The sequence below is a fragment of the Camelus bactrianus genome, chromosome X (genome assembly GCF_048773025.1).
Source record: "Camelus bactrianus isolate YW-2024 breed Bactrian camel chromosome X, ASM4877302v1, whole genome shotgun sequence".
Lineage (NCBI taxonomy): Eukaryota > Metazoa > Chordata > Mammalia > Artiodactyla > Camelidae > Camelus > Camelus bactrianus.
The window spans coordinates 113,445,144-113,514,436 of NC_133575.1; the positions used below are offsets into that span (position 1 = coordinate 113,445,144).

The 69,293-nt window shown below is 52.2% G+C and overlaps 3 protein-coding genes and 1 long non-coding RNA gene across 20 annotated transcripts in view; 1 reads left to right on the forward strand and 3 right to left on the reverse strand.

Moving 5' to 3' along the window:
- Positions 1-12,685: 12,685 nt before the first annotated feature.
- IDS (iduronate 2-sulfatase) lies at positions 12,686-36,819 on the reverse strand. The gene is made up of 9 exons (XM_010950009.3): positions 35,192-36,819; positions 34,633-34,769; positions 33,893-34,070; positions 31,163-31,251; positions 28,506-28,706; positions 26,858-27,028; positions 22,039-22,165; positions 19,747-19,920; positions 12,686-17,718 (listed from the first exon to the last, which is right to left on the reverse strand). The coding sequence occupies exons 1-9, from the start codon at positions 35,286-35,288 to the stop codon at positions 17,246-17,248; spliced, it is 1,647 nt and encodes a 548-aa protein (XP_010948311.1). The 5' UTR covers positions 35,289-36,819; the 3' UTR covers positions 12,686-17,245.
- A 15,267-nt stretch (positions 36,820-52,086) lies between these two features.
- On the reverse strand, positions 52,087-57,489 carry LOC105064972 (uncharacterized). 14 transcript variants are annotated; one of them, XR_012504749.1, is made up of 5 exons: positions 57,284-57,489; positions 55,355-56,561; positions 55,042-55,233; positions 53,695-54,781; positions 52,087-53,396 (listed from the first exon to the last, which is right to left on the reverse strand). It is a non-coding gene; the product is annotated as an uncharacterized LOC105064972 (long non-coding RNA). The 14 variants fall into 14 exon arrangements; XR_012504750.1 differs by having other exon boundaries at positions 57,329-57,448; XR_012504758.1 differs by having other exon boundaries at positions 55,355-56,381; positions 57,329-57,438.
- A 4-nt stretch (positions 57,490-57,493) lies between these two features.
- The window catches only part of EOLA1 (endothelium and lymphocyte associated ASCH domain 1), a 13,266-nt gene continuing 1,466 nt past the window's right edge, over positions 57,494-69,293 (forward strand). The window contains exons 1-6 of one of the 4 annotated variants that reach the window (XM_045512860.2): positions 57,494-57,735; positions 58,187-58,239; positions 59,337-59,452; positions 59,752-59,863; positions 59,978-60,258; positions 61,058-62,578. In XM_045512860.2, coding sequence (XP_045368816.2) covers positions 60,006-60,258; positions 61,058-61,281 — 477 coding nt within the window. In that variant the 5' untranslated portion in view covers positions 57,494-57,735; positions 58,187-58,239; positions 59,337-59,452; positions 59,752-59,863; positions 59,978-60,005 and the 3' untranslated portion in view covers positions 61,282-62,578. Of the gene's footprint in view, positions 57,736-58,186; positions 58,240-59,336; positions 59,453-59,742; positions 59,864-59,977; positions 60,259-61,057; positions 62,579-69,109 lie in introns of those variants that run through there. The other 3 variants (XM_010950006.3, XM_010950007.3, XM_074359442.1) reach the window with 3 other exon arrangements.
- HSFX3 (heat shock transcription factor family, X-linked member 3) lies at positions 62,619-64,328 on the reverse strand. The gene is given in 3 exon segments (XM_074359443.1): positions 62,619-62,705; positions 62,707-63,213; positions 63,630-64,328. Coding segments are annotated over 3 exon segments (1,089 nt in total). The 5' UTR covers positions 64,125-64,328.

The following is a 69,293-nucleotide window of genomic DNA, read 5'->3' on the forward strand; positions in this document are numbered from 1 at the left end:
GAAGGCAGCCCCAGCAGCAGCTGTTGAAGAAAGCCCTACTCTACCCAGTCTCTGGGGATACCTGTGGCTGAGACTGTGCGAAACAAGAAATTAGAATAATTTTTGAAATTCTTTAATTTCTTTGGAGTTAAGAATTCTCAGCTTTGGATTTCACTTTCAAGGAGAGGAGATTTCAATTTTGGAACTTAACGTCTTTGGGCATTAACTTATGAAAACAAGAGGATTTAATTTGGTTTTGTTTCTGTTTTCCAACATTTTAATATTACATGCAAGGTAACCCAATGCAGCATCTACTGCTCTAAACGGAACCAAGTTTTCAAATATGGATCTTTGTGCAACTCATCTTATTTTTACCAACCTTGGTTCCATTTTCATAATAAAAGGAGCATAATATTTTCTTTTCTTCAATTTTAAATTAAACATCTTTCCCTGGGAAATCTTTTTATTTATTTTTCCAATTTGTTATCGTGGCAAAACATGACATAAAACTTACTCTCTTAACTAGTTTTATATTGAGGTATAATAGTCAGTTGCAATGTGTCAGTTTCTGGTGTAACTCTCTTAACTATTTTTAAGTGTACAGTTGCGTGATATTAAGTACATTCATATCAAGCAATCATCACCATCAGATATCTCCAGAACTCTTCATCTTGCACAGCTGAAACTCTGTCCTCATTAAACACTAACCTCCCATTACCCCCTCTTCTCAGCTCCTGGAAAATACCATTCTATTTTATTATTTTTATTAATCTCTCCTATTTCCCCACACCCTAGCTTCTGGTAACCACCATTCTACTCTCTATTATTATTAGTTCAGTTTTTTTTTTAATTCTATATATAAGTATGATCATGCAATATTTGCCTTTCTGTATCTGGCTTATTTCACTTAGCATAATGGCACAGAGGTCATTCATGTCATTACAAATGGCAGGATTTCCTTCTTTTATGGCTGAATAATATTTTATTATATATAAAGCACATCTTCTTTATCCATTCATTTGTCAACAAACATTTAAGTTGCTTCCATATCTTGGCTATTGTGGATAACGCTGCCATGAACAGGGAGGTGCAGGTATCTCTTTGAGATGGTGATTTCACTTCCTTCAGATGTAGACTCAGAAGTGGGATGGCCGAATCATATGGTAGTTCTATTTTTGGTTTTTTGAGGAACCTCACGCTGCTTTCCATAATGGCTGTACCAATTTACATGCTCACCAACATTATAAAAAATTCCCCTTTTTCCACATCCTTGCCAACATTTATCTTTTGAGTTTTTGACGATAGCCATTCTAACAAGTGTGAAGTGATATCTCATTGTGATTGTGATTTGCATTTCCCTGACGATCAGTGATGTTGAGCATTTTTTCATGTGTCTTTTGGCCATTTGTATGTCTTTAGTAAAATGTCTTTTCAGGTCTTTCCCCTGTTTTTAATCAAGATGTTTGTTTCTCTGCTATGGGTTGAGTGAGTTGCTTATATTTTAGATATTAACCCCTTATCAGACATATAACCATGTCACTTTTTGGTGGAAGCTTGAAGAGTCCGTGCATAATGCTTGACATTCCTTACCCCAGCCATGGTGATGGTGAAAGCAAATGTTGACAAAGGAGCCTTCACAGGCCTGCATTCCTGAGTGACTATGAGGAGCAAAACACTGGAGATGCCATGTGAATGAGAAATTGAACTTTGTTGTATTACACCACTAAGATGGGTGGGATTGTTTGTTACCACAGCATAACGCAACTCATACCGACTGATACACACTATATCAGAAATATAATTTCAGGGATCAGATAATCTACTCAAGGAAGTAATTTTCCTCAAGTACTTTAAGAGCATCCATTTACTAATCAACAATTGCTATAGTGACAAGAAGTCACTATTGTCTCTTCATTAAAGCAGATTCTTGAAGATACTTTTTGATCTTGGTTTCAGTCATTGTATGAATTTATTTTACAATATGTGCCAATTTTTAATGGATTCCAAGAAAGGTTTTCTGCTATATCCCCTTCATTTTTTGAGCCAAATATTTACTGAGCACCTCCTCTGTTTCAGGTACTCTGCTAGGTGTTGGGGTATCAATAGTAAAAAAGAAAGGTATGGTTCCTTCCTTCAAGGAGCTGGGAAATGTTTTGAAGGAAAAGAACAGGGTGCTTTGAGAGTGTATAACATGGGATCTGACCTTGCCAGAGGGGCAGAGGGGACAGAGAAGGCCTCCTGGAAAATATGGCATTCTCTCTGAGACCAGAAAGATGAATAGGAATTAGCCTGACATGACATCTGTCAGTAAAATCTTGGTTAAATGGAAGAGTCAAGGAATAGGGCATTTAGGTTAATTAAAAGTTCTAGCTTTTACATTAAATAATTAATTATACCTCATTTCTAAAGACTAGAATTCCAACACTTTCATTTCTATTTTCTAATTTTACTGTTATGGATCCTCCTGGGATTTCTCCTTGGCCACTTGAAGGTCCAGGTGACTTGCTAAATCCACAAAACTTCTTCAATGTAGAGCTCAGACCTGAAGCCCTATCTCCTCACTGGCACCATTTCCATCTATGAAGATTTGGCCAACACTTGCCTAGCACCCCTGCTTCCTGTACCCATGCAGACATGGTGAGTCAATCTTTCCCTCTGGGCTGGGCCCAGTTGCATCATCCAAAACTTCCTCAAGCCACACTGCAGACAGCCTTTTGCAGTCAGTAGGACCTGGTGTGCAGGGAGAGACCCGTGTGCATCCTTTCTGAACCCGTTTGAAACTTTCTGAAACTGCATCGCCATGCTTTCTGACTTTGGAAGCGGCTGGCAGTGTCCGACTAGTTCTCCCCACCTCTGGTGCCTCATCAGCTCCTTGAAGCTGGAGTCAGTTGTACCTTCCAGCCCCAGCCCACCGGGCCAGCCTCCACCACACCGTTACCTGCCGAATTCCGACAGCATCCCTACCCATGCCCAAGGCACTGAACTGAAAATTGTCACTCCTAGGGCCCAGACCAGATGGTCCATCCACAGCTGAGTCTAGCATGGCCTGGTCAAGAGCAGGTGCTACTCTACGTTGATGGACTGAGAAAAGGAGCTCGTGAATGAATGACCCCATTTAGGCTCAGTGAGTTATTTCAAAGTCTCTCCTTCCAGTGGCCCTTAGGGGAGCTGGCTAAGAACAAAGAAGTGTCACAGAGCTGGCCCTGTTATTCCCGAGTCCTCACACATGAGCCTAGGAATATTTGCCAAAGTGCTCACAGATTCTGCAATTTCTCTGTTATTGGAATCTAAGGCCATGGATTTGAGAAAGTGGATTCACAAGATAAACTCAGCAGAGCTGGCAAACCTGAGCGGGTTAATAGCAGCAAAGGGAGCTGGTGCAGGGAGCCCTGGCCCAGCCGGGAATCTTCCGACTAGCTCCGGAGGCAAAGCTGCCCGCCTTGGTCTGGGCAGCTCCTGGAAGATGGAGGCGTGGAAACAGCCGGCCCCTCCCCCATCCAGGCTGCGGGTCCGCCGCACTCACAGCTGCAGCACATCAAAAGAAAAGGAAGAAAATGAAAGGGCTCTGGCCTTCAGGTTGAGTGGGACACGATGACTCAGACAGCTGGAACCTTCCACAGAGGAAATGCTTTAGCAAACGAGGCCCAGCCTTTGAGCTCTCACCCCTGCCCTCGACCTGCTTTGATCAGCACGAACGAGCTGGGGAGGTGAGGATGCTGGAAACTAGCAAAACCGAGGTTCCCAATTCCTAACAGGAAACGGTCGAGCTTTTCTCCTCTGTGGGTACGTAGTTTGTCAAGGTCATGCTGATGAGGCCACGAACAGTGACCCAAAAGCCATCTGGACCAGAGATTAGGAGGCCAGGGTGCTAGTGTCAGCATCACCACTGACCCCCAAGGTGACACACTCGAGATCCAGGGCTGCCCACATGCAGGGTAACGCGGTAGCAGAAGCGCTCGGAGGCTTTGGGTTTGGACAGTCTGTAGTTCCCGGCTCTGAGCTAATCCTGAAAACAACCCAGTGACACAGGCAGATGTATCATCCCATTTTACACACGAGGAGACTAAGGGCTCAGAGAGGTGAATGCGCTTCCCTAAGGCCACACAGCTAGTCAGGGGTGGAGTCAGAATTCACACTCCAAAATCAGGGCCCATTCCCACCTGCCACGGTTTCTCTTGCCAGCTCTGGGACAGGGATCAAAGAGTGAGGCAACCAACACTTTTCAAGCACTCGTGAAGCCCTATTCTGAGTGCTGAGGGCTGAGGAGGCAGTGGTAAGTAAGATATCACAAGGTCCCTGTTCCCTGGATCCGATATTCTAGAGAAGGAAGTGTACAAGGACCCGTTGATGGGAACAGAACTCAAGTTCAGATGATAGTGGGTGTTACGCAAAAAACAAAGCCAATAATAGAGAGATCTCCAGCGGCAGGTCCAAACACTGGGTGGGTGGGGGAAGAGGGAAACGAGGCTGTCCAAGTCAGGGTCTGGCCTCTGGAGGTGATGACCGCAGGGTAACCCCATGGCCCCACCTCCTCCACCAGAAAGTCCCCCAACCAGGCCTGCTTCCCGAGGCTGAAGTGACCCTCAAGCTGCAGGCTGGCCCAGTACCACACCAGCCTGGGACCCCACTGGCCCCAGGAATTCAGGAAATGTGTATGTGAGTTTGGTTTGAGTTTAAGCGCATCCAAGTCTGGTTTATCAAGAAAGAAGGAAAATAAATCCATGAGATTTATGTCGCTGATCACAGTGAACACAGGTCCCAGGCGGAGAAGAGCTGGCCTTTATCAGGACTCCTGAGTAGCTGGGAAGGATTGGCCCTCGATTGGGAGACCCAGGCCCAGGAAGGAAATCTGTCCTAGGTCACCCAGGGTCAGGGCTTGAATCTCAGTACTGCGAGGGTAGAGCTGGGAACACAATCCCTAAACTCCGGGTGCTCCCAGACCAGGCAAACAATGAAGAAATGTTCCAAATAATTGCCATCAACCTTAATACGTACAAAGTAGTTATTCTATCAACTAGCTTCTTTTTTTCAGAAGCATCCCCTAACCGGAGACCCACTTCCCTCTTAAATGTTTTGACTCCAGCAGTGGTGGCCTGGGGTGTGCAGATTCATCGCTTTCAAGAGCCTCCCACCTGCCCCTCAAGCTCATGGAGACACGTATGGCACACCTGCTGCCCAGGCGTGAGAAGGGGCGTGGCCTGCACGAGGTCATCCAGCCCTTGGGCAGCAGAATGGAATCAGTCTGGGTCTGGGTGGGCTTTTCCGGATCCTCTCGGGATTTCTCCTTGGCCACTTGAAGGTCCCAGCCAACCGGAAAGAGGGGACCAGAGATGGTGGGCTCCTTTGGAAATCTGGTTTATTTGCCAAAACCAGAAGATAGAAATTCCGTGGCTGCCTGCACATCCCCGCTGAGTCCTGGAGACCTCCAGCCAGATGGGAGAGCCTTGGGAAGAGTCTGGAGAGGTGAACATTCATGTGTTGGGACCTCAGTGACTTCAGGAGCCCCACGTTCAAAATGCCTGAGTGCCACCTATAAGACCAGGCAAATGCCCCTCTGCTGGTGTCACCTCCTTCTCGGGCTGCCCAGAGTTAAATCTACAGCTGGTCCTACCACTGCCAGTCCTGGGCGCCCACATCAGGGGCAGGGCCTGCATCAGGGCATCATGACCAATGGTTGAACTCAGTGGAGCTCGGAATACAGTCCCCCGAAACTGGTGTGCCTGTGTAGGTGTTAGAGCGAGGGCAGTAAACAAAAAGAAGAAAGTAGAACATTACTTCCAGTTGCGGCTTCTAACTGCGCAAATCCCTTCCTCAGAGACACCTGACCGCTGGGTGCCTGGCTTCAGCCCTAACCACTCCCCATCTCTGGGCCCCCTTGGGGCCCCTCACTGCTACCCGACCCGTGTCTCCCTGTCTGTGGACGGTGGCCAGAATTTGCAACTCATAATCCCGGCCGCCCAGTTAAATTGGAATTTCCAATAAACAACAAATCATGTTTTAGTTCAGTGTGACCCATGCGAGATTTGGGACGTACATAGAGTAAGCAATTTATTCATTGTTCATCTGAAATGTATATTTAACTAGATCTCCTGGATTTTATCAGGCAGTCCTATTTCTGCAGCCCACTTGGTGGCTGGCACCTGCCGCCAAAACTAGTTGATGGAGAAAACAGTAAAACATGCTATTTTGCAAAAGTACTTGGGGATGAGCACCAGAGGCTGCAGCCGCGGCGTTTCCTCCTCTTGGGTCATTTCTGGAGGACGTTTTCGCCACGTATAAAGCCCGCGTCTCGCAGGACACAAACAAGACCCAGTCCCAAAGCGGGGGAAAGGAGTTAGAAAGCAGCTAGAAAACAACCCCAGGGAATCCGAGACCCGCGCTTCATCTGCCGAGTCTTTTATTCTCGCTAATTCATAACAGTGTCTTTTAAATCCTGGACTAGAATTCGAGAACAGTCGGTATGTGAGTGTGACAGTCATTACTCCTAGGAGACGCCCGCTCCGCCAGCTGGGCGCCCTCCGCGCGTTCTTGGTGCCACAGCGGCCTCCAGTGGTCTCCCGAGGAACCGCACGCTGTCTCCACCGCCGGCCAGAGCCCGACCCCGGCTGCTGCGGGAGGCCCGGCGCCCGCCGCCCTGGAACCCGGGTTGTGTGGGAGGATCGGAGCCGAAAGGCACAAATCCAAGCGCGCCACGTGGAAACACAGCTCTTCCCTGTTGCTGTGAAGCTCCGACCAGACCAGGGTTCTATTTCATCTTGCGTGCCAACGTGTAACGTACCTGCTGACCCAATTTTACAGATGTGCTCTTCAAAACGGCTTTGTGGAGATTTTTCTTTAACTATCAAGCCGTGGTGACGGAGATGTTTTTTAAAAAAAAAATCCTTTAAATAGACTGAACAAAGGTTGGGCCCGGAATTGATTCATATTCTACCAGTTGGTGATGCTTAAATGGGTAGTTGGGGAGGTGGGGAAAGGTAAAACCACTGGAATTAGGACTCCCATCCCCACTCCTTGCCTCTTACCTCCAACCTAGCAACAGTCTCGCTTCATTTCCGAGAAAGGGTGGCACTGCAGATCCATTATTGAAAACACACGACTCCCAGAACCTTGTTCATTTTCATATATGCAGCTCGGGGCAAAAGGTTCTCTGCCACAGCTTTCCTTTGATTTGAAAGCAGTACAAAGAATAAAGGGAAATGAAAAATCCTGCCAGAGAGGGGCTGGCACTTGATTCCCTACACACGCGCGCGCACACACATACACACACATGCACACGTGCGTGCCTTCCAGGTACATACAAAGGCAATTTTCCAAACGGGTGGTCACCAGCTTTTCCTCTTTCACAAGTTGATATTCCGGCAGCTCCACGGCTTTTAGTTTGCTCATTTGCACATCATTTCAGCTGAAATCTACTCTCCCCGGTGGGGAGACCCCAGGAGAGGAGCGTTGCCCATGCAGCAGCCCCTGCGGCGGGGCCACGGAGAACAGGATCGGAGGCGCCCAGAGGAAAGACGTGTGGACTTGGGTCTGAGGCCTGCTTCCTCGGGTCCCTGCGAGTCCTTGGCGGACGGGGCTTCTCGCCTCTGGGCCTCAGCGCCCCCTGGTGGAGTAAGGGGCTGCCTGGCCGTCCTCCCAACTCAGTCTCTGCCCTCACGTCTTAGGTCTTTCTCAAATTCTTTTTTAAAAAATTCTTTTTGTTCATTCATTTCACAAACACGTAAGTGCGTCAAATGTGCCAGGCACTGGGTTAGAGACTTAGCATAGAGAAATGAATAGGGAATGCCTCCTTCCCGGGAACAAGGTCATTGCAAAGTGACAGACGGTGTACCAAGAGGAGAGCTATAAACCCAGTTTGGCACCAGCTTCCAGATTGTCACATGCACCTGCTACATTAGTCGGGAGCCCCAGTTGCTTGACTGACTCTAGTCAAATTAAGCAGAAAAGGGTTTTTGTTTTGTTTTGCTTTTTATGGCTCCTGAGTAATTCACTGAGTCCCAGGGAAGGCTGCAGTCTCAGGCTCAGGTAGCAACGTAGGTGACCAGCAGCTGCCGTGACCATAGCCAAAATCACACCATGAGAACAGTCTGGTAATTACACTGCCATTGCCACTGCGGGACACTGGTGGCCACCGCTTCCCATTGTGAGTGCAGAGCCTGTGTGTTGGGTCGCGATGCCACCCCCGCTTCCCCCTGCACATCAGGGGGAACGGCATCTGCTTGGCTTACTGAATGTCACATGCCCGCTCCCCGGCCACAAGGGAGCCACAGGGAATGTGGGCACCTGACATTTCGTGCCTCTACAATGGCAAGTGCGTTCTGCCTCCCCTGCAAAATAACAGCACGGGCAGTTTCCCCAGCAGAGGATTACAGCTATGCTGCTGCCGGCCCAAATCGTGACAAATGTCTGCTACATGTGCCTCTGACCTGGAAATTTCATTTCTACAATTTAATCCTTTAGAGTTCCATTAACACTTACACAGGCCCTTGCTTACTCCACCAACATTCATTATGTGTGTTGCCCCGTGCTAGGGACTGAGAGATAAGGGCGCCAAAACAGACAGCGTATGCCCCACGAAGCTTCCCAGAAAAATAAAGACAAGTGAACTCATTCCGGAAATGAGCGTGAAAGTACAACTGAGCTGAGGGCTGCCGAGGAGTGGTGTGGGGATGAGGCAACCTGACCCAGTCAAAGGCAGCAAGAAAGGATGCTCTTGGGACCAGAGTGTCAAGCTGGCCCTGAAGACGGGGAGGGGGGGAGTCAGGACAAGGAGGTATAGGAGCCAAACTATGAAGGGTCAACACAAAAGCCAGGTTCAAGTGTTTTCTGCTCTTGCTCATTCACTGGAAAGCCAGTGAAATATTTGGAGGTGAGAGAGGTACAGTGACCTGATCTGACTAGCCTTTTGCAAAGATCTTCCTTAGAACCAGGTGAGTGGGACTGCAGTGCAGCGTGAGTGTGACTTGGATGTACAACATGCGAGTGGTTGTGCATCCAAATGACAGGAGACAGTAGCGCGGGTGGGATAGGCAGAGAGAGAACCCGGGTGGGTTCAGGATACACTGAGAGGTAAAATCCACAGTCTGTTGGTGGATGTCTGCGCCCCTTGCACGTGCGGGGCTCGCCAGGCCCCATGGCCAGCAGAGTCATGAAGGTCAAAGCTGGGAAGAGCAGTGGTCTTGGTGTTAATCTTTGTAGAAATATTCACATTGATTAGCTGTCACGGGAGAGGAAGGACACTTCAAGGTTTGTGGATTTGTCCGCCAGGACACAGCACCACGTGCTCGCGTGGAAGTGCTCTGGATTTGCGTGTCAGAGAAACCAGGTGGAGTCGGGGAAGCCTTTAGCAACCATGCAGCCTGAAAAGCCGGTCAGAAGATAGGATGCAGAGAAACAGGCTGAAGAACCGGGTCCGATCATTTCCTACACTGTGCCTGGGGAAGGCCAAGTTAGAGCGGGTCCGATTGTCTTGGCTTTGTCCATGTTTTAAGCTTTTCTGTGATGACTATGTCAATACTTTTGCAATAAGGGAGGAATCCAATACTATTTTTTAAAAGAAATTACCTAGTATATATAACTCGTCTTCTACCAGAGAGGAAACGGAGATGGGGAAACCTCTCTGCACAGGAAGAAAGGAGAAATCCAGTCAGCTGCTACTCTGGAAACTTTTTGTGTTGTTTGAAAAGCTTCATCTGTATTTGAAGCTCCTGGCCCTCTTGAAAGACTTTTTTTCCAAGGCTATATGCAAAGGGCCACTCCTCTTATAATCAGCATGTTATTTTAATAACTGACTGTGCAGTCCCCAAATCTCAGGGACACAGAAGGGGTTTTAGTAGTTAGTCCTGCTCTGGCAAATGATGGCCTGCCAGGGTCTCTGGACCTAGCACCACTGCCACTTGGGGCCAGCTGGGTTTTGTTGTGTGGGCCATCCTGCACTTCCTATCACCCCTGGCTTCTCCCCGCTCAATGCCGGCACCTCCTCCCACCAGTTGTGCCAACCAGAAGAGACTCCAGACATTGCCAAAACTCCCTGAGGGCAAAATCACCCTCGTTGAGAACCATTGGCCTAGGTGTTGCTTGCATACCTCAGGTGACAGAGAGCTCACTACACCTAGGCAGGCTCTTCAAACCCAGAGTCACTGTTAAGACAGTCAGCCTTCCACTGAGCGACCATCTGTCTCCCTGCGGCATCGATGCCCCTTCTCCCCTTCAGGTCATTAGAGAGAGTGTCCAATCTCTATTTTCTATACTTCTGCAGAGATTTAAAGATGGCGCCATGCTCTGCTCCCCATTCCCCACCTCTGCCTGCTCCCAAGTCTTTTCTCTCCCAATTTGAACACTCCTCCTCCAACTGCTCCTCCCAGGATGCTTGGGTCTTCTGTTTGTCCACATTTCTGTGACAGCTCCAGATCCTCAGTGAAACACAAGTCTCCAGGTGCTGGCTGTCCATGAAGCTGACCACCTCCCTCCTCCTGGATACCCATTTATGTAGCCTGCCAGCTACATCACACCATGTCCCCAAACTGAGCTGCTGGCCAAAATGCTGAAAGTTTGCATGTGTGACACACTCTCTTGGGTCTCTGCCTCGAGTTACAACACTGGATCTGGGGCTCCCCTGTTAAGCTTACATTTATCCTTCTTAGATATCACCATTTCACAAGAAATCTCAGAGGCCAGCAAGGTGGCTGGGGATGGGATGGAAGAGAAAATGACTCTTCATTGCATCATGTCTGTGCCTTTTCAACTTTGTACTGCACGCAGGTACTACCTAGCCACAGTAGAATAAGCCAGCCAGTAAATATATGGCGCATACTTCACCCGCTTAGAGTGGCTCAATCCATCCAGTGGGTTGAGCCATTTGAAAATGGACGCTGTGTCTTCCAGTATCCTCAGTTTCTTCCCCAAGTACCTTCCAAATCTTCACTCAAAGCCATCCATAAGGTAAGGTGGAAAAAGACAAGCCAAGGCTCATCAAGGCACTTTTAAGTCGAGGTGCTAAGTGATGCCTTTTCCAGCTGGGACTCCAAGAACCCAGCCATTTCCTTCAAGAAGACAAGTCAGCCCTCCTCTCAGTGGTTGCTATTGCATATCTAGTTTCCCTAAACAGACTGGCCACCCCACTTCCTCCTTTCTGGGGAGTTTCTAACTGCAGGGCAAGCTGAGAGAAGTATCACCGCCCAGAAAGGTGCTTCTAAACTCCAGCACAACTCACCCCAGCGCCTGCACCCACCCCAGGCACACCTGCGCCGCCCTCAGCCGGCCGCACACCTGAACTGCGGTACTGGGACCTGCTGAAAGCCCTCGTTTATTTCCAGGCGGCATCGAGCAGTCCTGGAACAGCAGCAAGAACTGTACGCACTGTGATAACGACAAACGTGTATGATTTATTCATACAATAACTCATGCTGCACTTAACACATATACAAGGCTACCTTTTCAATAGCGTGAAGGAGATTAATTGATAAAAACCTGTTAAGTAAATAATGCGGTTTGCATATAAATCACCTGCAAAAGGTTCCTTCCAAAACATGCTCGAAATGACGATAAATGAGGGTAGGGTTTTATTAATGTCAGTTTCAGTCCTGCTGCAAACCATCTTACCCGCATAAATCATGGTCCCTGACTCTCACAGACAGGAAAAAGCCGAAGCAGTCACCCGTGGCCTTTGCCCCTTACTTTCTGGCAGGGGCCAAGTACACGTGACCTCGTGTCTTTGTTCCCGGAGGGCAGCGGAGCTTGGTTCCTCCCGCCTGGGCTGGGCCACGTGGTCTGTGTGGGCACTGCCAGTGGTCTCCCGGACACCTCACCCAAAGCCAACCCAAGCCACGTGTTTTCCCCATCCTGGACTGGCCCCCATCAGAGGCCTAGAACTATCGTCCAGAATCCAGAGTCAAACACAGGCATCCTTCGGTGACCAGCACCATTGGCTGCCAGTGATTGGGCAGGAAACTGTGCGTGAAAGAAAAGGTGGGCTCCCCACCCAATAAGACTGTCTGTAGTTTAGCTGACACTTGAGGGGAGGGCAGAGGCTGCCCCAGCAGCTGGGTGAACGGAAGGAACGCCAGCAGGAGCCTCAGAGGCACGCGAAGGCAAGTCCCGACAGCAGCGGGGGCTCTTACCCATCACAGCGACACTAAGGGTGAGCCGAGGGCGCCATTCAGTGCCAGCTCGCTCAGCTTCAAGGACGCATGCACAGAAGGGAAAGACTGCCCAGGAGAGCCAAGGGAACACTGAGGGCATCAGGCTGGGGGGGGGGGGCTCGGCTGACAGCAGGTTCAGTCACAGTGGGCTATACCTGAGGCCCAAAGAGACAACAGACACAGGCCAAAGGGGGCAGCTGGGTTCTAGCTCAATGCCAGAGCCCAGGCCAGAAGCTGCGAGACTCCTCGGAGATGTAACCTGCAGGTTGGACTTGAGCAAGGAAAACTGAGGGGGAAGGGCCAGCCCCTTGCCATCATCCAGAGAAATCCAGCCCTCTGGCGCTGGGGTGAGGCTCCTCCGGAGTCACCCTGCTCACCTCTCGGCACACACCCCGACGCCCAGCCCAGGGTCATCTCTCATCGCGCAAAAAGGCTGGGGAGTGTGCTGAGCATCCCTTCATCCTTACCGTCTCCCGTGTCTTCCAAATTGTACTCGATGAGCATATACTACTCTGATGATGAGGTGGAGAGACAGGGTACATTAAGAATTCAAAACAAACCACAAAAAAGCAAAAGAAAATGAGTATTTATTAAATCTCCAGGCTGGGAAAGACCTCCACATTTAACAGGAAAAAAAAATCACATAGGGAAAGAGCAATTTGTTTGATTACTTAAAAAAGTGAAACCCATAAACAAAATTTAAAGGCAAATTCACCCAACTGGAAACACAAATGCCCAACAATCATAAAAAGAGAACAATGATCAAGGTCACTGCTAAGCAAAGACTGCAGAGCTAAAACAGGATTCTACCTTCACCTATTACCGTGGGGCTTGGGTTTCTTATTTGTTGGCTTTTATGGGTTTGTATTATTGTGTGCTTGTTTGCTTTATTTTTAGTTTTACTACCTAAGGTCGCAGGAGAGTGAGGAGAGGAGTGAAACGGTGATGTTTTTGACAATTTGGCACTGAGAGACTATGCTGACAGAGTAATGTGAAATACAGAAAAAAACTTTATTCACAAAGGTGCTCATCCCAGCATTATTTACAATACTGAAAATTTGGAAATGAACTGGAAATAAATTTCCAGTAATTGAAAGGTTAAGTAAATTATGACAAAACTACACAACAAAATACATTACCACCAGTATAAAGTATCTTTGCAAAAATCTGTGATAACCATATATAATAGTGAAAAAGTAGGAATATAAAATTGCATGATAAAGCATACGGTATGATCACAAGAATGTAAAAAATTGACACCCCCAAAAGACAAGATATTAAGTGACTATTTGCATAAAATACAGATGCATTTTCTTATCTTTTACTACATTTGTTTTCCAATTTTTCTAAAATTAACACATTAATTTTATAATCAGAAAAAAGACCTTTATTTTTTAACTAAAGTGACAACAAAATTCTTTCACAACATTCATTTCATCCCACACTATGGTCTAGAAAGTCAAAACCCCTCAGCCTGTTGGAAGTAGGGGCGTGGGAGCGGGCTGTGAAGAACGATCGTGAATAGGTAGATGGATGGTGAGGGAGGAGGGGACAACCTAAGGGTAGACAGGGAGGCAGGGCCTGGCAAGGGAGAGTCAGGGACCAGCAGGCAAACTGGTCAGCCGAGGAAAGGGGCTTTGTGGAGTCAGGGAAGACTGACTGCTCAGCAGAGGTCTGTGTAGACCCAGTAGTAGGCACTGACGGTGTTCTCGAAGAGCAGGACCAAAGAGGGATTTCAGGAAGACACATGGATTCTTTGGAGGCAAGGGAGGAAAGAGGAGGCGGAGGTAAACTACTTGGGAAGGAGGTCTGAAGGGCTGGGGTGATGGCGATGAGAGTGGAGAGGAAGAGGCTGATGGTCAGAGTGAACTCCCTACACTAGGCTTAACCCAAACGTACGTTGCTCGCCCCCGGACAAGTCTCTGTGGGCAAACACAGAGTAGACAATCAGCCCATAGGAGGAACTCGCCAACAGCCAAGTGGATGCAGCTCAAATTCGGAGGTAATCTAGGACAGCTCCATTCAATCCACTTTCTTCCACAACAGAAAGGATCTAGATGTGTGCTGTCCGATACGGTAGCCACTAACCGCACTGGCTGTTGGGCACTTGAAGTATGGCCAGTGCCACTGAGATGCCACTTTTGAAATGTTTATTTCATTTTAGTTAATTTAAATTTAAACAGTCTCATGTGCCTAGTGGCTACTGGACAGCACACACCTAGGGGCAGGGCTTCTCAAGTGCAGCCTTTCGAAGAGCTGTGTGATTTCTAAGAAGTGCAAATTTTCAGGCCCCACCCCAGACACACTGAATCAGAACCTGTGCAGGCAGGGCCCAGCATGCTGGGTCTGCACCAGCCTTTCAGGTGGTTCTGATGCATCGTCGTGTTTGTGAGCCACGGAATTAAGGGCCATTCAAAATTTCTAGGCTCGCTGCTTCGGGTTTCAACTAAACTGCGTAAAAGCAGCCCTGGCTCAAGAGAAATAGGGATTTCTACAAATAGTGGCTGCAGAGCCATTAATAAAACATGTCCAGCTCAGCAGGATTGGAGAAAAGTTACGGGAAGCAACAAAGATGTGGCTTCTCTAAGTTGAGTCAAGATAAGGAATGTGGTCAGCTTCGATGTCTGAAAACCAGAAAGCACCCACTCATCCTGATGTCTGCTGGAGATGTGCAATGGTGGTTCTAAATTGGGTTCAGTGTCAAAAACACAAAAAGCAACCAGAACCTGTAAGATGATTTAGAAGAGCATGCCATCAAACATGAATGGAGCCTGTGCTTCTAAAAGGAGATTTACAAAGGGAGGCCAAGCCAAGCTAAACCCTAAGGAGAGTGGAAGCTTTCTGAGGCTGCACCCTTGCATAGAGAAGATGAGACAGAAGCACTTCTGGCAGAGACAGATCTACATGCAAAATGCCCCAAAGTAGACCCAGACCGGGATGTGGTTTCAGTCACGCACGGAAGTCACTGCCAAAAGGGCAACAGCACAGCCACCGTGCACATCACGGCACAGTTCAGCTTATGGCTTCAGCAAGAACAGAGTTTGCAGGCTTTTGATACTAAAACTGTGCTTCCAGAAATAAAGCAAAAAAAAGAGGATGCAGTGTATATATTATAGCCAACTAGGAACAACAAATGGATGTGAAATAAAAGTCTGTGTGAAACGTATAGTCTTTAACTGTAGACGAGATAAAGCTACACAAAGTGAAATATGTCATGAGGAATTCAGACTGGATTGTAAAATTCTTAGTGGAAGTGATGAGCATAATAAAGGGGATGAAGAAGGAGAAAGAAACGGCTGGGGGAAACCATCTACGAAAGCTGAGGCTTCCAGAAGAGAGATGAGCTGCAGGATCAGGAGAGAGGAACAGGGCCCTTCACTCCAGTGAAAACTGTTGTTGCCAGAATGAAGTCATTTAATCACTTAGAAGACTGTGGTGTTATATGCCTCCACTGTAGGCTAATTAGTGAAAAAAAAAATCTGTATTTGAAATTTTACTGATTTGAAGTAATCTTTTAATATATCTTGCCTTTCTGGTTACAATTTAATACAGTATAGTAACAATTTAACCTGCTGTAGTTTGTTTTTTCACAAACATTTACCTTTAAACACTGAAGCAGTACTTATAAAGAAAGAATTACTAAAAGCTACTCACTTCGATACAGGAATATGTTAGATGTTTGTTAAAAAAGTGCTTGACTTCTGATGGCTGTTAAGAATTGATCAACTTCAACATGTTGAAAATATGACTTGGGAATATTCCATTCTCTGTAAGATGATGGGGACTAAGCTTATCCCTACCACCTGCATTTCTGGTTACATTCATATTTAGGGAATACAGAACCGCATTCTGGGGCATTAAAAATCACAATATTATACTAATGAAAAGTTTCCACAATTCTCAAAATAACTTAGAACTTAATAAAATTAATAACGTCTTTAATCAGCAATTAAAAGTTGACTATTTCCTGCCTCCAGGATAAATGGATGTCTGCAAGCAACCATCCCTAAAGAAGGAGGAAACTAACAGTTTTGAATGGCTCAGTTCATGGATACAGTTACACCTTTAACTGTTTTCCACTGTGAATAAAGATGCCTTTTAATAGATGGCCTTTGTGTTCAAGAGTCATCTGCAAACAAATTATTTGGGCCAGAAAGTCTATGAAAATTTTTAACTGAATTTCTCATACATCTCATGCCTCTAGTTTACTGAGCATTATTTATTACTTGATAAAGAAATTGCACATAAATCACTTTATGCATATTTTATCTTTAGATCTGGATTTGAAAATTTGCGATCTTAGAAAGAAAAATTGGGGGGTGGGGGTATAGCTCAGTGGTAGAGCATATGTTTAGCACATGTGGGGTCCTGGGTCCAATCCCCAGTACCTCCATTAAAAAGAATTTTTTTAAAAAAAAGAAAGAAAAATTGAAGATAGACTTTAAGGCTTTGGCATCTGGCAGTATTATTTAACTTCACATTTTAAAAAGAAACCTAGATTATATGTTGATATATTTTGAATATACTGGGCTAAATAAGACACATGATTAAGTTAAACAAAAGAACCAAAAACTTAGTGTCAAACCTAATTTGATATGTGGTTACTTTCTGAAATGTACTAAATTCCAGTATTTCTTGAGTACAGTGTTAATGTTCAGTTATTACGGTCTTGATAGCTAAAGGTATGATTATTTTAGTTTGCTTACTCTGTATGTACTCATTCAATAAATAAGCTATGACTGTTCAAAAAAAAAAAGGGAAGAAAAGGTTCAGCCCAGCCCCAGCGCAGTTACCAGCTGTAAGTTTGTCTGTCACATATTCTCAGGCCAAACTGTTTTTTTTTCATCTTTTGTTTTTGTTTTATTTTGCTTTGGGGGGAGGTAATCAGGTTTACTTATTTACTTATTTAATGGAGGTACTTGGGACTGAACCCAGGACCTCATGTATGCTAAGCACATGCTCTACCACTGAGCTACACCCTCCTCCACCAAATTGCTGATGCCTGCTGTGACTGCCCACCCCCAGGTTGCTTCCGTTATCATGAATACCCACAAAACACCCAGCTCTACTTCCCTCTCTCACCACCCGGAAGGGAGAGCATTAAATACGCCCTCCGTCGTTGGCAAAACTCAAGGCATCAATGACCAGGGAAGGGCTCCACCCTGGGAGTCATTATACACGTTGTGGTCCTGCAAAGGGTCAGAGTCTACAAAATACAGTTCCCCTGCATGGATGTCTGAAAAGTTAGCCAGAAACTCCTGGGGATTGAAGCCAACCCACACAGTATACCTATAGTCTATCGTGCGTATGGAATAGCCCATGATTTTTATGTCTTTTAAACTGGGCTTGTCAGAATTCCACTGAGGAGAGTCTGCAGGCCGGGGGTACTGGCTATAGGCAACCAACTCACGGGGATTAGCGTGGACGGGCGGATCCCCTTCCACGGCACGGAACTGAAAATGCTTCAGAAGGTTCCGGCCTTCTCGGCACAGCTGAACATGAAATGAGGGGATGGGGCAGCGGGGAGGGACGCGCAGTCCGGCAAGTCCTGCGAGTGTGGGGAAGAGCGAGAGAAGCTCCACGAGGTCCACGGCTTGCCGGCCTGAAAGAGGAAGCAAGTCAGCAGAGGGGCTCCGTCACAGGCACCTGCCTCAGCCGGCAGCAGGTGCACAGAGCCTGCCCAGGCTCTGATCTGTCTTTTGTTCTTTCACCGCAATTTATTTTAAGCATGAGAGTTTGAGGAACAACGCCAACTCGGCACTTCACCCAGGATGCAGAACGAAGGTGTCCTCAGCCTGTTGGCACTCTTAAAAACGACTTGAATTTTGGAACCACCAGTATATAACTGGTTTGGGCAAGGATCATCACTGGAGGCCCAAACCACTGGGTACAAGTCTGTTGAGGAACTATCCCAGTCTCAGTATCACCCTGCAGATCGCTCCTCTCCAGACGTCTGCATTTGACCCATCTCTCTTTTATTGTTGTAAAACACAAACAACATCAAAGGTACCATCTTCAGCATTTTTTAAGTGTCCAGGTCAGTGGCAGTAAGTACATTCACACTGTTGTGCAGCCATCACCACTAGCCATCTCTAGTACTCTCTGCATCCTGCACAACTCCCCAACTCTCCTTCCCCCAGTCCCCAGCACCTATCTTTCTACTTTCTGTCTGTGTGCATCTGACTACTCTAAGCACCTCACAGAAGTGGAATTGCACAGTATTTGCCCCTCTGTGTCTGGCTTCTTTCACTGAGGATAATGTCTGCAAAGTCCACCCATGTTGTAGCAGGTGTCAGAGTTTCCCTCCCTTCTAAGGCTGAATAATGTTCCATTGTACGTATGTGCCACATTGGCTTACCCATTCATCTGTCAATGGACACCTGAGTTCCTGCCACCTTCTAGCTGTTAATAATGTTATGAACATTCTTCTACAAGTTTTTCTTTCGACGCCTGTTTTCAGTTCTGTGTGATATACACCTAGGACTGGAACTGCCGGGTCACAGGATCATTCTATATTAAAGTTTTTGAGAAACCACCAAACTGTTTTCCATAGCGGCTGTACCATTTTACATTCCCACTAGCAATGTCTGAGGGCTCCAATTTCTCCACATCCTCGCCAGTGCTGTTGATACCAGCCATTCTAATGGGTGTGAAATGGTACCTCATTGTGGTTGACTCACCTTCACAGTCTAAATCATGTGCTTTATACTCACTCCTGTTAAAATTTATCTTGACTTTGGGCCATCATTCTAGCCCTTCTGGACCTTTAAGAGCTTGCGTCATACTGCTCAATTTTATTTCTGATACATTTGTTTTATAAGTAAAATAAAAAGAATAAAGGTAAAGAAAGTTCTTTGAAAAAGACACCTTCACAATGGCGAGGCCTGGCTGACGCATCCACTGCCACCAGGCAGTGAAGCTCGGCGTCACTAACAATGGGACAGGCCGCCAACGCGACAGGACTGGAGCACCCAGCCTCACCTCTAATGCGCATGTCCAAAATGTCTGCCCTGAATCTAGTCATGAGGAAGCAATCAGACAAATGACAGAGGACCAGGACAGACAGGGGCCTGACACTACCTGGAGAGAACAGCTTGGAGGAACTGGGACGTGGAAGTCAAAGGAAACCTGCCCTTCACTGCTGGGGAGGGCAGAAGCAGAACCACCTGACAGATTTTACAGATCCAGTGCTTCACCAGATTGACAAGCTGCCAAAATGGCAAACGTCTCCCTCATGAAGGGCTGAGTCCCTGCCGGAAGCACGCAGGTCATGGGGTTCTGTTCATCTGTCAGGGGGCTGCCCTGCCCCGGTGGAGTCTGCTGCTCACCTCATCTGAGCTCCAGAGCACACTGGTGTCACCTCCAGCACAGCCCGCCTCATCCTGGGGGTGCCATCTGCTCCTTGGCCCCGCCTTCTCTGCAGCCCCTTGTGACAGGGGCCATACTCGTGGGCACGAGCCCTGGCCCTCCTCCCGACCCAGAGCCTGGGAGGTGCTCGGGCCGCGGCTGCAGGAACGGCAGCGCTGGGAGGGAGGCGGCCTGGGTAAGCCGCCGAGGATTTGATAAGGCAGCTTACATGGCAACTACAGGTGCCGCTGCTGTCAAGTCACGTCATCGAGCATTTTTATACCTGGCTCCATCGGTTCTGAGGCGGAATCAAAGGGGTCGATGTATGGGAAAAGCTTCTCTCCGGCCTCCGGAAGTGGAGCCGTCCTTCCCGGAACATAGAACATCAGGGGCACGCGAGTAGTGACGTCAAAATTGCTGTACTTGGCCCATTCTCCGTGCTCACCCAGAGCCCACCCTGGTTCGTAAGAAGCACAGCATGACAGAAAATGAATAATCGCCTTGCAGCTTGCTCATCTGAGTCATACACCATTTCATTTCCGGCAGTAAAAACCAGAGGAGGCAAAGACCCATCACCTAGAAGAAAGAAATTCCTCTAGAATTACCAAAGAAGCAGTGAATTTCCCCTGAACGCAGCTTTATCTGAAGTTAGACATTTGCTTTGAATGAGGAAACCTTTAAGAGGGAAAAAATACTGAATTCCCAAACTAAGAAATATTTAGCAAGCAACTACCAATCTGCACCCAGGCTGGGCTCCAAGGGACAATGGCCCCCACACAGACCCGCCTCCCCCGCTAAGGTGGGCTCTTTCTTGACCTAGTGGAGACCCCGACAGTCACAGTGTCATCATTCTCTGTCCTGTGCCTCCCGAGCTTGGACTCAAGTCCCACAAGCTCAGGTTCTCACTTTTGGGTGTGCACCACCAAGAAATGAGCTGTGAAACTGTGGCACAACTGCTCATATTTTTAAAAGACAAGGTTATCTTTTTCAGTTAAGACATACCACAGTCCAAAAAAATGTAACTTCTGAGTCCAGATCCCTAACCTTGATTAAAGACAACCCCTAACCCTTGCTGAAAACATCCCTTGCAAAGATGGCTTGAATACTCCAAGTTGGGAATTTCCAATCACTTCACGTTTGGGTGTCCTTTTTGATATAAAAAAACATAAAAGAGATTGTACATTGAGTATTTTGTATTAAAAAATAACCAAAATCACAAAAGGCTGCCATGTACGGGTTCAACAAGTCTTTCGTGGTTTGGCTGGGGGAAGCCCCAGGGGAGCCCTCTGAGAAGGGCCATTTGTCACTGACTGCAGTTGCCTCCGAGCAAAAGAGAGCTTCAAGTGGGCCGCGCCCTCATGCGCCCTCATGGGGTGCAGAGGCCCGTGTCAGCACTGGAGGAGGAGACGGCGCCCAGAGGAGAGGGGCAGCACTGGGTGGCAGATCACCAGGGAAACAGTGAAAAATTATGACACATCTGTATCTGCCAAAACGATATGGGTCTTTACAAGGCATAGGGGAGGCCTGTGAAAAATGACACAGAGAACTGTCTGTGACATTAAGTGGAAAACACAAACCAGGGAACAAAACAGTACACAAGCACAATCAAGCCCGCCGTGGTCCCTGACTATACGTTATGTACAGACGTGCTCACGGCAGACAAATGTGTGTGCACCCCCGAAGGCTGGCGGACGGGCCCCTGACCGCCAGCACCAGTCAGCTCTGGGCAGGTGGGGTAAAGGCGGGTCCTACATGTTGTGGTCTAGTATTGTCCCACTTCATATTTGAGGATGTTAAAGAATCGTTTTCTGGTTCTAGGTATGACAATGGTAGTAATGGTAGTATGGTTAAACCTCAAAGGAGCCAAATTTATTGGAGATAGTGTTCAGAAAACTGAACCACCTGAGACTTGCTTCAACACAATTCAGGGGTGGGTGAGGATGAGATGGACAAAACTGCTCTGAGTGGATAACTGTGGTACAGGAAGTGGGCACTGTGGCTCATTGGCCCCAAACACACAAACACACCCTGGCAAAAATTAAAAAGAATTTTTTAAAAAAGGTTTCCATTTTTGGAAAAAGTGGGAAACTCCCTTAGAAGATATACAGAGTTGTGACCCCCCCCAGGCTCCTGGCAGAGAAGACAGTGGGGCTGGGGGGCGGAAGGGGTGAGCCGGGTCTGAGGGCCTTGTTGGGCTCTCCCAGAATTGTTCTGGATCTTCCTAAGACAGACTGAAAATCCTCCAACCATCTAGGTTACAAATGGCTTAAAAGGGCTCCCCACACAAACATGGTTACCGCTTGGTTCACCAAGAAACAAAAGATTGCTACAAGGTCCACCCCACCCACCCACCCGCCCGCCCGCCCCACCCAAGCATCCAAGATACTTCTTTGACCCAAAAGAGGCTGTGCCTCCCTGGGGAGAGGTCCCAGGACTAACAAGGTAGAAAAGCATCCAAGACTCCAGGTTCAAGGCACTGCTGAGTCACAGAAGAGAACACACACCTATAAGGCAATCTAGGAAAGTTTTCACAGAGAAGGTCAGATGCTTGGAGCAGGGCATTTCAAACGCTCACCGTGATCCGAGGTGAGCACCACGACCGTGCTGCTGGCCAGCTGAAGCTCATCCAGAGCGCTCAGAAGCTGGCCGACCTGCGTGTCCACATACGAAACAGAGGCGAAGTAGCTCTGGCGGATTTTCCGCTGCAAATTACAAAAACAATAATAATGACAGCGACTGCGCTTCCGAGGGCCGTGCGCTCGCCCAAGCGCCCTCCCGAGCCCTGGCCCTCCGAGGACGCCTAGAGGATCTTCTCAGGCAAAACATAACCCTCGCTGCCCTCCCATCTGTGTCCCCTCGCCTGCACAGCCACAGCGAAATCCTCGTGGCCGAAAGGAAGATTCTTTCCTAAGCAAACCAGTTTTCACTTTAGGGCACGGATCACGGCGGAGGGGTGTGCCACTTACTACTCCTTTCTGTCTCCTTCACACCATCTTATGGGTCCCAGGAGACAAGCTGGTACACAGACACTGATCCCTCGGCCTTCCAAACTCTGCTGAGGGTCCCGCCAAAGATGTCACATAGCTGGGTTCACTTCCTGGGCAGCTTTAACGAACAATGACAAGCCCGGCGGCTTAAAACAACAGAAACTTATTGTCTCCCCCTTCTGGGGGCCAACAAGCTGTCGTCAGGGCCATCCTCTCTCTGTGGGTTCTGGGGAGGAACGTTCCTTGCCTCCTCCGGGCTTCTGGGGGGATCCGTAGCCCCTGGTGCCCCTTGGCTCGCTGCCCCAGCACTCCACCCCCTGCCTCCATCCTTGCGTGGAGTTCTTCCTGTCTCTCCCTCCTTCCCCTTCTCACAGGGACTCAAGTCATACTGGATCAGGGGCTCACCCTACACCGGTACAACCTCATTTAACTAGTTACACCTGCAATGACCCGTTTTCCAAATAAGGTCACATTCTGAGGTCCTGGCGGGCAGGACTTCAACAGATCTTTCTGAGGGACACAATTCAACCCCCTAAATGGCCATGAGTGGGCCTCTCCTCTGACCCCAGGACCTCAGTGTCAGCCATTTACCCTCGCAGACTGGGGTGCTCACGTGCGGCTCATTTTCAACAAAATCCCGGCGGGCAGGAGAGCAGTGGACGGACTCCCAGGCCAGACAGGCTCCGTGAAAGAGCCACAGCCTCGTCCGGGCTGACTCTCCCCCAGCCTTGTTCCCAGATGTTGAAGAAAAAGGTGAACCCCCCACCCCAACCACGGGGGAGCAGCACAGGGGCTGCTGACCGATCAGACTGGCCCCTGCCTCCACTGTGCACCCGGCTGGACCCACCAGCTTCTTCTCACCGCTGCCAGGGTGAGAAGAATTGTGAGACAGACCTGCTCTCCCCAGGCAGCGAAGACAACAGACACCCATCTAACCTGCTAGAAGTATTATACAGAACCCTGGCCTACTTCTATTTTCTGGTAGATAAAGTCTTCGGTCTGTAACTGGGGGAACCTTGGTCCTCCTGGGGACCAAAGACGGCTGTCAGGACAGCTGTGTCCTATTCAAGGGCCCACCCTCCTTCCTAGGCTGGCTGGCCCCTGGAGATAGGAGAAGCAAACGTGGTCCACACCCTCAATGAGCCACCCCTCCAGTGAGGACAGGCACAGAGACACAAAAAGGCACATTACTGGCGGGGCCTAGGGACAACACAGGAGAATGAGCCTTCAAGTCAGACTGGGGAAATCAAGGAAGGCTTCACAGAGGAGTCAGCTTTTGAGAAGAGGAGCTGGCAGTCAGACAAGTGGGGGTAAGATGCTCTACGCAGGGGCTGCAACACGTGGACCCATGTAGTGTCACCATACAGCAGGGCTGTTTTGGGCCAATGAGCTGGCTGGTGCAGCTGGAGGATCAATGGGAGGGCCAAGGGGTGGGAGATGACGCTAAAAGGCAGGTCAGGGCCGGATGATATGGACCTGGAGGTCCACCCAAAGAGTGGAGGTCCTGGGCTGGAGGCCAAGGAAGGCACTGAGGCTGTCCAGGGGGAAGAGCTGCCAAGCGGGCTGCAGGCGAGTAAGGGTCCTCCAGCAGCGGCCCGAGATGAAGCAGCGCTAGGTCAGCGCTGGGCACAAGGGCCTCCGCCGTCACTTGCTGAAGGGACGTGTCAGCCCAGACCCCCGGCAGTGGTCCAGAAGGCTGTGCTGAAGGCGCAGGAGGACAGCACGGACATGAGAGGGACTGAGAGGCTCGAGCAGGAGCGGGGGCAGGGGGGAGCAGGCAGGGAGGGGAGCTGAGGACTCCAAGGGTGACTCCAGCTTTCTTGTTCAGTGGCAGGGAGGGGGCCCCCAAGAGGGGAGTAGGAGGAAGGAGAACCGGAAGAGCAGGAGAGGTGCTGTGGCCCGTGGGGCCTCTCACAGCCAGTGGACAGATGCTCGAAAATCAGGAGTGAAGCCAGGGGTCATCCACGCAGGCTCCGCAGAGCCCAGCTGAGGACAAGGGGCAGAAAGGGTACAGTGGGGCCCTGGGCTGACCCTGGAGAGCAGCACCTCCTAGGTAGCAGACACAGAAAGAGGGCCCTGCCGGGGGGACTGGAGTGGAGGAGGGCCCAGGAGGGTTGGCAAGGAAGCCCAGGAGGCGAACATTTCCAGAACGGGTAGTGCCGGTCAACAGTGAGAGAGCAGCAGGGAGTCGGGGAAGGTCCGGACCCATGAGGGTAGATTTTATTTGTCAACCAGGTCAGGGCTGACGCAGGTGAGAGAACTCTTAGTGGGCTGGGGAGGCAGAAGGCCGCACAGAGGTAGATGAAGAATGAAGGGACGGTGAAGCCAAGATGCAGCCAGAACAGACACCTCACTCACTCTCCCCTGAAGGGCAGGCGAGGGAGCAGGACGGGAGGAGAAACAGGAAGAGGTGAGACAGGTGGTATCCCTGAAGATGGGACGGATGTGAGCCGATGTGGAGGCTGGAGGGAAGTTGGTGGGAGCAGACAGGAAGGAGAGGAAAGGGGGTTGGGGGGGGGGGGCAAGTCCCTGCTGCTCTTCTTCTGAGACCCACTGAAGAGGGCACAGAACCGAGAGGCTCAAGAGTGGAGGGAGACGGGGCTTGAGCACAGACACCCAAAGCTGCAGGAGGATGACGAGCAGGGCCGAGTCCAGGGTGCATGTGGGGCAGGAGCAAGCACGTGAGCACACCAGGGAGGTCCTCCAGGTCACACCGTCTACTCTGTGTCCAGTGGGGCAGCCACACCGCTGGCGGACGCAGCACGAGGAGTGGAGAGAGAGCCAGGGAGAAGCCGACGCCCCCCAACCACCACCGCCCCAGGCGCCCCACACGCTCCTGTGGTCCCCACGGAAAACCCCCAGCAGGTGTCATCGTGGAAAACCTTCCCCCATCTTGTTTCAATTTTACAGACGAGGAGATTGAGGCTCAGAGTGGCAGGAGGACTTGTCAGCGACCACACAGCTGGTGTGGGGTAGGATGGGAATTCAAACCCACACTGTTCAGAACCAACAAACTGAACCCCGGGGCTCTGGCGTCACAGCTCCATGGGGGACGCCCCCCACACTAACTGTGTGATATGGGGCACACCTTCCCCCCTCTCTGCCTCTATTTTCCTCACCTGGACAACAGAGGGAGCAGGCAACCCACTAGGTTCCCACAGGACCAATGGACAGTGCACACAAAAAGCTGAGCACCCTTCCTGGAGCACAGTTCAAAATCTAAAGGGTCATCGTAAGTGACCGTCACTAACTAGATGTCCAGGTGCAGCCTCAGAGCTGCCATTCCAGAGACCTCGCTCCCAGAACCCCCGTGAGGGGAATTAGGAACCCAACAGGCTGACAGGCCACTGCTTCCCAAGCTGTCACCACGGCCACCCGCAATGCAGGGACAGTGGCCCTCACCACCGACACGCCTGCTCTCCAAACACAGGGGCCAAATGGGTCTAGACAGTGAGAGCCGCCTGCACAGCTTGTTTTGTTTTGTCTTGTTTTGAACTGCAGCCTGCAGCAGCGGCTCTCCACTTTCCATGTGAGTCAGCACCACGAGGTGTGCTGTTCTGGAAACGCCAGGCTCCCAGGCCCCACCCCCAGCTCCCAATCCCTGAAGCCTGAGTGGGGCCAGGACACTGTGCTTCTAACAAGCCCTTGTGGGGAGTCTGATGCAGGTGGCCCAGGAAGCACGCGTTGAAAACAGTGTCCCCTTCCTTCTCCTGGAGACTGCGTGTTGGAGTGTTCATGTGGTAACACAAGGGCAGGGCTGCATGTGGAATATTCTGGAAAAAGTTGGTCAGCATGTGTTCTGCAATCCAGGCAGAGGGTAACTGAGGAGTCAGCATGAGAACTCCAACTCTGTGCCTGCCCCACCCCCACACCGTGGCCAAGGGACCCAGACACTGCAGCTGGAAGGCTCCGGCCATGTTGGCGCCCCTGCTCCCTCTGTGCCCAGGCCCTGCTCACCAAGCCAGCTCCTGAGAGGAATGGATGCCCATGTAGGCTTTCCTTCCCACAGAGGGGACCCACAAGGACCAGCAAAACAAGAGTTCTGTGAGGCACAGGAGCCGCCAAGCAGCTTAGAACTGACAAACCGTCCCTTGGATTAATCGGCACCCCCCATGAGTTAGAGCATGTCACCCAGGCCTCTTCCCCATCCTGCGCCCGCAGCCAGCAAGTCCCCAAACCTTCAGGTGCCCCCTTCTTTGGAAGTGGAGACACTGCAGGGGAGGCTCTGTCGACCCAGCACTTCTAAACTCCTCCAGGCCACCCCAGCCCCGGCACGCTGCAAGACGCCTTGCGCAGAAAGTTCTCCGCGAGACGCGAGGCACGGGGGAGTGCCCACTGAGGAGAGTGGCGTCACCAATGACAGCATGCCGTCAGCGCCCAATACGCCCCCGGGTGCGTCCTTGATACCTGAAAGTCCGCGGGAACCGGGCCGTAGGGCATGCTGAGGTTTAAGGCCTGGACGTCCTCCCGCTGCCTGATGTCCATCCAGGGGTTGTAGGCCACGGGAGGGAGGCCAGCAGGGACCTGGGGGTCAGGAGCCAGCGTGATGTTCTCCAAGGGGTACAACTTCTGAAACTCCTTGGGGGAGAAGCGCACAAAGCCACCAGGCTGTCATTCTTTTGGCACAGGCACCAGGCTGGGCCTCTATCCCAGTGTTTAGACCGCCTTTTCTGTAAGCCTGCGACGCACTTACACAGGGGCTCACTACCACTCCCAGGTGCTGCCCGCACCTGAAAGTCAGGCCTTAGGTCACTCTCATGAGATGCCGACGGTAATGACATTTCTCGGCTTATTTCCTACAAACCGAGCAGCACCAGCTCTCTTCCCTCATAGAGGTCGATGGCCTCCTATTCCTGTCCCCAGCTCCCCTCCAACAAAAAAAGGTGTGGAGAGGTGCTGCCAGTTCCCCAAAGCGACCTCACATTCAGCAACTCACTGGGAGCGCTCACAGGACTCAGCACACAGCCATACTCACACCTGCAATGATGACAGTGAAATAACACCAAACAGCATCAGCAAAGGGCAAAGTCCTGGGGGACGCCTCGGGGAGCCACAGTCCTCTCCCGGGGAGGTCACACAGGACAGGCTTAATTCCCCCAGCAATGAGCTGTGTGATGACACATGTGAAATGCTGCCGCCAGGGAAGCTGAGGCTCATTAAACCTCAGCACCCAGGGTCCTTCCTGGGGCTGGTCACCCAGGCACCCTCTGCCCGCACAGAACAAAATCCCAGACTCCAAGGAGGAAAGCGGGGCTTTCCATGAACAGTCTAGGCCCCGGGAGCCGCTCATCAGTTCTGGGAATGGTGGGAACACTCCCGAGATCCAGGCTCCCAGAGGCCTCTCCTTCTAGGTTAACTCTTTCTGCACCAGAGACAGCAGTGAGTCTCACTCCATCAAGGGGGCTGACGGCTCCTGCTAGGAAGGTGAGATCCCCTGGGCCAATCAAAGCAAGACAACCTACAGCATCAAAGAGCATGCTTCTGACCTCTACTCTCATCACAAGTGAGGGGTACGCGCTGCAAAAGAATGTGCTGCTCAGGCCCAGGGAAACCATGATACGGAAAAGTGAAAAACATTCTAAAAAAGAAAAGACAACGTGCTCTAAATGATATACTGGCAAGCACAGGATTTGAGGCTCCAACAAGTCACACAGTGCCCCACACTTAAGGACTCAGGGGTAAAGCTGTTACTGAAGAGGCTTCACATTCCCTGGAATTGTGTCCTAAGGACCATCACTTATCCCAGACTTTGGTGGCCTCGCTCCCTTCTCTATGATGCTCTCACCATCCAACTCAGAGTCCTAGGGGAAAAAGCCCTCCAGGGGAGGAAGTGGAAAGCCAAGTGTTTCCAACAAGATTCTTACATGTCCTAAGTCTACTTCTTAGCCTCGACCTCTGAAACCCATCTTCACACCACTGAGTACACTGGTGCCATCAGGCATCCCTGGTAACCAGGGACAGCAGGATGTGGTCACCTTCACTACACAAACCCCTCCTTCAACAAGCGACACAGCTGTTGCGGCTGTGCTGGAGCAGCCCTCCGCCAGTTCTTCACCTTGGGGTATCTGAAGGGGATGTGTGGCTTATGATACCCCACAGCCAGGAAGAAAGGACTGGCCGACGTCTTCATCTTCTCCAACAATCGTATGGCTTGCTCGGTGCTCTGTTTGTCAGGCAAGGTGCCCTCAGGCACATCTGCCACATCCACGGGGCAAAGCAGGTTGGCATGGAGTTCTCCATCTGGGCCCCTACACGTCTTCCGAAACAAAACATATCAAGTCAGCTTTTCACATGCAAAAGAGAGAAGTCATGAAAAGTTCCACACACAAAGGACTGAACATTCCTATCTCCAGCCCAGTGAGTATTAGTCACCCGGACTGCACAGGCACACAGGAAGTAGAACTGAAACAGAGAAGCGTTTCTTCTTTTCCTGGCAGGGACCAGAAAACCACCAGCACTTAGCTTCTTGCTGTTCATCCTCTGACTCTAGGTTATAATTACTTAAAGGAAACCCAAGTAAACTCATGATCCAAAAAAAAAATCTGTCTCCAACTCAACAATAAAAAAATGGGCAAAAGACTCAGATATTTCTCCAAAGAAGATCTACAAATGGCCAATAAGCACATGTAAAGATACTCAACATCGCTAGTCCTTGGGGAAAAACAAATCAAAACAATGCAAATGCAAATTGATGAGATACCACTTCATACCCACGACAATGGCTGTAATTTTAAAACGGGAAATAACAAGTATTCTTGAGGATGTGGAGAAATTGGAACCCTTATACATTGCTGGTGGAAATGTAAAATGGAGTACCTGCTTTGGGAAACATGCTGGCAGTTCCTCAAACAGTTAAAAAGACCCAGCAACTCCACTCCTAGGTATATACCAAGAAAAATCAAAACTAGGTCCATACAAACACTTTGCCCAGTGATTCTACCCAGGAGAACTGAAATTTTAAGTCTATGCAAAAACCTGTACCTGAATGCTCAGAGCAGCACCACTCACAACAGCCAAAAAGTAGGAACAACTCACACATCCACTAGCTGACGAAAAGGCAAATAAAAAGTGTAACACCCATAGAATGGAATCCTATTTCACTGCAAAAAGTAATGAGGTTCAGACACAGGCTACAGCATGGATGAACCTCAAACACGTGATGCTCAGTGCAAGAAGCCAGACACAAGAGAGCATATTTTGCAAAATTCTATCTGTACTAAATGTCCAGAACAGGCAAATCTGCAGAGAAAGAAAACAGATCAGCTATTGCCACAGGTTGGGGGTTGAGAGAAAATTGGGAGTGAATGTTCATGGATACAGGTGACTTTTTGAGGGGATGAAAATGGTCTTAAATTGAATTTTGTGACAGTTGCACAATTCTGAACATACTAAAAATCAATGAATTGGACACTTCAAAAGGGTACTTTTTATGGTATGAGTTATATCTCAAAAAAATTTTAACAAAAGGGAAATAAATCTGTCTTCAATTTGAGAGAGAGACTAAAGCTTCTAAGTGACAGGGTCCCAGTTGACTGGGTAAGGTGACAGTCCCTGGAATTTCCAGATCCCCAACTATACCATACACAGGATGGAACCAACAGCTTCATTCCCCAAAGTGGCCGTGCTGGCCACAAGGCCGACTTCAGTTTGGACCATGATTTCTAGCTCGCAAAGACCCGGGCACCGGTGGCTGTTGCTCCACCTCACAGAGGAGTGTCCTTTCACAGGCCTGCCGTGTCCACCCCAGCCTGGGCAGGACGGCCGGCACCCGCTGCACGGGCCCCACTCACCCTCTGCAGGTTCACGTGACCTGCAGTACCCCAGGGATTGGGGACAGTCAGACCCACAGCCTGGAGAACAATGTGGGGGATGGGGACAGAGATCTGGTGTTTGCAAGGCCACTACAAAGCAGCAAGGTGGCTTCGGGGAATGGAAGGATTGAGATGGGGTCTTCCAATCTCATTCTGTTAATATTCAAGCCACAAGCCAAAGGCCAGAGTCCCCAGCTTTCACTGTGCTCTGAGAAGACGGCTGTCAAGCATTTAGAACACTCTTCTCCACCCTACCCGCCTCCCCCAGTCCGCACCCTTCTCCACACAGTGTCTCTAAAAACCTCCGAGAAGCATGTCATGTCTCAGTGCTCCAGCTGGTTTTCTGAATTGTTTAAATGTAGATTTTACTTCCATTTATACATTGGGGGCTCCTCTGAACCAAGATTAAGCTTCCTTATAGATTCCTTTTTTCCCATGATGCTCTAAAATTTTTAAAAGCCTCTCAAAGGTCGCAGAACCTGAACACATGCGTTAGGCCCGAGAGAGACGGATGTAAGCCTTTCTCCTAACGTAGGCTGAGGCGCCCGGAGCAGAGGGCTCTCCTCTCCCTTCCATGTGTCGGCGTTTCCCGTAACCCCTCAGCACAGAGCCTCCTCAGACTGAACGCGAAGGAGCCATTAAACGAGTCATATACACTAGAGTATGAGCTTCTACAACAAGGTGTACCCACCAGCTTCTAAAGCAAAGCCACCTCTCCACTGGACCTAACGCGAAAGATCCCAACACTTGTCTCTGTCACGTCACGACCGCAAACAAAGCCCACGAACCTCCCCGGACAACCAGCTTGAAAGGCCGTGCAGTGCACACAACAGGTAACCTTCATTTGCTAGACAGGGAAAAAAGGCTCTTGTTCAGAACACTCCCACTTCCACATTCTTACCTTGGTGTTTTCATACTTTTCAGAGGAGGGGTGATAGGCTGGAAGAGACCAGCTATATGGAGAATCGTCACTATGATTGGAAGATATTCCTTGAGGGGGAAAAAAAGAAAGTCATTAAATAAGGCTTGGAGATGTCCTTCCCACCCAAAATGGACACTTCGTAAACAATTAGGGAAGGCCATCTCCCCTCTTTTGGCCTCGGTTTCCTCATCTATAAAATCAAGAGCCAAGGCCAGATGAAGTCCCCACAAAAGCCAACTCTGGGCTTCTGCGCACTGAGCGCCTGGCCCGCGCCCTGAAGCCCTGGTGATCCATGCTAGGCTCCGAGGAAGGAACCCAACAGGGTCAGAGCAACGCAGCCCTGCAGGCCCTGGCTGGCACCTGTCCCAGCCCCACGAAGGACGCGGCAGAGGTGTTGGCACACCCACGGCTGGCTGGGGAAGGGGAGGCTCGCCAATGGTGAGTGCCTTGCCGGGTGCCAACCAGATACTAGACGAGTGAGCCAGGACTCAAAGCCACACCTGAGGACTCCAGGTGCTCACGCATGATGCAGAAACCCACCCCTCTGCTCGGGAGTTCACAGTCTACTTGGGAAGACAGAATAACAGCATGTGGCAGCAGGGAAGGCCTGCCGGCTGTGTAAGCGGGGGAGCCCCAGACACAGAGGTGACCAGGGTGGGGCGGGGGGTGTGGGGCTGGCAGCGAGGGCTTCCAGGAGTCAGCGAGGCTCGCGAGGGAGCCAAAGGGAAGGATGGCCCATGGGAACTAGCCAGGAGGGGCAGAGAGGGCAGGCAGGCAGAAGCCGGAGAGAGCATCACCGGCACAGGGCTACTCGGGGCTCTGACAGAGAGCACTGGCTGAAGCAGGGCTGGAGGGAGACGGGGCAGTGGGAGGAGGGCCGAGCAACACGGCAAGCACAGCGCGAAGAGCTAATGACGCAGACAGACCTGGGTTCAAACGCTGGTGCTGCCTCTCAGCACCTGTGCAACCCTGGGCAAGCTACCTGACCTTCAAGAGCCTCAGCTTCCTCCTCCAGAAATGATGACAATGATGAAACCCCACCTTGCTTGCTGTTGAAGAGAGGATGAGGGAGTGGCCAGCACAGTCACTGGCACGTGCCTGGCACTCAATCCATGGTGGCTGCGGTCACCCTCAAACAGGTCCTCCCCGACAGAACAAGGTCTTGAGAAAAAAGACCCGGTTGAAAAATGTGTTTCCATGAAGGCTACAGGCAAAGCATGCAGTCTCTACAGGGTCCTCAGAGCCTGATCCCACAATCTAATTACCAGGAGGAAGGAGATCAAGTGACACCCCCAGGCCCTGTCTGGCCTCCCCCTGCTGTATCTCCTCCTTCCCGCAAACTCGTCTCTTCCCTCCAGCTGTGCTCAGGCAATGGGTGTCCAGATGTGAGCACCAGCTGCAGGAAGGTCTCCGGATGCTGGACTTTCAGCTGCACAATACGATTCCTGACAGATTCACCTTCAAAACTGGGCCCAACTCAGCCCAGTCGAATGTTACCCTCAACCGGGACTAGCCGGCTGGGTACCAGAAGGAGGCTGTTGAGCCTGCTGCCAGTGGAACCAAAGAGCAGAAGGAAAGCTCTGGAAATTACTCCCAACACAGCCCCTCATGATAAGTGCTCCACGGTACAGAGCTCCCCTGGGACACTCCCCTGAGAAGGTAATCAAGGCAGCTGCCTCTCCAGCTTCCCAGAAAAGTAATCGGAGGCTCGAAGGCGATGAATGATTTGCCCAAGGTCCACTGCACAGCTAAGAAGTGGCAGCGCCAGGGCTGGAAGCCAGAGGCCGGAATTCTCGGTGCCACTGCCCATCAGCAGTTCGCTCTGCCTCTGGAGAGGCTCAGCCCAGCGGCAAGCGGGACACTGAAGACCTGACAACGAGTGGGATGAAACTATGGTGCACCTCTCTGTTACACTGCTGTACCGCCACTACTAACGGCTTGCGTGAAGAATCATATGGGAAAGCGTTTATGATTAAGACATTCACAGTATAAAATTGTGTACACAGGAGAATCTCAAATCAGACAAATAATATGCCCAGAACACGGGCTGTCAAACTTCAGCTCTCCTCAGTGTGGTTCTAGTGCGAGTAACTTATATTTGTTGGTTGATCCTTTCCTTTTCTTTCCAACTTTTTTTCAAATAATCAGTTACTTCAAGTAAAAAACAAAGTTTGAAAGTTTGTGTTTCAGTATTCTCACTATTGGCATTAAAGAGAGCTCGTTTACCAGGCAGTGATGAAAGTCCGGACTGGTGGCCCCTGGTACCCTAAAGACCCTGAGTGCCCTTTCTGACCTAATTCGCAGTGGGCAGGCAACCCCTGCCAAATTATAGCCTCTTCACTGGGCAAGTCAGCAGGCTGCTCTGGTCTCACTTTACTGACAGGGACCCTGGGGTACAGAGAGGCAGGTGCACCCAACATTGCCACATCCCCGGCCGGTGCCCTTCCTTCCACCTGAGGAACCAAAGGAACCAAAGAACACCACGACGACTTTCCAAAAGGAAGAAAAAGCCCTTCTACCCTTTTTCACTTTCAGTGAGAACACGAAGCCAAGTTAAGAAGTCATATTTTGTACAAAGACAGCAGTGACTAATGAGGTCCCCACCAAGCCCGAGAAGGCCTCTGCCAAGAGAGCCCCAACCCCAGGAGGGGGTCCCAGTCCTTGGCCACAACACTGGAGAGAACCCAGGCTTTGTTCAGCAAGCAGTACCAGGGTGAAAGACTTTTCCCACCGACAAGGTCACGTAGCCATTCTCCTTGAAGTACTGGGGGATGGTGGAGAAGTTCCCAGCGTGCACCCTCCAGTAGGAGCTGAAGTCGTACAGGCGGGTGGTGTCTGGTCTCCTCCCGGTGAGGAAGGACACACGGCTCGGGGCACACACGGCTTGCTGGGAGGGGGCAGAAGCAGAGGGAAATGTCCTCAGGGCAAAACAGAGTCTGGGAGCTAAAAGGTAACCAGGCAACCTCCCAGGTCCTCCTCAAACAGCTTGGCGGCTGAGTCACGCAGATCTCAAAGCCAACCAGCGGGACTTGGGCCTCACCCAGACGCTGGAAAGAAGTCTTCCCGGAGAGAGGGAGGAAGGCCTCAGCCCCTCAAAAGATGACTGTGTCCTTCTGCGTGATGGTGACTCATGCGTGCCCAGAGCAGACAAGGGTCTTGAGGGCGGCCCCATGAGGGGTCTCCGGGAGGAGGGCCACCATGGCAGCATCCCCTCCTCCTCAGCACCAGGCCATCCCCAATTTGGGGAAGAAAGTTGGGCATTGTAGGGCCGGGGCACACCGCCCACCCAAGGAGGAGGAGCACCCTTGAAGGCACAAGCTTCCTTGCCATCTTCCAGACTGTGCTTCCCTCTAACAATAACAATAAAGAAATGCCCTGCACGATGAGTGCCATCCCCTAACCCTCAGTGCACAAAGCACACAGCCACACCCAGAGGTCCCCAGACATACCTGGGCAAAGGCATTCTGGAAGAGGAGGCTGTGGGATGCCAGTTGGTCAATGTTTGGGGACCTTATGAGTTTGTCCCTGTAACAGCCCAGGGAGGGACGCAGGTCATCCACGATGATTAGAAGGACATTCAGAGCATCTGCACAGGAGGGAGGGGCTTCAGTGAGGTCCCGTGCACTGACACGAGCCCCCACCCGCGGTAGGTGCTAGGGCTGGCACCTAGACAGCCCAGCCAGCCAAGCCAGGGAGGGTGGGAGTGGGTGCACAGAAGAAGTCCCGGTCCTGGGCGGCAGGGTTAGTTTTCGACCATGGTCTCAAGCCTGGATGAAAGAGTGAGAGAGAGGGGACGGAGGAAGGGAAGGGAAAATAAGAAAAACTTAGGGAAAGAGAGAAAGGTGGAGGGGAGGAAGAAGTGACGGTGGGTGGGAGAGAGGAGAGGAATGAGAGGAAGGACAGAAGGAAGAAGGAATAGCAGAAGGCAGGTAGCGAGGGAGTTAAGGCCGGATGTAAGCAGGAAGGAGGGAGGGAGCCCTGCAAAGTGGGCGAGGGCGCGGGACGCACCTGCGGCGGAGTTGCCCGGCGCCGCGGACTCCAGGGAGGCGCAGACAGAACCCAGCACCAGGCCAAACCAGAGCAGGCCCCGGCTGGGCGGCAGCATTTCTGCCTCGGCGTCGCAGCTCCGGGACGACGGTGACAGGTCTCGGTGGCAGAGCCAAGCCGCCGCCAACCCCGCGGGCTCAGCGTCGGACTCCAGGAAGACATGCGCAAAGCGGCTGCCGCTAGCCTCGGGCCCGGGCGCCGGCCCGAGCGCGAGTGCGCCTGCGCGTGATCCGGGCCACAGCGGGCGGGGCCGCGGCTCCAGAGTAGCGCCGGCTCCGCCCAGCGGCTCCGCCCAGCGGCTCCTCCCTCCAGCCCCTAAGTGAGTCTGTAGGAGGATGTTTTTCCCGGTGTCTCCAAAGATTTGCGTTGCAACCGCTGTCCTTAACCAGCAGTTTCCCGCCTCTTTGCCTTTGCTCGTGCTGTGCCTTTCACCTGGAAGCCCTTCTCTTCCGTCATCTCTCTATAAAAGCCACCCTTTCCCTTTCAGACCAGCCCAAATGCCATTCTGCTTCAATGAGACCCTTTCAGAACCCGTCTTCCTCCATCTAAAAGGACCCCTTTCCTATGCACTTGTTCAATAAATACTTTTTAAGTACCCTCAGATATGTATACCAAGCACTGTTGGTGGCTTGGGAGTTCTAAGTCCCTGCCTTGGTGGAGCTTGCAGACAGTAAATGACCAAATAAACATTGAATGGCAGTGGGCATGTGCGGTCTGGAGAAAAATAATATGGGGGTGTGGGGCGCGTGGGGAGTTTCATGTTATTTTCTACGGAGTGGCCAGGCAAAGCCTCACTAGTAAAGTGACATTTGAACAAAAGCTTGAAGGAGGTGAGGGAGAAGCCGTTGTGGAGAGCATGCTTGACAGTGTTAGGCCCAGAGGCTGGTGTCACTGGCCGGGAAACAGATGGGGAGCAGGTAGGAGATGGGCGGAGTGAAGGTCATAACTCTTTCGGTGGCAAGAATCATCCACTGTCTGCCTGGGGCTGAAGGCTGGAAGGACATCACAATCCTCTGTCTCTGACTCTTCTCAGCCTCCACTGAAATAACCTAACACAATGCCAGGCAGATCGGAAACTTTTTCTTTTTTTGAGTACAGGAATGCATAAATATTAGTATTGTTACTGGGGGCTTCCTATACCCCAGGCAATGTACAAATTTTCTCCTTACCTCAACACCATGAGCTAAATGCTACCATTATTCCTGTTTTACGGATCCAGAAATTAAAACTCAAAGAGGCTAAATCACTTGATCTGGCACCTAGCCAGGATGTGGAGGCACAGGGTGGCTTTCCTTGAGGGGGAGCCTCCTCAGTTGGTAGACAGAGCACAGGCATCGCATGCAGCCTGCTGCCCTTGCTGCTGCACCAGCTTTGCTGTTTCTTCGGGCCCCAGCCCTGGTGGCTATTCACGCTGCAGCCTGGCTGGCGTCCCGGAGGAAGGGCCAGACTCTGCCTGCACTCCCCAGGCCAGAGCACACTGAGTCCCTCAGGGTGGGCCAGCCCCAGCCAAGTGCCCAAGCTGCCAGGCTTCAGATAGCTGTCCCTCCTCATCCTGACACTTTCCTTGTATTGGTAGCTGCCCTTTCCCTCCCCAAAGTATGGCCTCGATGTCTCAGGATACTCTGAGCCTGGCGTCAGCTGTACTCCAGTGTCTACTTAGAAAATTTCTCTCATCCTTATTTCCTCTTTCCCTGGCATCTGGAATGCATTCTCACAGCAACAGGTGCCTCCTGTGAGCTTATGAACTAAGGATTAAATGATATCATACTTGGCCTTATCAAAAAGCCATCGATAAAACAGAATTCAGTAAAGACCAAAGAAAGAAATGGGGCAAAATTCACACACAGTTCCTGCCTTGAAAAATGCCTGCAGTTCTTTTGTGGACTCAGTTCAAGTTGGCAAACGTTCCCTGAGCACCATCCCATCCAGACCCAGGGGCGGGAGGCAAGAAGGGTACATGAGGAATAAGGAGACAGACTGGTCCTTTCCTGCCACCGCGCACCCCCGCCCCCCACGACGGCACACACGATCTGAGGGGAGGAGGGACAGCAGCACAAGCAGATCGCTGTCACAGAGGTGGACTTTCAATTTGTCAAAAAGAGAGTTTCTCCAGAGGAAGCAATCAGATGTGAAAAAATTCAGCCAATCTGACACTGATTCAAGCATTCTCTGACTTGTTGCTGAGGTGTTGGAGTATGTGGAGAAGGGGCAACTGGAGAGCCTGTTCTGGACCACAGTTAGGCCTCTGATGACAGATAGGAGAGACCAGACATGAGGCCTATGAGCATTTGAGCATGCAGTCTCATTGACATCTTTCTGGAAGACTTTAAATTTGAATAAAGGTGTACTGGTAGCATTCATTGACAACTGTGGTGGATACACCCTAGGATGAGCACCAATGAGTCATGCCCATGGATAAGCCCCTCCCATTGGGTGTCGGTGGAGCCTGCGCTTCTAATCAATAGAATATGGCAAAGGTGAGGTGGGATGTCGCACCTGTGAGCACATTATGATGTGCACAGGAATCCATCTTGCTGACACACACTAGAGATTTCTTGCTGGTCTTGGAAAAGCCATATTGTAACTGCCACTAGAGAGAGCTACATGGCAGGGAACTGTGGGTGGCCTTTAGGACCTGAGGGTGGCCGCCAGCCAACAGCCAGTAAGAAGCCAAGATAACTTGGTCCTAGAACCACAAGGAAATGGATTGGGCCAACAACCACGTGAGTTTGATAGAGGACTCTGTACTCCCCTAGAGAATGCAGCCTGGCCAACACCTCCATGGCAGCCTTGTGAGACCCTGAGCAGAGGATTCAGCTAAGCTGTGCCTGGACTCCTGACCCACCAAAACTCTGAACTAATAAATGTGTGTTGTTTTAAGCCACTAAATTTGTGGTAACTTGTTATGAAGCAATACAAAATGAATACAACAACATTACTCATTCATGAAACGAATAGACCTTTGACTCCAAGGTCAGATCCCTTCCATGGGTGATCCTAACAAAACTCAAGCAGATGTCGAAGTGGCTTCTTATGATTATGAAAGTATTAATGCCATTAGAGTCCATGGGAGCAGGTTTGAATTGTTCCACAGGAACCACGCCCACTAAGACTAATCCACCAGCTCCAACAGGGTGTATGATGGCTACGCAATTCTGGACAGAAAAGATGGCTTCTCTGTCCTCAATCTAGCTATGGCCATCATCAAAGAAAAGACTGAGGGAAAAGGGGAGGCAATGTTCCTTCAACGTTCCAACAAAAGCCAGGAGGTCACAGGCACAGCTGAGATTGAACTTGTAGGGCAACTGGAGAGGCTGGAAAGATGAAATAGGGAAGTAGAGGGAGATGATGGTGGAGAAGACACAAAAGCAAAAGCTGAAGACTGACTTCATTGGACACGTGGTCCCATTTCAGGGTCATAAAGCAGCCCTGATTGCTGTAGACACCCTTAACTTTAATGACTCTCAAGACTGAAATTTCAAAGCTGATATTTCAAAGTATTTATTAAACACCCCAACAGACCAGAATGTGAAACACTTTCCTCAATATCAGCTGCCTTCACATGGTGGCTTCAGCTCATCAAGGAGTTTTTAAGGGAGTAACCTCATTTCACACACAAAAAACGAAAAGATTCAGCTGAAAGCATCACAACATCTGGCCTCACGTGTCTCACGATTGGCACTTTGTAGCTCAGTGCCTACATGAGATTTCATAGGGGCATCCAAAGCACACAGTCCCAATCTTTCTATATAAAATAGTTTCTACAAAGCAAATATTAAATACATTTCTGGAATATGGAAGAAATACTGATTGGTTCCACTTCCAGCTCAAGTTAATTAACCAGAAACATGCATATATTGTCTCTAATGGGTTGGGTTCTTCAGAAAGCTGACTCTAAAACAGAGTTAAGTGTGCAGGATGTTTCCTAGGGAGTGCCTTTGTGAGAAATACCCTTGGAAAGGGTGGGAAGGGAGCTAACGTGAACAGAAAGAAGAGTCGAGCTGTGCTACAGGTCTTGGCTAACCCTACAGGGCAGTCTAGAGTGAGGATAGCCCTTCAGAGTTGTCCAGAGTTAGGCTGAGATGGCCAGGTATTTCTACATCATCCTGAGAAGTCACTGGACACGGCTACCCTTGGAGGTTTGTGATCTTGGGCAAGGCAGCTGTCTGCAGCTGAGGCAAGCCCTGAAGGGGAAGACAGCCCTGAAAGGCTGCCCTCCCAGCAGCTGGGGCAAAACCTCCACTGGGAGGGGTCTTAGGTGCCACATCTCTGTGTCCACCATTTCTCTTCTGCCCTTTGAAATCATCATGAAGGAACAAAGACAATATAACCTGCCAGCAAGAAAGGATGGGAGGGGATACTCATATTCACTCATTATAAGGGAAGTGTACATCAAAACCACTGCAAAGTAGCAGTTCACACCCACTAGGCTGATTCATATAAAAAAAAAAACCCTAAAACTAACAAGTGTTGGTGAGGATGTTGAGAAATTGGAACTCTACTTATACATTGCCCTTAGAAATGTAAAATGATTCAGGTACTGTGGAAAACAGTTTTCAGTTCCTCAAAAAGTTAAATGCAGAATGACCATATGACTGAGCAGTTCTACTCTCAGTTATATACCCAGAAGGTCTGAAAACTGGTACTCAAACAAATATATGTACATGCTTGTTCATAGCAGCACATCACAATAGGCAAAAGTGGAACAAGCCAAAATGTCCATCAGCAGGAGAATGGATAAGTGAACTGCGGTATACACATACAGTGGGGTATCATGCAGCCATACACACGGAATGAAGCGCTGATGCATGCCACACTGTGGATGGCTTTTGAAAGCATTATACTAACTGAAAAAATTGAGACACAAAGGGTCACATATTGTATGATTCCATTTATGTAAAATATTCAGAGTAGATTATAGAGATGGAACACAAATCGATGGTTGCCAGGGGTTGGAGGAGAGGGGCTGGGGAGTAACTGCTTAATATGTACAGGGCTTCCCTCGGGGATGGTAAAATTGTTTTGAAACTAGATAGAGGTGGTGGCTGTACAACACTGTGAATGCACTAAATGCTACTGAATTGTTTACTTTAAAATGGTTAATTTTATATGAATTTTATCTCAATTTTTTAAGTGAAAAAAAAATGGGAGGGGACCTGCAATGGCTTAAAAATTCTACCAAATTTGCCACAGTGGAGACTGATGAAGCCACAGTCTACAATACCTACAAAGGGACTTCAGCTAAGGAGGGAACAAACTTAGCCTAGACAGTCTCCCAACTCAGAGATAGCAGGTATGACAGTGGGCAGAGTAAGACATGGGACTTAAGCCAGAGAGGTTAACTGAAGGTTTCCATAGGGACATTAATCTTCCCAAGAAGGCCCCAAAGCTAGTATTTAACCCACGAATGAAAAAATGAAGGGTTCTCTTCTAAAGAAATTGAATAAATTGTCTAGGGGTAGGGCTGGGAAATCTGGAGTGGGTATTGAAACCACCACCACCAAAAAAAAAAAAAAAACTCTCCATATTATGACATTTTGGAGAACCCCCAACAAAACCATCAGCACACCACCTCTTCATCTTAAAACACAGCCTGCAAATCAGCAATTCCCACCCGCACAGAGAGCTGCCAGTTGGCCTCATTGCTGAGCGTAGTCAGACGACAAAGAAAGGCCAAACATTCGTACGAGGTGACAGAGAAATATCAAGAAAGACAAATAGCAAAGCTGGTCCTAGATGAAACAGACGACTAGGGGACAAAACAGAATAATTTTAAAAGGACAAATAAAAATATCTTTTATTAATATCATCAGAAAGATTTGAGAAGCTATTGAATATGTTAAACAAGAATAGATGGCCATGGAAAAATTACAAAAGAACGTGAAAGATCACCTGGAAATTAAAACTATGGTGGCAAAATTAAATATTCAATAAAAGGACTGAAAAATCAAGTTGAGAGAAAGTTTTAAAATGCAGAACAGAAATCAGGAAAGGACACCACCAAGTGCTGACAAAAAGGTGGAGCGATTCAGACTCTCACACATTGCCTGTAAGAGTGTTCATTGATATAGCCATTTTGGAAAACTTTGTGGCAGTATTTACCAAAGCTAAAGTTAAATGCGTGCCTACCCCATGAACTGGCAACTCTACCAAAAGGCATATGCCTCCCTGACGGATGTGAGACTTCTGGACACCAAAAGGCATGAACAACAATGTTCATAGTATTATTCGTAATAGCCCCAAACTGGGAGCAAACCAAATGTCCTCCATTGTATCTAATCTTTTGGATAGAAAAACTGTGAGATAATCACAAAATGGAATACAATGCAGCAGTAAAAAGAACAAACTACTGATACAAGCAACAACATAGTTCAATCCCCCAAATATAACATCAGTTACAAAAATCCAGACATCAAAGAATGCCTAGTGTGCAGTGACATTTATATGAAGTTATAGAACAGCAAAGCCAATCTGTGGTGATAAGGTCAGAATAGTATTGAAGAGCAGGGGGGCATGAGGAAGTCTTCAGGGGTGCTGGAAATGTTCTGGTATTTTATCTGATTAGTAATTACATGAGTGAGTACATATGAAAAAAATTAAGCTCTACACCTGAGATTTGTGCACTTTAGTGTAAGTTACGCCTCAATAACATAGGCAAAACAAAACCTAGGAAATATGAAAGAAGATATGAGACAACTAGGAAGACCAACATTTTACTAAGTTATAGAAATAGAAAAGAAAAAACATGGGAGGAAATTAAAGATATATTAGAAAAGTAACTTTAGAGCTAAAGAAAAAACAGTTTATACTGAAAAGGTTTACTGACTACCTAGCACAATGAATGAAAACATACCCAAGCTTATGGATAGTTTTGTGAAGGTTCAGAACACCAAGGATAGGAAAGGTTTCTAAAAGCTTGCAGAGATTAAAAAAAGTATATAAAATTTCAGTGTGAAGTTTTATACATAGCCAAACTATCAAACGAGTATGAAAACAGAACAAAGACTTTTTCAGAAATGCCAAAATTCAAAACCTTACCTCCTACTCGACCCTTTCTGAGGAGGTTACTTAAGGATGTACTCAAGCAACTGAAGGAAGTGTATGGAAGTGCAGGCCACTATCACTACCATCACCATAACTTATATATATAAAGGATATATATAATATGTAATATATCATACATCATTAGGAAGTGATATATACATTCATTATGGTAAAGTATTTAATTTATATATTATATTAAATACATATTTAATACATATATTTAATAAATTTAATTATATTAAATATAAAGTTAATACATATATTACTTAATTAGCAATTCTACATTTATTTAGGAAATTCTCCAGCATGGCAACTGTGCAGCAGGCCTAGAGAATAACCAGTTCAGATTGCAACAAAAGATTAGAGACTCTGGGAGGAAGATCTCCAGGAAATAAGGGAATTTCATTCACTAGGTAGTACAACTGAGATACTAGAAGAACTCAGGTATATGTTAAAAGCATAGAGTGCCCAAAACACAACAAGAAAACAAAAGTCTCTAAAAGTTTCTATACAAGATCTTGTGGTAGCTCACGGGGAAAAAGAAAGTGACAATGAATATATGTATGTTCATGTATAACTGAAAATTGTGCTCTACACTGGAATTTGACACAACATTGTAAACTGACTATAACTCAATAAAATAAAATTTAAAAAATAGTCTCACCAAATATTAAGCAACCAGTTCAAATTGGTACAGAAGCCAGTACCTTCAATAAGAATGGGATGGATTCCAGGACATAAATAGAACAAGAAGCTAAAAGATATTAGGGGTATGGCTATAAGAAGGCATAGCTCTAGCTTCCTGTCTACAAAAAATGCAATCAGTAACTCCATGAAAAACAAAAACTATAAAAAATGTCATGGTTTAATATAAAGCAAACTAGAACCTGGGTAAGATTTGTGACAAAAAGTTAAAGGTATGAAAAAAGGAGAACATTTGAACATTTGAGCATTCTCATCTGCGCAGCCAGTGGGTAATGACTGTAAGGACAGAAATGGAAATGAATCTTAAGCCTACATCCTACTGTCATGAATAACATTACCATAGTCATCATACTGCAGACACAGTTGTTTGTTCTTCAACTTCGGGAATCAATCTGTAACAAAGCCCAGGAGACTTAATTATGGTTAAAGAACAATGGATAATGGAAAAGTACAAATACAGCTATGATGGTGCTGTCATGTACTGCTCAGGACTCCCTTAACACCAAAATCCTTATTTTCATAGCTGGCTTGAGTGCTGTCAGCCCCCCTCAAAAATTGCCTTGAATAAAAACAGTCACCTCAGTCGAGGTCAGACTCCTATTCGGTAAGCCCACATTCAGTGATTCAACTTGGAGGTAGAGAGCTGCAGTCTCTTGCTCCAACTTAGGACATCTCTGAAAGACCATCCCAGCTTCAGAGTTCCCTGTAGGGTTGGCTGGAGCCTTTTTTGAGACTGCACCACAATCCACCTTCTCCACCCACCAAATGCTGATTCCTTCCCTTCATTTCTCTTCCCTTCCTTCCCTTCCACAGACATTGATCCTGAGAGAACGCCCAAAGAAACTCCTGCATATTAATCTCATCTTAGAGTCTGCTTCTGTGGGAACCCAACCTGCAACAACAACTGACAGAAAGTTGGGAAGAGGACGCGAGGAAGAGAAGTGGAGAGAAGTGTAGGCACATTAATATCATCATTACAAAGTGGAAAATCAATAGTTTTTTGTTCCTAGTTGATAGAAAGAGAAACAGAGGTATGGGGATATTATTTAAAGATACAAAAGTAGCCAATAGAATAGCTGAAAAGTGATATATCTATATATTAAGAGGAAAAGGGAAAATGGTAGGGAGAGATAAAAGAAATTGGTCATGAGTTGATAACTGATGAAATGCAGTGATGAGCACGTGAGTTTCATTATACAATATTCTGGACTTTCATATATTTTTGATCAGTCACTATAATCAAGAGTTTAAAATATACACTTAAAAAGAGGAAAGGATGAGTGAACTATAGTCTCATCTAGCATAGCAGGAAGTCAGCAGAATGTTGACAACAACATAAAAAAGTTGATACAGATATAAGCATAGTATTTACAAAGACAGAGGCAAACTACCAGAAGAACTGAAACTAGAAACATTTAAAATGAGAATGGGGTGCTGAGGGGTAGAGCACAGGATCTTTGCTTTGCATTATAAGCCTTCTGTTCTCTTTGACTATTCTTACAGGTTGAGCTGTGTCTCCCCTCTCCAAAAAAAAAAAAAAAAAAAAAAAAAGATCTGTTGGAGTCCTGATCCCCAGCATGTCAGCATGTGACCTTATTTGGAAATGAGGTCTTTACAGAGGTAATCAAGTTAAAATCAGGTCATTAAGGTGTTACCTAATCTAATGTGACCGATGTCCTTATCAAAAGGAGAAATTTGGCCACAGACACAAGCACACACAGAAGAAAGATGCCCACATGCAGATGGATTGAAGTGACACATCTACAAGCTAAGGAATGGGAAAAAATGCCTGTAAACCACCAGAAGCTGGGAGAGGCACAGGAGGATCCTTCTTTTACTAGTTTCAGAGGGGCCATAGCTCTGCTAATACCTTGATTTCAGACTTCCTGCTACCAGAATTATAAGACAATAAACTTGTGTTGTTCTAAGCCACCTAGTTTGTGGTACTTAGTCACAGCAGCCCTAGCAAAGTAATACAACTTGAAACATTTCAAAATGTAATGAGATTGATGGGCTGTGGAGAAGGTAAGCTGAGATAGAAAATTGCGGGGACCGGTGGTACAATTCTGTTGTTGTCATTTTACTGGGCATTAGCAGCAGCAGGACAAGAGTGAGAGCAAATGGAGATGGCCAGTGAGAGAGCAGTTTGGGTGACAATGGTTAAGAGTTTGAGAAAGAACTGGTTTTAGTTAGAGAGTGGGACCTGAAGTGTAAGATGTCTGAGGTGGAGCAGCTCCTGATGATGAAAAGGTCTAGGATTTGGCCTTGAAGGTGGGGGGCTGAGGTGGGGAGGAAGAGAGATTGTCAGAGGTCAGGGAGAAGTCAAGGATTTGTGAGTGGCATAGCCTGCCCAGGTAGATACTGAAATCACCCCAGATGATGGCAGGACTCAGGATGCCAAGGAAGCCTGTGACCCAGGTGTCCAAGTCCTCAATGAATGAGGGAGACGGACCATTAAGTGCTACATAGCAAATCTTGGTGGCTGTAAACAACATCCACTTATCACCTCATAGTTTCCTTGGGTCAGAAGTCTGGGTGCAGTTTAACTGGGTCTTCTGCTCAGGGTTTCACAAAGCTGCAATCAATGTGCTTGCCAGGGCTGTATTCTCATCTGAGGCCCTGGGTTGTCTTCCAACCTATTCAGGTTGTTGGCAGAACCCATTTCCTCAAGGGTATAGGACTGAGGTGCCCATTTTCTTGCTGGTGACCAGCCAAGGGCCACTCTCGGCGACTAGAGACCACTTACAGTTCTTGGCCAGATGGCCCTCCCACAGGTGCTCTCACATAGTAGTCTACTCCTTCAAGGCCAGAAGGGGAATCTCTCTAACTTAAGGGGAGGCCTGGCCCTTTTTAGAAAGTCTCACCTGATGAGGTCACAACCACCAAGGATAATCTTCTTTTGATTAACTCAAAGTCAACAGATTAGGGACCTTAATTACATCTGCAAAATCCCTTCACCTTTGCCACATTCTATTGTCCATAAGTAGCCCATTATACCCATACAAGGACAAGGGGAGGGGATTATACAAGGACATATGTACTATGGGGGTAAGAAACTTGGGGGCCATGTAGAATTCTACCTACCACAAATGAGCCATGTTTTCAACCTCAATTCCACTAAATGAAAGAAAACTTAATTCCATAGTCTCCCAGTTACTTCAGAGTTTTCTTACTAATTACTAAGTCTTGTTATTCAGCAATTCAGGATTTTCTCCTTGGTACCAGGCTATCACCAAATTCTGTGAGGCTTATTCAGGTTCATGGCATCTGGAGAAACCAAGAGAGCATCAAGTCCTTGTCATTGGCAACTGTACACGCCAGCATCCACTGCAATGTACATCCCTTCTGGCCCTCAAAGAAAGTACCCCTTCATGCTGGTTTCCAATGAGGTGCCATCCTAACCTAGTTTCTAGCTGCATGGCCCACACCACATTCCACTGTGACATCCTTTGGAGGGTGACTCTTTCTTTCTCACACACACACACTCACACACTTCTTCATGGGGGCACAGGTAAATTCAGCTGCTTTCCCATGCCACTTTAGTGCCACAGGAAGCACAGGGGGCTGCCCCAGGCAACTCTACACTGGGTCATGCTGATGTGAGGGGAGTCCTCGGACTGTGTACTTTCCAGGGTACCGTCTGCCAGGGAGCGTAAGTTCCCTTTCCCTTGGACTTCTATTGTACTCCCACTTTCAACATCAGGGAGTGAGGGCAGAACACATCAGTCTATTGGTAAATATTCCACAACACCCTGCCATAGCAGAAGGATAAGGATTCAGGGCAGAATCCAAGGCTTGGCTCTCATTCTGGATCCAGGACCCTCAGATGGTATTCCTTGAGGGCAGGCTCTGCCCCTTCTATTCACTGCTGTATCCACAGGGCTAGCATCTTTGTTGGATTTCAAGGGATCACTGGGATGAGAAGCATGATCAGAATCACTTGGATGAGAAGGCAGGCAGAGTCCTGGTCTCAGTGAGCATGTGAACTGGATCTGAGAAGGGGCCTGATGTGGGATGTGGTTGCCACTGAATGTGAGGGGCACCAAGCACCCTGTTCCCAGGGTGGCTGTCTCAAGAGGTGCTGGATGGTTCTCTAACTTCCTGGGGGCGCCACGTGGATGGAGCAGGGTCTGGGTTGCCCTGAGGTTTATGATATGACAGGAAGAGCTTACTTTCTAGCTGGGGACCTAGGGGCAGTAAAAATCAATTGGATCCCAACCAGAATCTGATTCTGTTGACACAGAAGTAAAGCCCTGTGGAACGTGAAGGGGCAGAAGAGGGAATGGGCATCACTGCAGCCTTGACATTTGCTGAGCTCCTGCCCTAAGTCATACACTGTGCTAAGAACTTTATAAGGTGAGATGATTCATTACAGAAGAGGTTGGTCCCAGTCCCGTTTGACTCGGTATCTTGCATCATCCTGGGAACAATCTTTCCTTTCCCTCCCCTCCCCTTCTCTTTCCACTGTTCTTCCTTTCTTTTCTTTGCAAGCCCAGACTTTTCCATCGTGCCGTTCACTGATTCATCCAGTTCAGCTCTAGGTGGGCGGACAGGCCTCTAGAGCTTGGAGCAGGCAACCCTAGTGCGGTCAAAGCCGGAAAGTAGGGAATTCCTAAAAGCCTCCACCAGAGGCTGCCCAAGCGCTGGTGTTTGCTGGCACTGCCTCATTGGTGATTCATTTCCTTAAAATAAGAGATGAAATGCGATAAGCTTAAAACAAAACAGAACAGAAATGCCTAATCAGACCTTGTAAGTATCACACTGAGTGACAGATGACTTTTTCTCCATTTGCATCACATGCATCTGAATGAGTTAGTTACATTTGGTCACCCCCTTCCTCCTGGGTTTTCCTGTTCCTCTTCCATCTAGGGATGTTTTCTGCTTACTCCCCCAGATCTATCTTTACAAAGAGCCTCGGGGAAGGGAAATCATGACGCATCAAGGAAGATTCTCACACTGGGGGGCTTCCTGTGTGAGGGGAGGGGCTGATGGTCCCTCAGGCCTGGCTGATGCCCCACAAGAACAAGTGTGGAAGGAATCCTCACTGCTGCCCCAGGGACCATGCACTGTTATGTCTAGCATACAGATGTGTAAATTGAGGCTGGAGAAGGGTCATCACTGGCTCAAGAGCTCACCACCAGCAGAGCTGGAACTTAAACCTGGGCCTCTTAGCCATGATGCTACACTGCCAAAGACAAACAGCCCAGGGCACTGGTCAGGGCTGCTCAGCCCTGCGCTGTGAGAGTGATCCCCATATGTCCTCATGAGCAACCCGGGTACAGAGAGGGTCACTGAGGCACAGAAGCAGGGGTGGGCAGGCAAGAGAGAGCTTCCAGATCGTGGGCTGGCAGAAAACCCCAATTTTGCTCAGGGAAAATGATTTAGGGTCCAGGTTAATCCTAATGATATTACCAGCTACCAAGCACGGAGCAAGTGAGACCCAAGTACCGCTCCCTGGAGGCATCTTTCCATCTGGTCCAAACTTACCTGACAGCCTTCTCAGGGACAGAGGCAGCCACACAGTAGAGCAACCAGCCCAGGCTGCAGCGCGGCGCCCTTCCAGTTCATCACCTCTGGCTGCGTTCCCCACTGGGAACTTGTGAAAGCACTCTATGAAAGGGGCAACCCTACCGGGTGAGCCTGATGCTGCCAAGCTTCCTGTGTCATCGCCTGCATCTCTAAATCAGAGACTCCTAAATCACGCAACATCTCAGAATTCTGTGGGTGAACCCAGGCTCTGTGTGATTACCCTGGGAGACTGCACAGGGCTTGGGATTTCCTGAAACAAGACGGTGGTTGGGTTTTCAGAACTATGAACAACTGGAGTACACACGTTTGCCAAGGGCCCTTCCTAGTTTTAGCACTAGGTTCATCCCATTTCGACCACAGAAAACTGTGGTCGGTATCAAATGAGATTCCACATCCTGGTGCAGTTCGGCAGAAGGTGGGGTATCCAGCCATCCAAGTTGACCAGGGGCTGGGCCTCACTCCTGCCTATCTTAGGAAGGGCACCCCTGCTGGCTAAAGGCTGGAGGAAGGCCACACATCCAGGACCCTGGGCCTAAGTAAGTCCTCAAAAAATGTTGGCTCTCACTGGTGTTAGTGTCACATATGCACAATGCTTTGTCCAAAAGCCTTGTGGCCAAGTGAGTTTCGGAAATCAGAAAGATGACAGAGGGCACAGAGCATTTGTCAGTAACACCCTGGCAGTGTTGAGCAAACACACTGACATCTCTGCAGTGAAACACAAGACTACTAACACAAGTGGAATAAATAAAGAACATTCAGGATAAAATAAATAGCTTCGTGCCATCCATTTTTGATTCTACCACCAAAAGGGTTATCAAGCTGGTGAAAACCCTCTTGATTACCAAAGATTTCTGGATGTTGGAATCGTGGAGAGCAAGTTATGGACCTGTATTACCTGAGGCAGCAGGCTGACATTAACTCCCACACAGATCAGGGAAGAGACTCCCAGATTGACGGATTCCTGGCACGGATACAGCCCCTAATTTTCAAACCCTGTTGGACTGATGCAGCTCAAACTGCCTCCTATTGTCCCCAGGGGCTACTATACATCTTTGGTCCAACTCCCGAAGGCCCCCAAGTCCCCAACCAGGACACATCCTGTAGGACTTTTGGGACTAGGAACCAACGGAGTCACTGTTCTTCCTCCTCCTTTCAAAGCTGGAGTTTTTCCCTGTCTGCCTCTCTCTCCTCTACAGGCTTCAAGGCACAGGCCTAAACACCCATACTCTTACCTGGCAAAGCCTTCTTGGGAAACCAGATGCCCCTTCAGCCACTATTTGTAGTGGATGCTTTCTGGTTCACAGATTGTTCTTACATGAACCATCCCATGTCATCCTTTCTCCTATCAGATAGACTAAAAACTATGATTACTCCTTAGGGGGAGATGTTCACACTGTGCCCAACATTCAGATGAAGAAATTGAGGCTCAGAAAGGGAAAGTGATTCATTTAGACTCACACGCCAGCACTGGTGGTGCCAGGGATGAATCCCAGGATTGTCAGGGTAGGACAAAGCTTGTCCTTCCTCGCAGGCTCCCTGGTGGAGGACAGAAGTCTGCGCTGCCTCACCTGGGCAGCTTTGCACGCACCATCTCACACACTCTCTCTCACACACACACACACACACACACACACAAACCTTCCTTCTATAGGCAATGAGCTAAACTTCGCAGTACATCAGCCTTTAAAATCCCTATGGTGACACTCTCAGTGGACCTGAATTGATGGGGTCAGGCTATGGGCCCGCCACAAACTCCACTGCCCCAGCCACATTATCTTCTCAGTTCCTTGAATGTGTCTGGCCCTTCCAGGGGGTTCTTCTCCTATCTCCCAGCTAGGGAGACCCCTTTTACTTCAAAACCCACTCAAACGGCCCTCATCTCTGAGGCCTTCTGCAGCCCCTTGCTCTGTCAGCAGTTCCCCACTCTTCACGTTCACCAAACCTTATTCGGTCTCGTTTCAGACTGTGGTTTACAGGTCTCCTGGAAGGTGGCCCCACACCCCCTAGCCCTGACTGCGGACTTCAGTGTGCTTTGCATTATGAAGTTTGGTGCCCAGATCTGCCCTCTCCCATCAGGCTGCATTCACACCCACGCTCACAGATGGCTGGTCAGCAAAAGCCCTTCCCAACCCAGCGGTTGTCTGATGCCCCAGAGGCCAGAGCACCTCCCTCCAGGCAGGCCGCAGGGCAGAGCGCCGTTGCGCCCGGCAGAGGTGGCTAGAGCCCTGTGCGCTCCGCTTAGCACGCAGCCACGCCTCGGGCACCGACTCTGGGTGTTAGTTCTCCCGGTTGGTCCGTCTGCATTGCAAGGCCTCGGGCACTGCGAGGGCCTGACCACTGGGCCCACTGCGGGGGCCTCTAATGCCCACCCGTGCTCTGCAGCTCCCGCACGGGCTGACAGGAAATGTCAGGTGGACACCGCAGGCTGAAGGGACACCCTGCCCACCCTGCCCCCTCAGTGGATGCAGGTCCCCAGCGAGCCGCTGGCATCCTAACTCCCTCCGAGGACCAGCTTCCCGAAGGGCCCAGCCTGAGATGCTTGGTTCTGGAGGGGTCCAAAGAACAGGTGGGGAGATGGGGTCTTGGTGAGGGACTGTCACCCCCGCCCCACTGGTCATGAGGACCCCCATCCTGGGGGGAGGCGGTGTGCAGAGAGGCCTGGGCACAAGGTCACAGCCCAGCTGCTAGAACTTCCACGTCAGAACACTTGCTGGGCTGGCAGGTGGAGAGGAATGTCCCGGCAGGTGAGAAGGCCCAGATGTGGGGAATGTGCCGGGAACAGACAGCGACGTCTCTGCTGTGCCGATCGCAGAGGGACGAGCAGCTGAGGGGCAAGGATACGGCGGGAACCAAGGGTGCCCCAGAGTCTCCTCCATAGCTTACAGAGCAGCCCCGTCTCAGGCAGCAGCCATATGTCCAACCCACGATTGACAGAAGGGGCCGAACCTCAAAGACGGCTGAACGCTCGACCAAGGCAGGACCGTCAGGCCAGCAGCAGAAGCTGCCTGGGAAAGCCTGCACCCCTGACACAAGGGACAGGGAGCCTAGGAGAAGGTCCCGGAAGACCTGACTCCCCAGTGTCTCTGAAACTCCTGCGCCGGAAGTAGCAGTCCACCCCCCACGGAGCTCGTGCACCCACCTCACCCCCAAGGGAGCAAAACAGGACCCGCGTCTTCCCCCACAGGGGCCCTGCGTCCCAGGAGACGGGGTGACCAGCTGCCCCGGTTTGCTGCGGGCCCTGCAGCGCTACATCCAGGAGACACCGGGAAGACCGGGAACAGGTGGTCACCCGCATGCCAGGCCTCCACCGCACAGCACAGGTGGGGGTGCTGGCCCGGGTCAGGGAGGAAAGGGATGGCCCCTGCCCCGCAGGAACTGCAGCAGGGGTCTCCAGGTGACACTGAGCGGCCAGAAGCCAGGGGCTATGATGATGGACACCAGTGACCAGGAGACCTGACCCACAGAGCAGGGGAGGTGGCCAGGACAACACGGCCTCCTGGGGGCTCGAGGGAGGAGCAACCAACCAAGGCACAGCCCAGAACGGATACTCAAAAGAGCAAGAACGGACAGTGGGAGGCTGAGGGCAGTCACCCCAATAAATGAATTGTGATCCCTTGCCCAGGCTCTGCCCCTGAGCCAGTTTTCAGACCTGGAACCGACTAGGGAGGTGGCCGGGTCCACGGGGGAAGGACATTACAGTACTGTGGCAGGAGACACAGGAATGACCCCCCAGCCCTTCCCAAAGGGACCTCGGGCTCTGCACCGGGCGACCCAACACTGGGAAATGGGACAACCAGATAGTTCGAGGCCGTTGGACACAGGGCCCAACTCAACACAGGTATGGGAGACTCAATCAACTCTGTCTCTGCAGCCACCCCAGGACCCGTGCTGGAGGTTCTGAGCAGCGGGTGTCACTTGTCTGAGGGACGCTGGGCCATTCCCGAGGATGTGTCACGTGGTCTTGAGCAAGAGAGCCTGGAATCCAACATCCTCCAGAATGAAGTGTGGGGTTAGTCAGATGTCTTCTGAGGAACCTTTCAGAACTTGGGATAACAGTTGATGCCAAGTGAAAAAACGTAAGAGAGAACGTTAACACTGCATGAACTCAAGTGAGTAAAGGGAAAATGCCGAGAAAAAGAACGGGGAAATATGCCCCAACTGTGAACGCTTCTGCCTCCGGGCGATGCCTTATGAGCGTCTTTGGTCCTGACTCTTCACATCCTTTCTGCACTTTGCAAAGTCCCCATGGCGAGTACACAGATACACTCAAGAGGTGGCTGAACGGGTCCTCTGCCCAGAGCACATCAGTCTGCTCGTGCAAGCCCTGCAACCACGGTTAGGGGACGGCAACTCGTGCTCCAGACCCCCACCCCAACTGAATCTAGCAAACAAGTAAGCTGGGCCCGTTTGCTTGGCCGCAGCATGGTGTCAGGAAGCCCCTCGTCCGGCTGTGGAGGGCCTGGCACCCGGGTTGGGGCTTCTCTGCTCAGAGACCGAGGACGGTAAGGAGCACGAAGTCAGGAGAGCTTAGGAGTGATGGAGACACAGAAAGAGCATCTCCCGCCTCCGTGGGAGGTGGCAGAATGGTCTGTAACATGAGTGCGGGCGGGGCAGCGCCAGAAGTGCCCAGACACGCCTCTGGCTCCCACTCTGTGTGCCAGGGTCCGTGTGCAGGCACCACGGGACCAGCAGCGGCAACGTCTCCGCCCACATCGGCAGGTCCCCTGTGGTGCAGCTTCTCCCCGAGGCCTTGGAGAGTCATGAAGACAAAAATCAGAAATACGTACAGATCTCAGGCTGGACCACACAATCTGGGCCGTGTGAAGAGGGCCTTGGCCAACCGGAGCTTGGAGCTGCCAGGGGACACAGCGGAAGCCGGGGACAGGGCCTGCAGATTAGAGACGGGCCAGAGGGGCGGGAGGTAAACCAGGAGAGTTGGGGCAGAAGAAACAAGGCTTGCTGTCTTCCCACAGCTGCACGGCTGCCCCGGGCTTCTCCCGCGTGAGTCCAGGGCATGGAACTGAAGCCAGGCGGTAACCGACTGACTTACACAGACAGGAAGGAGCCCTTTCTCACGGGCAGAGCCCTGGACACCGGGGCACCTCCCCCTCAGGGATCCTCACCCCAGGTGGCGGGCCTGGGGGTGGGTGGCGGCCTTGGGGGGGGGGGGCGGGACACTCCCTGACCTTTGGGGTCACATACAGTTTGGAGCCTCTAGGCCAATACTGAGTCCAAAGCTGGCCTACGAAGACAGGAGGAAACCAGCCTCCGAGGGGCAGGAGGAGGCATCTGAAACACAAACAACCAGGGCGGGATGAGCACCCAGGTTGCAAAAAGACCCCCCACAACTCAGCACAAAAAGGACAAGCAGCAAAGTAGACAGACAGGCAAAAGGCATTTCACAGAGGAAACCAGCCCTGCCGGGAAGGAGGGAAACGGAGAATTTGGGCCCAGCCAGCCCCAGGCCTGTGGTGCCCCGAAACCTGCCACAGGAACAAACTGGAACCCGCTCAGGCCTGCGAGAGGCGCGTGCGGTGGGGCGGCACTTACCGCGGCGTGGTCTGCGCCTGGTTTGCGCCTCTCAGCGAAAAAGGGGGGCGTGTGCCCGGCACAGAGAAGGGGCGGGGGTCTGGGAAGTCACAGGGGGCAGAAAGGACGGCTGGGAGGACCTCTGGGGCAAACAGAGGGATGGCGGAGCCAGGGAGAGGAGCAGGACAGAACAGCGGTGGCGAGTTCCCAGGGGTGGCTTGAGCCGGGGGCAGGATGGACCAAGGTCACTGGGGATGAGAAGGAGGGGAAACTGCAAAGGCAGGTGCTCAGAAGGGCCCCCGAGACACCGAGCTCTACAGGTGCCCTGGGGAGGAGGGACCAGAAAGGGAAGGTGACTCTGAACAGGTGCCCTGAGCTCCAGAGAACAGGCAATGTCCCGGGGCCACTGTCACCCCCAAAGGGCAATGGCAAAAACAGCAAGGACGTCCAACAGGGAAGACTGGGTGCATCTGGGGAAGAAGCAGAGCTTGAGGAGGGGACTCGCTCCTGTCCCGTGGGGTGCGGTCCAGGGGCAGTGGCAGGGAGGGAGCAGGATCCGCAAGCAGGGGGAGGCCGGGAGGCCCAGTCTGGGAGGGAAGGCTGACTCACCCTGATGACCAGAGAGGGAGGGGGAGGAGGCCCGCTCTTCCAGGACTTCATTTGTGGAGGACACGGGAAGGAGCAGGTGAAGAAACTCACCGGGAAGTCAGACATCAGATTGTAGTAAGGATCGGCGCCCACTGACTTGTACGGAAAATCAAAACTGAGTTGCAGTCGGGTGCCTTTCACAGGGACAGCCGAATACTAGCCCACGCCCACCTGCGACAGGGCCAGGCCACTCTTCCTGGGCCCACACACCCGGCAGAGAACCGGCCCGGCAGCCACTACCGTTGCAACTGTCCCCACATCAGACCACACTCCTCCCTTTCCTGTTCCCCTCCTCGGGGACCTGGGGCACCCTGCTTCTCAGCATAGAGGGGAGGGCCAGAAAAGGGGGTCCTTACGCAGCACCATCACAGCTGTTCCCCACCAGCAGCCACATATCAAACGTCTCCGGCTCACTGGGCAAGTTCTCTTGCTTCAAGCAAGATTCGGGAGGAGCTCCAGCAGCAGCCCAGCGTTCCGGGAACCGTCCCTCATGATTTGAAACCGCTAGGAGGAGGTTCTGGGGTGTCAGGACACAGCTGGTAACCATTCTATGGGCGCAAGAAGCCGAGGAGGGGATGCCGGCATGGGCTGAGTTGGATCTGGTGACTGTTAAGGTCCCCCGCAGCCCGGAGGCCTAAATCCCATGAAGGCAACCCTCCGCCCCCTCACCTCAGGGCCAGCATCCCTGCTTCCTCGGGCTTCTGCAAGGAGAGAGCAGGTGCAGCTCGCTGGAAGACAAAGCAGTCCTCTGCGGACCCAAAGTTTCCTAAGCACCCACCCCACCGTGTCGGAGCACCCAGCTTAGGGAAATGAGTAAGACACTGTCCTCGCCGTCAAGGGACCCAGCGCCGCTGAGCGGGCCACGGACTCTTGGAGAGCAGCTACAACCCAGGAGGAAAAGCCCAGGGAAGGATGGCAGCAGCAAGGCGCAGCATTACCAGAACTCCCAGACAAGAGTGCCTGGCGCCCGGGGGGCGGGCGGAGATGGGGAGCTTCCAGTTGCGCCCGGAAGGAGGACAGGCGTTTGTCAGGACAAGAGGAGCCAGCCTTCCAGGTGTGGAACCGCGCGTGCCAAAGCCTCCAGTCGGGGTAGGGCAAGTGCGCTCACTGTGCAGGGACAGCCCAGTGACCTAGACTGTTGGGTGGCCAGGAGGGAGAGCTGGGGCCACTGGAAGGCCCTACCTGGGCCCCGAGGTGTTGGAGCTTAAACAAGAGAGGACTTGGCAGGGTTTTCAGTCTGGGGCTGACAAGGACACATGTGCAGTTAGACACGTGTGGAGCAGCCCCTGGAGGAGGAGAGACAGGAGGCGTCCAGGCCGGTGGGGGGCTCAGGTAATAGCACAGGCCCCGGCCATGAGGCCTGAACTCCGGAAGGGGCAGTGGGGACAGGAAGAGAAGCATTTATTCTGATCGGTCACTTGGGAGGCAGGGACACAGGACTTGGTCATCAAAGAAACAGGGAGGGAGGGCGACGGTAAGGGAACCAAAGGAGCAGAGCCAGGCGGGTGGCATCGAGTGGCTTGAGCCCCCAGGGGAGAGGAAGAGGACAGAAAAGGGCTCTGACAGGGAAGCTGGCTTTGTGTGGGACCCCAGGTCCGCGGAGCAGCAGGAAACAGTGTGGGGATTTTCCTTCTCACCTGCAGAAAGGCCAGACCAAGACTGTACCTCAGGACTTGGCCAGCAGTCCCAGGGCGGCCTGGAGGAGGGGAACTGGCCTGAGCATTCAGCCCTGAGATGCAGGACTCAGCCCAGAGGCTCCGCCCTCTCTCCGCCTCCCTGTCGTCTGAGGTCCATTCCGACGGTCCGATGAGGTCGCTGACAACGCTGGGGGCTGCCACTGCGACTCTGGCCGACTGCTGCGGCCTGGACTGGACGCCTATGTCAAGAGACTCAAAAGGGCACTGCCTGTCCCCGCCCACCCTCCATGGGTTCCCAAGACCCACAGCTCCATCCCTGTCAGCTCCGCTCCACTCCTCCCCAGCTCCACTCGGCTCCGCCCTCAGCTGCTCCTCCCCCTGAAAGCTCCGCCCTGCTCCTCCCCGGCTCTGCCGCCTCTTCCAGGAGCGCCTCCTCACACAGTTCTTTCCCACGTCTCAGTCCCAGAAACTGCTCCCCCAGCTCCTCCCAGCTCCAGCCCACTGCGTCCCAGCGTTTCCTCAGCTCCGCCCCACTCCTCCGCAGCTCCACCCTTCTCCTCCCTCAGCTGCTCCTCCTCCTGGAAGCCCCGCCCTGCTCCTCCCCGGCTCTGCCTGCCTCTTCACCCAGCTCTCCTCAAACACCTGCCCCACAGGCGCCTCCCTTAACTCCTCCAACCCAAGTTCCTTCCCCGCAGCTCCGCCTCCTTCCTCGCAGCTCCGCCCTGCTTCTCCCCATCTCCTCCCACAGCTCCTCCTCGCCAAGCTTCCTCACAGCTCCGCCCCGGCTTCTCCCTTGTCGCTTTCTCGAGGCTCCGCCTCCCCCTCCCGCAACTCCTCCTCCCCAGCTCTTTACCACAGGTCGGCCCCTGATACTCCTCCCCCAGCTCCTCCCAGCCCCGCCTCCTCCCCGCAGCTCCGCCCCTCGGCTCGCCCCTCCTCGCCCCTTCTCCGCCCCGCCCACCTCCTTGACCTCCTCCGGTGCCGCTCCCGGCCTTGGATTGCGAACCTCCTTCAGGCCTGGTCGTCCCGCGGGCCACAGGGCCTGGCGGCTCCAACAGCGCCTCCTAGCGGCGGGGCCTACGTGGGAACGAGTCCTTGTTCCTAAGCGCGTGTTACGTAACTGCGTACCTGCGTGCTGCGTGCGTACGTGGTACGTGCTTCCGTACACCCGGAAATAAGGGGCGTCAGCGAGTCTGCGAACGGAGCGCGGTTAGGGCCAGCTGGCGCTGTCCCCTGTCAGTACTTCGGAGTCCCCTGTCAGTACTTCGGAGTCCCCAGGACGGGGAAGACCGTCCAGCCGCGTGGCCGCCGCCGGGCCGTCCCAGAGTCCCCGCGACTCGCGCCGCCCTCACGGAGCCAGGACCCATCCCGCCCAGCCCCGGAGGGAGCCGAGACTCGCCGTGTCCTCCGATGGTACCTCCTCGGGGCACTGGTTTCCGGGCTGTGGGGCTGGGAGCGGCATGGCAGCCGAGGCCGCCCTTTCCCATCCCCTCCCGGTGGAAAGGCACACCCGGGATTCCATGGAGGGGAACGTGTTGTGGGGCCCCCAAATCCTTCAGGTGTCGACTTCTCCTGTTGGATCTAGGGTCTGCTGGGCGGTGAGAACATGATCTACTTAGGTGAAGTGATTTTCTCTGCTGCGGGCTTGAGGCATCGTGGGGACCCTGACCCAGCGGGGGGACGAGAGACCCACTGCCCTGAAGAGCAGAAGCAGCCCCGAGTGAGATGCCATGTGTGTTTCTCCTCAGTCGGGCCCTTCTGGGTCCCGGTGGTCTCCAGTCCCTGCTGAGGAGAAGACACTGTGGTTCATGTTGCTGTCTTCTAGCTGATGACCTTCTCTCCTTATCTCTCTCGTCCCCTGCAGGTGAGGAAGCTGAGCCAAGTGGAAGAGCATTTCCTCCTGAGGCGGCCAAGCAGGTACCCTCTGCATCAACAGGAGGGCACTCCGCCCCCTTCTTCCCTTTACAGTTACCCACCCTCGGTGTCCATTGTCCTGGGCAGTCGTGTCAGAGGCCCACCGTCTGGGTGGCTTACACAGCAAAAATGCCTCCCCTCTCAGTTCCGGAGGCTAGAAGCCTGAGATCAAGGTGGCGGCCGATTTTTGGCCCTCCTGAGGGCTGTGGGAGGATCTGTCCCGTGCCTCCCGCACTTCCGGGGGTTGGCTGGCAGTCGCTGGCCTCCCTTGGCTTGTAGAGCCCCGCCTCGTCTTCACGTGGAGTTCTCCTGTGTGTGTGCCTGCCTCTAAATTTCTCCTTTTTATAAGGACACCAGGCCTATGAGATGAGGGTCTACCCTGAGGAAGTCATTTTAACATGATGACCTTTGTAAAGCCCTTTCTGTTATCTGTAAGGTCATGCTCTGGGGTACCTGACATTGGGACGTCAACACATGAATTTGCGGGGAACGCAGTGTACCCCATAATAACCCACCAAGTCACTGAGTAGGAACACACTAGGAATGTTCCAGGCCTGGAAGGGAGGCCCTCATGGCTGCAGGGGGTAAATAAAGGGGAGAGGAGAGCAGGCAGCCAGGGAAGGAGCCAGAGCATGTGGGGCCTCGTGGGCCCCTGTTCCGCTTGGAGAAGCAAAGCCCTAGAAGGGACTGGGCTGGGTGCCTTTGGGGCCATGTGCCCCGTCCTCACAGCCACGTGGAAACTGGGGCTCCGCCAGGTGCCGAGACCCAGCTGAGGTTCGGGCCTGGGGCCCTGCTCCTCCTGCCGCACAGCTGTGTCCTCAGGGAGGCGGAGCCATCCTCCCCTCCAGGTACAAGGAGGCGAGGACGCGGTGCATGCGGTCAGGCCCTCTGGAGTCACGTGCCATCTCTTTCTACCTCGGCGCCTCCTTCTCAGCTGTGGAGTGGGGTGACGGTAGCACTGCCCCCAACTGGGATATTGGAGGATCGATATCTCTGATTCCTGGATGTGGATGGTGGTCGTGCCAGGGCCCGGCATGGAGACGGAGCTTACACCAGTGCCGGTGGTTCCTGCTCTCATTTGTCGGTTCTCTGGGCTCCAGGCGGGGGCATCTGTGGACAGTGGAGGGCAGGGGTGCCGGAAGGGGTGAAGGAGGTGGCACCCAGAGGCGTGTGGAGGAGACACCTGAGATCCAGGGCGTCCCAGGGCTGGGCTGAGGTTGGTAGCAAGGATTTGCGCTCCGCAGCCCAGGGGTAAGGGTGGTAATGGGGCATCTGCAGGGCACTGGGAATGCTGGGGCCGGGGAGCTGCGGGGGGTGGGCGGGGGTGGGGAGAGAAGCAAAGCCCAGGACTGTCCCTGTCTGTGCTGGGAGAGGACCAGAGCCTGGCCACACGGCTGTGAAGCCGAGGGGCCCTCTCTACCTGCTCTGTGCTCCCCGGGCTCGGGGACCTCTGTTGTAGAACTGACCACACGCCTTTCTCTCCCTGTGCCCACCCTCCTTTGTGAGCCCCCGCAGACTCCATCTGATGGACAGATCCTCCGAGTGACCAAGCTCCTCCTTTGGGCCTGTGAGCTGACTGCGTGAACACAGGGAAGGAGCCAGCGCCCTCTGATCCCCCACCGTCCAGGTCAGTGGAGGGTCAGGGCACCGGGGCACATTGTGGGGAGGTCAGGTCCACGGGCCGTGAGCTCAGAGGGCCGGCGCCTCTGGCTTACTGACACTTGCTTCTGTGTTTCCCCAGCAACGTGAGGTCAGGGGAGCTGCAGGAGATGAAGTTCAGCTGCCTCTCCTTCCGGCAGCCTTATGCAGGTTTCGTCCTGAACGGGGTCAAGACCCTGGAGACGCGTTGGCGTCCCCTGCTGAGCGGCCACCGGCACCGGACCCTGGCCATGCACATCGCACACAGGGACTGGGAGGACACTGCCTGGAGGGAACTGCTGGTGGAGAGGCTGGGGATGACCCCTGCCCAGATCCAGGCCTTGCTTCAGGATGGGGAGAAGTTTGGCCGCGGAGTCATAGCTGGCAAGTGGTGGTGTGCCCAGCCCTGCTCCGGAGCCTCCGAGGGCGGCCCCCAGGCTCTCCCGCAGGGCCTCTGTGACTTGTTTTCTTTCAAATACCTTGGTGTGTGGGCTGCGGTTTCTTGGAGCAAGACACCTTCAGAGGGGCAGCCAGAGTCCACGGGCTGGCGGTTGGCGGGCCGAAGTTCCCTCACCGCTGCTCGGGGCCTCAGTTCCCATTGGGCTCTAAGAGGCAGAGGAGGGTCCAGGACTGCGTGTGCCATTTCCATGTGTGTGTGTGTGAGCGTGAGCGTGCCAGTGCACATGTGTGGGCGCACCGCAGAGACTGTGATGAACAGCGCAGCACCCAGAGCAGGTCAGGGGTCTGTGGACTCAGGCTGCCCTCCAGGCTTCCTACGCCTGGGCCACCCCTGCTGCCCGCGGCCTCCTGCGCCAGTCCCCTAACGCTGCAGCCACCTGAGCCAGTCCCCTAAACCCTCATGGGTTGTGGTCCTGCATCAGCACCTGTCACCTGGCGGATTGCCTGGGGACCTGATTGCCCATAGGGTCCCCTTCTGATCGTGACTTGCGGCCTTCAGCACTGACGTGGGTGGGGTCACTCCCTCGGCCTCGCCCCAAGTGCCCTGAAGAGGGACGTCGGTTCCTCGGAAGTGCTCAGCCAGCGCGACCCAGTTGACCCTGGGTCCACGTGCTGATATCGCCTCCGTCTCTAGTGGTTGTGACCTTGAATAACCATGTTCTCTTAGGGGCAGGCCTGGTTTATGGAAGGGAAGACATCTGTGTGCTTCTCTCTTTGTGCACAGGGCTCGTTGACGTTGGGGACACTTTGCTGTGCCCAGAAAACTTAGGTCCCGAGGAGGTTGTGGAACTGGAGAATCGAGCCGTCCTGACCAACCTGCAGCAGAAGTACCTGACCACGCTCTCCAACCCCCGGTGGTTACTGGAGCCCGTGCCCAGGAGAGGCGGGAAGGGCATCTTCCAGGTAGACGTCCCCAAGCACCTGGTCCCCTTTGGGCAAGAGGCCTGAGCAGCGTGGGCTCTTGAGAGGAGGTGACCGAGAGACCAAGCTAAACCGTGGCACGGTCAGCTCGCCGTCACGCCCTGGACGTGCTCCCCTGGTTCGCTCTGAATCGGCGCCGCCCTGGAGGGCGCTCCCCACTCTGTGCTGTTCCCGGAAACAGATGTGTCCACCGGGACGCGGGGACGGGGGAGCGGGACCCCTGCAGGGAGATGCCTCCCTGGGCTCGGTGACAGAGTCTCAAGGACTTTGGACCTCTAGGACAAGGGGAAGCGGCCTTGCAGGCCGCTGCTCATTCTGGCCCTGCTGATTCTGGATTGTGTAGAGAAATGTGTTTTGAGAGAGCTGGTGAGTGTTCTCCCCGCCTTTGTTCTGGTCAAAACCCCTAGAGGGTCTGAAGAGCATCCAGGAGACGATGTGGGACGGCTGGAGCGGGCGCTGAGTGCTTGCCAGGGAGTCACCAGCCAGCGACGGCCTGACTCCCGGGCAAGAGGACGTCGGACTCAGAAAGAGCACCGTCTGCCTCGCAGATGACTCTCGCCCTGTTGTAAAGTGTCCCTTGGCTCACGGAGCCGGTGTGTTAGACGTGCCGCACGGCCGCTTCACGTCCCAAGAAAGGGTCCTAACTACAGCCCTGATGGAAGTGAGCAGTGCTGGTGTTCGCTGGGTGGGAGATCTTTTATACATTTGTTGGGGGGGGAGGGGTTGGTCAATTGAGAGTAGGGTTTCCAGTGGTTGCTACCTTCGAGGGTGACGGGCCTCCCCCCAGGCGTTTGACTGCAACCCCCCGTCTCTTCGGAGCCAGGCTGCAGTGCTCTCAGCCCTTGGTGGAGGGGGTGGCCCTACTTTTCGGCGGGCCTCCGTGGGGGGCCCCTGGATCGTGAGCTGGAGACGCTGAGCTGCTGATCAGAAACTTCTGGCATCCTTGGGGGACCCAGGAGGAAGACCCTCCTGCTCCGCGATGCATGAGTAATGGGGGGGAGACACCCCCGAGGTCAGAAGCCAGGCTGTCTGTCCCCTGACGGGCAGGCCCGGCCCAGCGGACCAGACCTTCCTGGGCTCGCCTCAGTGCTCGCTCCCCACCTCCTTGGGCGGGTGTCCGAGATGCCACAGCTTCAGATGCAAGAGGCCGATGGGGACCAAAGCCTGCCCCCGGCCGGGGTCTCCAGCCTCCGCGGGCTTATCTGGTGAGAGGTGTGCGGAATCGAACGCGAGAAAGAACACGGACCCGCGGGTCTCGCAGATTGTTTATTTAGTCCCGGGGAGTTTTGCTTTTCTTTATTAAAGCCCAAAATGTTCATGGTTACAGGACGGTGCTCTTCGTGTGTCTCTAGTGGTCTGTGAGCTCAGCGCTTTGGGTTGTTCTGGAACTGTTCGCAGAGAGCACACTTGTAATCTGAAGAGCCCTCGGGCTCTTCATCGGCCTCGGGCCTCCTGGTTGGGGGCCATGAGCAGAAGGGCCGCGAGCAGCATGCAGTAACCCGTGTTGCACGTGGACACCACCGAGCTGGGATCGGGGCAAACGGGGGGGCTTCTGGGCAGCTCCCCTGCACCGTCCCTTCCGGCAGTAGCCGGGGGCACTAGCGTGACATTCCTGGAGGTGCCCTCCCCACTCGGGCCGCCCTGCTCGCTGGAGGGACGCTGCACTACCACCAACCTGGCCACCCGGCCGGCAGACAAGACGCCAGGGAGCACGAAGGCCCGGAAGCCGCTGGGCACCTGAGCACGGGGGGCTTCCCTCTGGGTCTTCCTGTCGGCATCATTGGTGGAGTCATTCTGATGGAAAAATTGGGTGCATCTCATAGGTGGGACGGCTTGCTTCTTTCTCTTTGGGGTGGTTGTGCTGGAAGCGGGCCGAGCAGTTGCTCTCGGGTCACCTTTTCTCCGCATGTTCTCGATCAGCAGGGGCTTCTCTCTCTGAAAGTTGCAGTTGTGGTAGATCTGAAAGGACAAGAATCATTCTCGTCATTTCGGGGGAAATATTCACTCCTCCCCGCCCACCTCCGTCATAAAGGTCTTGTTTGACTGTGGAGAAAAGGTCTTTTTAAATTCCTGGCAAGTTTTGTTTCGCCCTGGAGTGTGCGCTCACTAAAGCTACGTGGTGCCTGGGCTGAGGTGTCACTCTAGCTCCCTGACGTGAAGTGGCCCCTGGGTCTTCGGTCACACCCGCAGGGCATCTCTAAGGGGCGAGCCTTCCATGACACGCCGGACTGCCTCAGCCTTCATTCAGTACTGGCTCACAGGAAAAAAGTCCCCCTCGGGAATGAACCCCGCCCAGCACATCACTCATCCGCTCAGGACTAGGAAGCTGTTCCAGGAACAGAGAACTCGGGAGACGGAAGGGCTGTCTACGTTACCATCAGCCTTTTCTTCCCCGGAGAGCGACCCAGAGTGCCGGGCAGGTGTATTTTCCTGAACCCATAGAGGTTCAGTTGGCGGATGAAGCTCTTCAAGCTGTCTGTTTCAAAGATCCTGTCTGCGCCGCGCCGGCGAAGAACCTCCCGCTGGAAAAGGTCTTCCTCGATGATCAGCATGTCTCCCTTGTCGTTCCAGCGCACGGACGTGAAGGCCTCGTCCTCCACTATCATCCAGAGCTTTCTCGGGAAGGAGAGCCCAAGAACACCATGGGTTCCGTCCACGTTGGCGGGACCTGGGTTTGGGTCCTGTGGTGGCTGGTTGTCTTGGGAGCCTGGATCTTGGCTCTCGGCCTGGTCGCCGGGCCTCTCCAAAATCTCCCTCGAATCCACCTTTGGATCCGGGGATGAACCCGATGGGGCCCCCGCTGGGGGCTCTCCATCAGCTGCGGGGGCCGCCGTGGCCGTATATTCCTCGTCGGGGCTCTGACTCGCCATGCAGCTAGTCTAGACCAGGCACACGCTCTCCCTGAGACCAGATCACTGAGCTCTCAGGGCAGAAGTGCCTTCAATCTGAGCAGGGACGCCCAGTAAATAGTGTCCGCAGAATTCTAGAATCTCGGTAGCAGGGCAACCAGCGACTTTGGTCATCGTCCTCTTTATGTGTCACGTGAGGTCACAGAGTTGGTCTGGACAGGGAGCCCTGGCCGAGGGGAGGGGAGGGGAGGGGAGGGGAGGGGAGGCGAGGGGTACAGAGCCCCCAGCTTCTCTGTTTTCTAAAAGTGTAGGAAGGTATGTTCAAGTTCCCGGGAGAAGGCTCCCATCTGCTGCCAGGCACCTTTTTCCCAGGGGCCAGGCCCTGAGTGGGCGGACAGACATGATCCTGTTTCCATCCCCAAAGGTTGGGGAGGCCTGTTGCCAGCCTCCGATTTGTTCAAGGGCCAGGCCCTGGCTGGCCCTGGCTTGGCTACCACCAAGGCGGCAGGGGTGAGATGGGCCCCGGGCGACTGCACCTCCCGGAAGTGGTGGTCCGAGTGGGCTGGTTGGCCCGGGCTGGCTGGCAGCGCCCCCTACCCCCACCCCGCCACCAGCTCCTGCCTTGGTCTCTTCCAGCTGTTCCTGCTGGCTGGTCGGTCCAGCTCTGATGGGCCGTAAGGAAGTGTTCCGTTCTCCTGCCCCTGGGTCGAGCTGTCCCCAGAGTGGGGCTGTGTGTGGGAGCGTGTGGGGGCACTCCCCACGTCCCACTTCAGTGTCACCAAAGCACCTGGCACATAGGGTTCCCCCCGTGCCGCGTGAGTGGATGGCCGCATCCTCCCCTGTGCTTTGGAGCCTCCTTTTGAGCTCCGCTGTCCGCAGCCCCACCCCTCTCCAGAGCACATGGGATCCTCTTTAGTGTCCATTTCTTGCCATAGAAACTCCTCGTGGCCCGAGAGCACTCACTTTCAGAACACCGGCCTTAGTCCGCGCCAGAGCACCTCCCTCAGACCTCGGATTCAGCCTCCCCTGAGGCTGCTCTAAGGCCCTCTTCCCTCTGTCACTGGGGGGGGTTAGGCTCCTGCCCTGCCAGATTGCTGGCCTTCTGCTTCCAACTCGGCTCTGCCCTGCTTCTTCCCCTTTGCAGTCCTTGATCTGGGGGTTCAGCATGTATTCTGATGTGTTGAGAGCAAGCATTTCCCTGGTCTGCTCCCAGGCCTGCCCTGCTGGCCTTCCCCGAGCCAGCCCCACCCCCAGCCCTGGGTCCCCGTCCCGCCGTCACCTCGGTGGCAGGTACACTGAATAATTTTGCCTGCTCTGGGTGCGGTACTTCTCAAGGGGCCTACTCTACAGACTCACTCCCAAGGACAATTCCTACTTGTTGAGCTGGACGTGACCAACGGAAAGCCCGTCCACGTGTGACTGAAAATAGATGAGGCTCTGGGTGTGGGATGGGACAAATCCCGCCCGAGAGCCGTCTTCACCACGGATGGCAGGACAGACAGGACAGTGGTCTGGGGGGACACGTGTTCTGTAGCCGCTGTGGTGGCTGTTCTTCCTAGTCACTGCACAGGGAGAGACAATGGGACCTGGAAAGGCCCGTCTGCCAGGCTCCTAGGTCCTCATCCCAGCTCTGCCGCTAAGGAGAGGCGTCTGTCCTCTCTGAGGGCCACTCCCTGTTCCAGAAGGGGAGGGCAAGGGGTTCGAAAGAGATTCTCCCAAGGGGCCCTCGAGTCTGAGGACTGTCAGCCTTCGTGGAGCTCCTAGGCCGAGACTAGAGCTTGGGCTCAGGTCTTTGTGCCTCTAAACAGGTTTACAGAGCACTTGTTCGGGTCACTCCCTCCTGCAGGGACGTGTCCTTAGAGTTCGAACTTCAGTGGAGGCCATGGGGGCGTCTCAGAAGGGGGCCCAAAGGCTGGGACATCGGTGGGCCGATCCCAGCCCTGTGGCCTCGCCTGCCGCCCGCTCCTTCCAGCCCTCCCTCACACCCTGGGTCTGGTGGGCCTGCCCCCTCACAGGTCTGCCTCCCTCCCTCCCACGCACCCCTGCCCCCCCCCGGGGGGGGCCGGCTGGGCCGTGGCTACGTGTAGCGCCCCAGGGGTCGCTCTCAGCCACGGCTCAGGACACTTGTTACTCGATACCAGCCCTCACGACGTCCAAGGCCTGCCTTTCCCAGCCTGGCCCGCCGGCCGCTGCACCTGCCTTAGCCCCTGGTGTCCGCCAGCCCAGAGGACCACCCAAGCGCTCTCCGTCACCATCCATGGGCCCTGGGCCAGACCCGCACCCAGTCCCCAGCTGCTCTGGGACCCGCCAAGAACTCCCCTGTCTGGGCGTGTCCTCAAGCTGCCTCGTCGGGTGGCGATGCCCGTCTCTATCCAGAGGCCGCTCTGCATGTTGGGGCCCGGCTTCAAGGCCGGCCCGGCTTCCAGGCCACCTCGGCAGTCAGGGCTTCCTCCGGTCCCAGGCTCCCTCCCAAGGCTCCCACAGCCCGCCTTGCATGTCCAGTCCCAAGATGGGGTGCTCCTGTCTCCCTGAGACCTTGGGTGTATCTGCCTCCCCCTCCAGACCAGGAAAGAGGTCCTTGAGGACAGCAGACTAGGATGTGAACGGGGTCCCCAGCCTATCTTGGAACGAACAAATTTGTATGTCCCCCAGGAGCTGGCTTTAGTGTCCTTGAAAGCAGCTGTGCACGGTCACTGCGACAGCTCGAGCAGGTGGGAGGGCGCCTGCATTCCCTTGGCGGTGCTGAGCGCTCTGCGGTGCAGCGCCGTGGACTCTTCCCGTCTGACCCGGGGCAGGTGGCAGGGAAGGCCCGGGCCGGGCCGGGGAAGGTGGAGTCGTGGGCCTAGGATCCGCCCGACGGAGAAGTAGAGCCGGCCTGTGGTCCACTGCGGACGCCCGAGCCCACGGCCTCAGCCCAGACTGGGGGCCTTGTGTCTGCCCGGAAGCCACCTGCACCCCGCAGGGACAGCAGCAAAGGGGAGTCTTCCTTGTCCAGTGATGACTCATTTCGTAGTTGTCCAAGGCCAAGGAGACCCGGGAAAGCCATCCTTAGAAGCTCAAATGGCACAGGGGCCGTCGGGTGCAATGCACTTTCCAAAGGAGCCCCAGGCAAGCTCTGTTACAGCCGCACCCCTCCCCCACTGGGGTCGGGGAGACGGTGTCAGGATGTTCCCTAGTGTTACCTTTTCTCCAGCTTCTGAAAAGTCTACGTTAGGGATGTTATCCCATAAGGAATGTGGCCTTCCAGACGCAGTCAACCACAATCCCAATCCCAGTCTCAAGCCCAGTCTCGCGCTCTGGCTCTCGCTCTGTCCCTGTGTCTGTCTCCGTGACTGTCTCTCTGTCTCTGTCTCTGTCTGTCTCCGTCTCTCTGTGTCTCTCTCTCTCTCTGTCTCTGTCTCTCCCTCTCTCTCTCTCCACACCCCCACCCCCCGTGATGACCAAGTCAGCAGGTCAGGTTCGAGTTGGCCAGGAGGGCCCCGAGGAAGGAGGAGACCAGGGCAGGGTGCTGTCGTGTGGGATAAGGGCTGGGACTGGACAGCAGTGCCACCACCTGGCAGGGTCAGCTCTCAAGAAACCGCAGACAGTCCTCACCCTGGCTTTGATTGTCACAGTCACCTTCCTTTCTTGGTCCAGCTTTTACTACCTGGGCCTCAGGATCCTACTTTCTGTCACCCGACAGACTCCATGAGGACACTGAGGAGACAAGTGGACTCTGGGTCAGGAGGCGGGCCGCAGGCTGCGATGGGTGGGCGCAGCGTGGGCTCTAGATGAATTCAGACCAGGGGTCTCGGCCCCACCCCGTCACTTACTAGCACGTGATCCTGGGAAGGTTCCCGAGCCCCACGACCCCAGGGTCTTCATCTGTGCAGTGGGCGGGTGTGAGGAGGCCCGGCCCGCAGGACTGCAGGGGTGCGTGCGATGTGCGCCAAGCACCTCGCGCGGGGCGCGCTGCCTGTTGGAACCGCGATGATTGGCAGTTGCTTCTGATTTTCTTTGGCCCCAGACCCTTCCACTCCCTCCTCTGGGACTTGGCTGGTTGGTTTGTTATCCAGGTCATGTTAGAGAACACGCAGCTCAGTAGGATGTGGAAGAGCTAATCAGCCAAAAAGCATGCCTCGTAAATGGAACTAAGTAAATTCTCCCGATTAGAGGCTAGGTTACACTGAGGGGTGGGGGAGCGTTCCCAGCTGGACTCAACACCGAGCTCCTAGGAAGGGAGTCAAGGAACAACCTTTGCCCCCTCCCAGCCGCCCTTCCATCCGAACTGTGGCTTCTGAAACCCAAAACACGCCTTCTTCAAGTCTGGCCGCCGCCACCACCCAGCTTCATTACCGTCACCTCCCACAGAAGGAAGCCCAGCTTCCCAAAGCCCCCACCTGCCCTGGCTCTGCGCACTTGCACTTGGGTGCTCTCTCCCGGACCCCCTCCGCCTCGCCGCTTCTTTCCCTTGTTCTGTGGGACTTCAGGGACATGTCACCATCTTCCTGATGTGACTGGGCTCCTAGCCTGTCCTTCTAGGTGTGGGGTGTGTCTTGCTTTTCCTAGTGTCCCCACTAACACAGAGCCCTCCGGAGAGCAGAGGCTCGGTGAATGTGTGCGGATGAAGTGAGACGGTGAGCGGGGATCCTGTTGATTCAGACTGATTTTCTCCTACTTTCTTAAATAACCCGTGGAAATCCAATTAAACATAGGGATATTACACGTATAAAATGACAAACAAGAAGGGATAAGAAGCGAGTTAATATTTTTACTTTTATTGTTCTAAATCTTCCCTCATCTATATTATTGCTAATTACTCTCACATTTCCCGAACAATTCTAATTGCAATTCCATATTATGTCATCCAGGATGACAGGAAAAAAAAAAAAAAAAAAGAGAGAGATTTCAGTCTCCTTTACAGAAGAGGAAAACTGTTGTGTTTGAACTGGATAAGCACACACACGTTGTGATCAATGTCATTCACAAAGTTAGATACTGAAGCTTATTAAATCTTCTATTAATAGGAACAGCACTGAAAAACACCTACAGGAAACAAAGATCAATTTCCACGTCACCATAAAGGACGGGAGGAGCCCAGAGATGCTGTACGCCGTGCCCCCCGAGCTGGCCCGGGCCCTCACTCCTTCCAAGGCTGACCGCTCGCTCTGCAAACACAGAGTGAAGGATGGACTCCCTTCCTGCCCGGCA

What these genes read in the sequence shown, in the direction of transcription:
- IDS (XM_010950009.3), bottom strand. Translation starts at nt 35,288, where the DNA reads ATGCTGCCGCCCAGCCGGGGCCTGCTCTGGTTTGGCCTGGTGCTGGGT. An exon ending in GCCGGGCAACTCCGCCGCAG is followed by an intron (nt 34,770 to 35,191) that starts GTGCGTCCCGCG and finishes CCTCCTGTGCAG; the next exon opens with ATGCTCTGAATGTCCTTCTA. An exon ending in GGTGCTCACCTCGGATCACG is followed by an intron (nt 19,921 to 22,038) that starts GTGAGCGTTTGA and finishes CTTACGAACCAG; the next exon opens with GGTGGGCTCTGGGTGAGCAC.